At 44.4% G+C, this 60,948-nt stretch overlaps 1 protein-coding gene across 2 annotated transcripts; it reads left to right on the plus strand.

The window, feature by feature from the left end:
* The first annotated feature begins 23,877 nt into the window (after positions 1 to 23,877).
* MRAP2 (melanocortin 2 receptor accessory protein 2) lies at positions 23,878 to 56,039 on the plus strand. Of its 2 annotated transcripts, XM_075923835.1 has the most exons (5): positions 23,878 to 24,015; positions 34,286 to 34,344; positions 34,606 to 34,739; positions 49,263 to 49,362; positions 55,538 to 56,039. In XM_075923835.1, exons 3-5 carry the CDS (start codon positions 34,613 to 34,615, stop codon positions 55,929 to 55,931), a joined length of 621 nt encoding a protein of 206 aa, XP_075779950.1. In that variant the 5' UTR covers positions 23,878 to 24,015; positions 34,286 to 34,344; positions 34,606 to 34,612; the 3' UTR covers positions 55,932 to 56,039. The 2 variants fall into 2 exon arrangements, with proteins under 2 accessions (XP_075779950.1, XP_075779951.1); XM_075923836.1 differs by lacking the exon at positions 34,286 to 34,344 and having other exon boundaries at positions 23,886 to 24,015.
* Positions 56,040 to 60,948: the final 4,909 nt, after the last annotated feature.

Consider the following 60,948-nt stretch of genomic DNA (forward strand, 5'->3'; position numbering starts at 1 on the left):
TCTTTGAACCTCCTTAGCTTTTAGCCTCCACAACAGCCCATGGCAGTTGACTATGTGAAGAAGTGCTTCCTTTTGTTTGTTTGTTTGTTTATTTTAAATCTGCTGCCTGTTAATTTTAGCAGTTGACTCCTAATTATTGTATTGTTGAAGGGGATAAATAACCTTTCTCTGTTCACTTTCTCCACATCAATCATGATTTTATAGACCACTATCATATCTCTCCTTAATTGTCTCTTTTTAAGTCTCAGTCTTTTTGAGCTCTCCTTATATGGAGACTGTTTTATATGCTTGCTCATTTTGTGTCTCTTCTCTACCTTTTCCAATTGTACTATGTCTTTTCTGAGACAGAACAACCAGAACTACATGCAATATGCAATGTGTGGTTGTCCAATAGATTTCTGCAGTGCATTATGGTATTTTCTGCTTTATTAACTATCCTTTACTCATGGTTCTATGGCTCCTGAATCCATTCCTGAAAAAAATCAGGTTTAGCCACCACTAAGGCTATTACAAGACTAATCTTTCATTGTCGCTATTTTCCTAATAGATTAACACTGTGTCTCTGCTACCACTTGCTAACTGTCCCATCAGGTAAGAGATTCTGAGGGAGAAGAGCTAGTTGCCACTTATTTGTGGTCACTAAATATACAACTATGTGTTTATTGCCTATGTAAAAGGTAATACGAGCTTTAGAAAGTGATGCCCCACATCCCAAATACCTCTTTTCTGAACATGGGGAAGTCAATCAATCTATTGAAGTGACGAGAAATTAATGTGAATAAGTCTTATGCATGTGCAAATGCAGCAGAAATATATACACCCTTGAACCCACTATGTAGTCTCTTGGTACATTTTATTTTACTGTCCTCCTCTGTTCATGTTATGGGGGACAGAGTAGGGAAAGTTAAACAAACCATTTTGATAGTGCTTGGTCCTGCCGTGAGGGCAGAGGACTGGACTCAATGACCTTTCGAGGTCCCTTTCAGTTCTTGTGTTCTATGTTTCTATGATTTTATTACCTTCGGTGTAAGCTTTCAAGTTGTCGGATGACTCATTCAGATTTTGACTTGAAATAACTTGTTCATAATGAGCTAGAACAACACTGCCTTTGTTGGAACATTTCTGCTAATTCTGGTAAATACAGCTTTACCTTTATTTCACATGCTGTACCTTCTCCCTTCATGCAACAGCAGTACCAAATAATGACAATGACAAAAGCACTGCATGTGATAACAAAAATTTTCTGAATAATAATGAGACGTTTGGCAGTGAAATAATTGTATTCAAAGCAGTGGTGATTTCTGTAACAATGCCAATATGTTTTCTCAATAAAAAAATAAGAACAAAGAAGCTATAAGCCAGGTGTCATCCTTTCAGCTGAGTGGCAGTATCCTGTGAAATACAAAGGATCTTGGTGGTAAGTAAATGGTGAAAGATTTATATGATCTGAATGCTAAATAGTAAGTTGGTAAAGACTTCAATATATCAGTAAATACATTTCAATGTACAGTGAGAAACCAAACAACATGACCCTGTGATTTAGGTTCCTCCTTGCATGCCAGGCAGAACCTCCCCCCCTCACCTCCCCCGCTCCCCCGCAGAAAAATAGCATAAGTGTCTAAAAGCCAAAGACCACTGAAGTCAATGGAAAGATGCCTATTCAGTTCAGGGCATTTTGAACTGGGTCCTCAGCGTAGATTTGCAAAAGTGTTCACCTTTAGTCTAACTCTGTGCCTATTGAAATTAATATTAATATCTCATTGAGTTCAAGGGGAGCAGAATTAGGCCAACTAAAGTTTGTCTACACTTTGACCTGGAAGTGTAATTCTTAACTCAAAAGGTGCGTCTACACAGCACCCTAAACTTGAAATAAGATATGCAATTTGCACTATGCAAATTTCAAAATAACACACTATTTCGAGCCATCCTTTAACCCTCATGGAATGAGGATTACAGGGATGCTGAAATAGTGTGGCTGTTATTTTGAAAAATATTTTGAAATAACGGGCAGCTTGTATCCCGAAAGAGCCATGCTGTGTAGACGTACCCTAGGAGACGTATTTACACTAGCACTGATTGAGCAAGCGCACTAAAAATAACATGGCTGTTGCAATGGAAGAGGCTAGGCACTGGTCAAATTCTGTGGTGTAATCCAGTCCACCAAGAGGTTGTGTTACCAGTTGCCCTGCAAGCTGGTGTGCCTCACAATGCCTAGCTATTGTAGCTCCCAACTTGGACCCCTCACAAACAGAATGCAAGTCATGCCTTGGAGAGTCTGTGTACGGCTACAGCCTGCCAGCAGCAGAGACCACAGCAACCTTGGCTGTTACCTGTAGGGTGACCCGAACACATTCCCAATTTTCAATTTTTCCCAGAACGTGTGTTCTGCACAAGTTTGCTACTTAAATTGAAGTGTGGTTAAAAAAACCAAACAAGTTTATTTAAATACAAAGAGAGCTTAAATGAGTACAAGGCATTAAGGTCAGAAATGGTTACAAGAGAAATAAAGATAAAACACTTCCTAGTGCTAAAATTACATATACTTGACTTGTTTCAAGATAAAATCCATACCACATACTACCAGCCACAGGGCTGACCAAACTTCTGTTCAGGATCTCTTACAAACTCAAATGATTGGTTCCTTTGTCATCTTAGGTGACAGAGAACTAGATAGGGAGAGAGACCTTTGGGAGTATTTTTTGCTCCTCACTTTTATAGTCATTTTTAAATGTGTTCTTCTGAGGATTATGCCTAGTTAGATTCAATTATTCCAATCTCCCAATGGGAATGAATTTAACAGTAAAAGATCTATTCCTGTCCCTCTTTTTTGCCAAAGAACAGTCATTGGGTAGATGATTTCCCATCCACTTTGATGACAGCTGGATGTAACAGCATCAACTTGTCATTGTGAAACAGGTTTATCCACTCCACAGACTTGACTGGTAACAACATTTCAGCCATAATTTCACCTTTGTTTACACACATTTCACCATAATATTATTGACCAGTGAGTTATTAGTTTTTAAACAATACCTCATAAGGCATGTTATATACAAAGAATATTACAATAGTGTGATATAATGCATTTAGTAATAGCACCTCAATTGCTGTCCAAGATAGTAGGCTTGTACTCAGGTTAGCTAACTCCTCCCACCAATTGTACCACTGTAGCAACACTTAATTTTTAGCCTACTAGCTCCATGACAGCTACTGTGGGTATGTTGTCTTGTACTAGAAATTGGACCACCCATTCAAAGTGTAGACATATCCTAAATAAAAAGTTTACAAATGATGTGCAGGGTGATAGCTTTATCTATAATCAAAGAAATGACTAAATTCTCAATAGCCATTTTGGATACTCTATGGCTGTGGCTAATGTTGCGGATGACACACATGTACTTTGTGTTCTTCATTGCGACTTTATTTTTGTTCATTCTTGCTGATTTTCCTTAATCTAAAGTTGGTTTACACAGAGTACACATTTAGTTTTGTGTAGATAGAAACATAACCCTCTTGAATGCTCAAATTAGAAGAAAGCAAGCAAGAATAGCTAGAGAGCCAATGAGCCTCTAGAGAATATGTAATTTGCAAGAAAAACTTACCAGATATTCATGGGCCATAGAGAATATTAAACGACCTTCATGGCCATGTGAGAAATAGATGTTGAAACAGATGTACAATTCTAACACTCAAAGCCTCTTGGTCAATTGAAAAACATGATTGGGCTATATTTTTATTTTACTTCATGAATACATTGTATTTATAACCCTTTTGAGGATGCCAGCCAGAACAAGAACATTAAGGGAGGTTTAGGTTGGACATTAGGAGAAACTTCCTAAATGTCAGGGTGGGTAAACACTGGAATAAATTGCCTACAAGGTTGTGGAATCTCCATCACTGGAGATTTTTAAAAGAAGATTAGATAAACACCTGTCAGGGATGGTCTAAATGGCACTTGGTCCTGCCATGAGTGAAGGGGACTGAACTTGATGACCTCTTAAGGTTCCTTCCAGTTCTATGAGTCTATGATTAACTGAAGCCAAGATTGTTTACGACAGTGGGAAAAATTCATACAGCTATAAAAATCATTATGCTAACTAACATAGCTTTTGATGCTAGCCAAAAAAGAGGGGGGCGGGGAAGACTGACAGGAGCCTAACAGTGCCGAGACAATGTGTGCTAGGACTTAAATGTCAGAGGAGAAGGATGAGCAAGTGAGTCAACAAATAAATGAATACAAAAAGAAAGAGGTGGGTGATGTCCCTATAAGGTTAAACAAAATAAATGGCAAAGGACATGATGCATACTGAGAGAAGATGGACAAAAGTGCAGGAGGCTACAGGGAAAGAGACTGAAAATTAAATAAAAGCACAGAAAAGATTTTTGAATGAATGACATGAATTTTAAAGTGAAAGTTGTGGAAAACTTATTATTGGATCAAAGAAACCAGATACAAATATTTTTCTTTCTTTCAGCAACAGAGAAAGAAAGCTTATGATGGTGATTAAGGTAAGTGACTGGATTATTTGTGGGTGCTCTGCACCCCTGAAAATCTGACTACAGTTTTGTTCAAAATAAAAAATACCATCACAAATGCTCCAAAAGTCGAACATGTATCTTGGTAGGCCTTTTACCTCTCAAAGCTAAGTGAAAATATAGCTTAAGTCACAATGAGGATTGAATAGAGATTTAATATGAGCAAAATTGCAGATGCTTAGAAGATGTTATGGACCTGATTCTCATCTTGTTTACATTGATTTCATTAGTGTAACTCCTTTGACTTAAATGTAAGTGAGGTCAAAGATCTACTGAAGTTTTAGTGTGGTTGAAAGTAGTTGAGCATTCTAGGAAGTTTTAGTTTATAATGTAGATAGAAAAGCTTGATGTATTAATTAAAATGTGGCTTCTTGCATCATAAAACAATTGAATTCAGAATATGATTGATACTGAAACTCAATATGAGGCAAGACAGATATCTCTGCCAAATACAGATTCTCTGAGTGCTACATTTGTGAATTTATAATGATTTGGGTAAATAGTTAATCTTGTTAGTGTGGCTGTCCTTTAGATTTGCCACCAAGAGAGAGATTTTGGTACCTAATAATAAATATTCGAATAGTAAAAATATTCAGAAGAATCTAACATTTCAATCATCTTAAAACAATAAAACATACACAGCTTAAAAAGTTTTCATTCCTCAAGCATCCTGGCTGGTGAGAATACTGCCACAAGTGATAAATAGTCTATTTTTAAAATGAGATTTTCTGCACAATGAAATGTTTTTGTCATGAGTTTTTAAATGTACATAAAAATAAAAGCTCAGATATACAGATTCCCCTGAATTAGGGGGTAAAGCTAATATACTTTCAGTATTTTTCTTTAGGAAGATAAAGGCTATGGAACTAACCATTTACTCAAATTACAGTAACAATTACTTAAAAAACAACGAATAGTCCTGCAGCACCTTAGAGACTAACAAAAATGTAGATGGTATCATGAGCTTTCTTCAGATGATTATCCTATACATGTGGCCTGGGTAGTTTAATGAGGAAATGAGTAACAGGAAACATGACCAAATTTGACAACGTCCTGACGGAACTATTTAGTTGGGGTTGATCCTGCTTTAAGAAGGGGGTTGGACTAGATCACGTACAGAAGTCTTTCCAATCTTAAAACTCTATAACAGTGATATACAAAATGAGTGGGAGAGAGAAGGCAAATGGGGTGTTTTTCTATTTGCTTTCTTATAGTACGAAGTCATGACACCAGGCAATGAAATTGAAAGGCGACAAATTTAAAACCGATAAAAGGAAACTTTGCACCGTGCATAATTAATCTTTGGAATTTATTTCATACAATTCTATTGAATATAAGAATTTAGTACGATAAAAAAATATATCTTTATATTGATGAGAACACCCAGAATTTAGGGAAAATATATAAAAGGATATAAATGCTAATGCTTCAAAGCATAAGACATTAAAGGATGTACTTAGGACAAAATTCTATGGGTATCTTTATTACATAATTGTCTGCTTTCCCTCTGAAAGGTTTAGTACAGGGCACTGTCAAAGATGGGCTACTGATTCATGGACTATTGATCAAGTTTTTAATTCCTAACTATTGTTGTGTTCTATTCACGTTCAGCATAGGTCATTAAAAAAAGTTGCATGGCATGCCAAAAGGAAACAATTTAAATTATTGCAAGGCATAATGATGTACTCTTAGTTGTGAAAACTCAGAAAAATTATTTAATTATCATTATGGACTGGTCAATGATGCTGGCTGATGAATGCAGGCTCCCTCAAAACCTACTAATACATTAAGCTTGATTAAAAGGACAAAATATTCTTTAGAATAATATGTAACATATTATAATACCATTATATAAACTGATGGTACAGTACTTCCTCCATTTGAATGTGTTATGCTTAAAACGAAGCACATGAGATCTTTTATAGGGGAAAAGTCAGTAGACCACGTTTATTGAGAATACAACAGTTGCATATGCTTTTCAATCACACATACACAAAACATCATGCATACACAGTCCCTCCAGACGATGTCATAGTTACCAGTCCAGATTCTATATCAATCTAGTGGCCAGCTAGATTGAACACAGGGGGGAGCAGGGCCTTTGTCGGTCCATCGATCCGATGCTCCTTTGGAATTGGTGGCTGGCAAGATGAACCCAAAGTTCCATAGCAAAGCACTCTGCTTTTATAATCCTTTTCTCTGTTGAAATCAGTGTATTCCACTGTGTCACTCTGTGACTGGAACGTTATCTTTTTTATGTCAGTGTTCCCAAAACATTTTCCAAGGCTCATCCTGTAATCAATCATCTTTCCAGGGACCTCACTTCGCTTTAAAGCCGTCAATCTGCCAATATCCAATCAACTTGTGTGTAGGGGTACGCATTTTTGACACCAGGCCGTCTAGTCTTCGCCCATGCTCAACTTCCTTTTTGGCCATCTGTTCCTGAGCAATAACTTTTTGCAAAGTTATCTCGACACATTCATGCCCTCCTTTTCACATTCATAAACAATGTTACAAGGGCTTTTAAGGTTATGCGGCACAACATCAACATCTGCCTTGGCACAGCAAAGAGAGGCATTGTAAATCAAGCAATTAAGGTCTTAGCTTTCAACATTAGAAGAATTCCTCTAATCACATTAACCCAGCCACAATAGTCAAAACTCAGTCTTTTTACTTAGGCCTAAACTTTAGAACAAGGAAATATAGGAGCTATATACTTTACTAAAGTATTTGATTTACTACAATCTTAAATATGATTTTATACCTTACATTACTATATTACTAAACCTAAAATACCAATATAAAAAAAAATAACTTTCAATTCCAATACAACAAATGTTTCTGTCAGTTTCAGTCTCCTCATTTCAAGATATATAGCTGAAATGAAATAACAGTCAGAAAAAAACAACAAAACATATGAAAGGCATGAGGGGGTTTCCAAATTATGGGGGATCTAAGAAACCAAGGGCTGAAATCTCATTTACACTAAGCTCATTTTTGCCACTCTGGCAATATAAAGAGGTCTTAAAGTGGATATAAATTACATTTCAATTAATTTACTAATCACATTTCAGTTACAATTATGTTAACTTTATACTGCCAGACCAGCATCAAAGGGGCTATCAAATGGGAACTAGGCCCAAAGGTCTGATTCTCTGCTATGTAGCACCAGATTTACGTTGCTGTAAGCTGCATTGTACACTGGCATTAAACTAGGATAACAGAGTAGAGAATTAAGAGTATTTGCTGTTGTAAAAATTTAACATTAGATAATAGAGGTATATACAATATTAGTTGCCATTGAAGTCCATGGGAGATTTGCCATTGAAAGCCAGCAGTCAATATTTTATCTTTACTGTTAAGCAGGATGCCCTTTACAGACCTTTTTAATAAGACAAGACTTCATCACAGTAGAAAGAGGACTCTTACCTTTGAAACGACTCAATGTATAAAGCCAGAAAAAAGTACAGTTGGAAAGTTGTTACAAAATTCCACCCTATGCCCTTCAGTATCTGTAATTTGACTCTTAAAACAATATGAAATGACTTGTAAAACCATTTACTCTGGCATATTGATAATTTTTCCCCATATGAGTGTCGCACACAATTTAGAAGTTTGGCATCTGTGCATATCCCCTGGGATGAACTGAAAGAGAATCATTAAACAATTTAAGCTATTTCAGGATATCAGTTTTGACAAGCAGCTGCAGTTGAAAGGAAAGCAGCTTATTATGGATGTGTGTACCCAATTCATAATATTTTTCCTGGCTAAATGTGGATAAAATTATTTCCTTTTTTAGTTGAAAAAGAAAAAGATGGGTAAGCTTTCATTCTGTCATGTTTAATGTTGTCTTTATACATATAGATTTTTACAGATGTCATCCTCATACTGCCTTCCTTATTCAAAGACCCCCCCACACACCACAAAATATCTCCACTCACATCATCATTACTGTTAGATCACACTTTTGTCCCTTCTGCTGTTAGAAGCTCGTGTATTATGTCTGGCCCCAAATTAGCCTTAAGTGCAATTTTATTTTCTCTGGACATGAACAGAGACAGGCTGTTCTCTCTATACCAGCATTTCTCAACTCAGGGGTCATGAACCAGAAGTGAGTTGCAAGAATGTATGGAAGAGTTGTGAACACTCTTTAAAAGTAGATATTTTGCATAGTTATTTTAAATAGGTGCCACTTGTGCTTCACTGCATGTTAACACTGTACATGCCAACAAAGCTATTTGAACATGCAGGTGCCACCAATTAGCCAATCAAATGTAAGGGAAAGACTGTGCTATGAAGTGTGGGGTCTCACTGAACTGACTGCCTTGGGAAGGGATGCAAGAGTGACTAACGGTCCACTTGTGTATTGCTGCTATGCAAGTGGAGGCCTCTGCTGGTTCCCAGCTGCTTCACAAGCAGCCCCACCGCACTGCTCAGAGGACATGTATAGCTCCGAAGGAGTGAAGGTGGGGGAGGCAGGTGAGAGAGCAGGAGATGGAGCTCTACAGTTGAGGAAAGCAAGTGCAGTCCAGAAGGAGGGATCTGCTTGGATCTCCTGCCCAGCACCAGCACCATCTCCTGTTACCCACACAAATTTCTCTATCCCTTCCACACTGTAGAGACACACACCTTTAACAGTTCCTAGGGCTCAAGGTGTAACCCTGTTAATTTACACACCCACCCTTACGCAATTCCTAGGGCTCAGGGTGCATTTTCCTGCGGGTTGGCAGGATCTTTAGTCACTGAAAGAGCCTCACACAGTAATATCCGTATCCTCTATTTATTGACAATTCCCAAACAAGCAGAATACACGTGCTAACACATGGTGTCATGCTCATCAATCCTGATAAAGGCAGGTAGACTTCCCCTGTTGGTCAGGCAAGGTCAGTCTCTCTGGATCTTAGCTGTTGCACATCACAGTTGTGCAGGAGAGTCCTGGCAGCTCTTATCTTAGGCTGGGTCTTGGAGGTGAGTTCTTCTTCCTGGTGTTCCTTGTTTCCCTTTGGTCTTCTTCCAGCCTTTTGCTTCTTTCCTTCTGCTTCTGTTACTTCCGATCTTCTTTTTCCTATTACTTCTTGTCTTCCTTCTTGGACCCCAGTATATATAATTAAACCTGAGTCTTGCTTAGCTATACTCTAACCAATTATTTTAGTATAATTTTACTAACCAATCATAACACAATTACCCAACCACCTTAATTGATTTACACCTAGCAAAATTAATTATACAGCAGACAGAAACAGTTACAAACCAGACAGAGATCACACAGTCAAACAATAGGAAAGTGTAATGACAATGATCATAGAATGAAGTTTCCACAACATTCTCTATTGATAAGCAGTCTTGCCAGACAGAATGGTATGACTTAAGTTTTCTTTACCCATCTTGAGATCTGTTTCTTTAGCTGGTGACAGTGGGGAGCTATCAGGACAAAGTCCCCTCCTCACATCCTCTTTAGCTGGTGACACTTTTTAATACAATTTAGATGGAATGTGAGTATGTGACTCCAGGCCTTACAGTTAATGGCTTCTGCTCTTCAGTCTGGCTACTGACGGTGGCTTTGGTTCAGGCCTAGCACAGGCCTTCCAACATGGCTACAGAAAAGCCATATTGTTACACTCCAAGCCATTGGGCAACTTCCATCCCCTTGGGTTCAGCAGTGCTGAGAGGGGAGGATGCCCCCAAGCAGCTCCATTCTGACCTGAGGCAGCTAGTTAGTGCTGGGAGGAGAAGAAGCAGTGCCAGATATTGGAGTCCTGGGCTAACTGGGAAGCAAAGGGTCCTTGTAGGGTGTGTTTGCAGCCCATACACCTGGTGCTTTGAAAGTGGGTGAGCCCCATGGGTACCCTGCAGTGCCAACGTGGCCTCATACACAAGGCCCTCACAGTGGAGTCAGGGCTGGTTGTGCACACTGTGGACCACTGGACTCAGCGGTAGCACTGTAGGGCTCACTTGGGCACCAGGCAGGACTCACTTAGGCCAAACGTGGCATGCCTAATCCCCTTCTCAAGAGGCTGGCAGGATTGGGCAGCGCAGAGCAGCCAGGCACAGCACCTCCCTGAGTGCAAGGAGCACTAAAGGGGCAGATGTAGAGGTGCTGGAACTGCACTTCATTGCAGGCTAGTACTGTGCTCCTGGGCAGGCTGCATGGAACACCAAGTGAGGGGTGAGGAGGTTACAGCGATTGCAGGGGTTGTGACAGGGCTAAGGCAGTGAGTGCAAAGCAGCAGGCAGGAGTGGATGGTTGTGCTATGTAATGGGTTGTCAGTATTTTGGGGCCAAAATAGTTGTGTGTTAAGCTATTTACCGGTTTGGGGCTGACCAAACCAGTGGGTCTTGGTCCAAAAAAGGCAGAGAAGCACTGCTTTGCATTGTCAGCATGCCTCCTGGTCAAAATGACAGAACCTTCAGGGTTCTCATCCCTTCCCACAGCGAACATGGGACGCAATGACTGTGTGCAGCTCTGTTTTGTTAACATGCAAGTCAGTGGGGGCTAGATGCACAAAGAGACTTAAGGGCTTAAATGCTTTGTTAATGCCTAAGTCTTAATTCAGGTGCCACTGACATTCATGAATTTCTTGCTCTGCTGGTGCCTAACCAAGCAGGTGTCTGAACTCCTCCATTCTCCCCTCCTCCCTCCCCCCCCAGCACTTAAATCTCTGTCTACTCTGCAAAAAAATCTGCAGCAGTGAATCTCAGAGCCTGGGTCTACAGACTTGGGCTTGCACTATGGTGCTAAAAATAACCATTCAGGCTCCAGCTCCAAAGCCAAGGGATTGGGGGAGAGGGGAGAGAGAGGGTTGCCAGATGGTTTAACCAAAAATACTGAACACTCCTCCCCCCCCCCCCAAAAAAAAAGCACTGGGGTGAATAAATTCTGTTGAGGGGGAGAAAAAAACAGGGAGACCAAAGTTGTTGAGGGGAAAGAAAAGCATTAAAACAGTATGGCCCTTTCAGTAGGTGCAGAGTCAGAATAGGGATAGGAACAGGGGAGAGGTTGAGCACTAAGACCCAGAGAAGACATTGCTTCCCCTTAGTCTTTAGGCTTTTTGCTGGTGACCATTTTTTTTTCTTGATCAAGCCAGAACGCAGCTTCCATGCGGAACCAAGTAAGCAGAGGATCTGGGAGCTGGGAGGAGGGAGAGGAAGCCAGGGGCTGGACCCAGTTGCTGAGTGTGTCGTAGGGTTGCCAGGTGTCTGGTATTTTCGCCTCCCAGCAGGGAAAAAACAAAAAATACTGGACATTTTAGGTGTCCAGTATTTTCTGAATTTTTATACCGTACAGGAGATGAAAATACCGGACTGTCCGGGTCAATACCGGACACATGGCAACCCTAGGGGGGGAGGTGACACAGCTGTTTTTAGCACCATTGCATGAGACTAGTCTATGTCTGTCAGTCTGGGCTCTGTAACTTGCCGCTGCATGTATGTTTTTGTTCTAAATGTTTGCTATATAGACATACCCCGAGTGCCTGCTGATGGGCATGTGCAGAGCAAGTTCTAGTGCCACTGAGATGCTCAGTGCCCTAGTTCATACCCAAATCACAGTGGAATTCTCATATGAGGTGCTTGCATCCCAGTGTAGCTGGTCTGCAGGCCCAGCCTTGTTTGCATGCTCAGAGCACACCTAAATTGCACAAAGACAGTGGGGATGAGACAATGGGAGATTATAGGTACATTTGTTGCACTAGCCCAAAGGTTAGCACACTTGCCTGGGATGTAGGAGATCCCAGGCTTGATTCCCAACTTTGTGTGATTCAGAACAGGGACTTGAACCCTGGGGTCTCATACATGAGTGCCCTAACCACAAGCCATATGGGGGGGGGGGCAAGTCTCATGCCATCTCTCCTGCTGAAGATGTTCCTCTTGACTACATTTACTATCACTTGGAGCAGGGCTTGACACTAACTCTGCCACCTTCAGTGTAATAACACCCCAAGTGCTGGGTTCTAAAGTTTCTCTCTGTGCAGTGAATATATAATTAGTTACATAATTTTCTGTGCATTAGACTACAGAGAAAGAGATAGAATGAGTGAGAGACGGACTCTGTAGCCCCAGCACTCTCATAGGAGTCCTCATCCCAAACGGGTGGATACATAGTTACATGCTGCTATGCACATAATCTCCAGCACCCTGTATCCGATACCAGCCCCACGGTGTCCAGTTCTGAACAATATAGCTCCTCCTCATATCAGACAAGAGATTGCCACTAGCAAATACTGGAGAAAATGCATGCCAACCCAAGCCTGCCGCTCCACAATGACCTTTTTAAACCAACAGCTGCACACTTGCTGTCACATTGCCCATTATGGCCTGCTCTGCCAATGCCAGGATGGAAACACTCTGGAGAGTGCTATGGACATCTGTTATAATCCACAACCAGACCCCGCAATCTTCCCACCTGGTTTTGAGTTCCGGTCTCTGTTGGGGTCTTCCTGACAGCCTTTGTACAGCTGCAGCACAACACAGATGATGACGCACGTTGTCAATGAACACCCACAGACTAGACTCAGTGGTGGTCTGGAAGAACTGCATCATGCCACTGAAGATGCTGTTGCATGGCTAGACAATTTTTCACACGATAAATAAAGGACACAGGAGTACTGTGTTCAAGACCGTGCTCCGAATCAGGAAGGGGAGGGATATGTAAACAGGTTTCTCACATCGCAGCAGAGAACGCTAACGGCCAGGCTGTAGTGGGGTGTTGGGTCTCTCTGGCTGGTTTCCATGACAGAGCTGACCTGTGTTAGATGCCTAACTCCAGCATTTACCTCTCTGAATCCTAAATGGAGATAAGGAATTAACTAGCCTTGAGAAGCAAGGCCTAACCCCGTTCCCCCCCCCCCTTTCTCCCAAGCATTTCTTACTGGCTCAAGTGGTGCTGCACTGAACTTTCCTGTATGAATCTCATTCCTAAGTGCCTAACTTTCCCCAGGCAATGCTGGGTGAGCCTGGACATTTATCTCAGGGCTAAGAATCCCACTGAGTGCCAGTGTGCTAGGAGTTAGGCTTTGTAGCAGATTTTGGCTCTAGCCTTAGAGTCTTTTGCTGTTGCTATTAAAAAAACAGTTCTTCTTCGAGTGGTTGCTCATGTCCATTCGAAGTAGGTGTGCGCACCGCGTGCACCGCATCTTCTGGAGCGTTTTCCCTAGCGGTACCCGTAGCGCCGGCAGGGCGCCCTCTGGAGTGGCGCCGCCATAGTGGGGCATAAGTACCCCTGCCGGCGCTGCCCCACCTCAGTTCCTTCTTACCGCAGTGACGGTCATTGGAGCGTCTCCATATCTCCCAGCCTACTTAGTTAGCTAATGGTTCCCGTTCTCACATTCGTTTGTAAATAGTTCTCACCGTTAGATAGTTAGGTTCTTTGCTTTGTTCCTTCCCCCTTGGGGGTAAGGAATGCCAGGGCCGCCAGGCTTCAAGATGTGCGCTGACTGCGGGAAGTTTATGCCCAGGGGCGACCCACACGACAGCTGTCTTAAGTGCTTGGGTGAGGCTCATCTACAAGTCCTTTAAGCCCCGCACCAGAAAAGAAAGGGTTTCCCGCCTGAAACTTCTCCTCATGGAGACAGCGCTTCAGCCGGTGCCGCCGGAACAGCCTGCAGTGCGCAGCGCACCGGCTTCCACGCGGGACGCCCCTCACCAGCACCGCGCGTCGGTGTCGACTTCTCGGCACCGATCACACTCTCCTCCGACTAAGAGAGTGAAGAAATCCCGGGGAAGGTCCCTTTCAAAGAAGACAACGTCGGTGGGGCACCGCACTGTGGGCTCTCCAGTGCGCGTATCGTCTCCTCCGCACCGTCGGTGCCGAGGAGGCCTAGGTAGTCCTGGTCGCCTACCTCCACACCACCCGTCCATGCCGGATACGTTCGAGGCAGCGCAGGATCTTATTAGCCTCACGACCTCCCCTCCATCCTCGGTTGACTCGGAAGGGTCGAGGTCACCATCGTCGGAGGCTCGGCTGGCTATGGATTCGCCCAAGCATGGCCCAGGTCGGCATGCTAAAGTGGGTTATGCATCGGGACCACCCCATGTGGGGTCAGTACCGATCGCTACTTCGGCACCCCTCTCATTGCCGAGCCGTCACTCTCAGGGAGTTTCCAGCCATGCGCGACCTGAGATACAGTTGAGCCCCTTGCCAGCTCCCCGCCTGGCAGTGCTGGTACCATATCTGAGTAGCCATGTGGCGTCCACTCAGACTTTTCTCTCCTCCATGGAGGTCACCCAGGAGCCGGCGTCCATCTCCATGCCTTCATCTGCACCGGCATCAACGCAGTGGTCTCACCAGGCACCGGGCCTGGGTACCCCGGTGCCGCAGCCTTGGGCAACGTCTCAACCGGCACCGAGCCTGAGCACCTCGGTACCACAGCTGCTGGCGACTCAGCTGGCACCGGGTCTGGACACCCCGGTGCCACAGCTGCTGGCATCTCAACCGGCACCGGGCCTGGGCACCCCGGTGCCGCAGCTGCTGGCGACTCAACCGGCACTGGGCCTGGGCACCCCAGTGCCGCAGCTGCTGGTGACTCAACCGGCACCGGGCCTGGGCACCCCGGTGCCGCAACTGGATGCCGTTGAACTCTCGGCACCGGGTCTGGGTCCCCCGGTGTTGCAACCGTCAGCGGGCCTTCCGACACAGGGCATGGGTCCCCCGGCCCCACAGATAGTGCGGCCACGACGTACTCATGCGGGTAAGCCCGAGTCAATGGCAAGGTTTGCCCCGCTTTCTTCATTGGCCCCACCCTGGCCGGAGTCCGATTATTCCTTGGACTTGGATGCTTCCTCCATCCGTTCGGGCTCCTCAAGGGCATCCTCGACCCATAGATCCAGGTCCAGACATAGGAGGGACCACACTCAACAAACGTGGCCTCCTCACCCACAGTGGCCTTTCTGGACCCTCTGGGCCTACCATCAGTGGCAAAGTCAGCTGCCTCCTTCTCTGGGGTCGGGGACGTCAGGGCACCGTTCCTGACCGTCGGCGTGCCTGTCCCGAGCCCCTCCCTCCTCTCTCTGGGCACCTCAACCCGATCCAGCAGCACTGCAACTGCCAGCACCGGAGGTGGACCCATCGGGAGCTCAAGCTACTCAGACGGCTCCGCAGCTGGCGACAACTGTTCCTATGCCACTTCAGGAGTTGTCGTCATTGTCGTCCCCGGATGAGGCACTAGCAGACCCTGCACTGAGTCTGCCGTCTATGGATGCCTGCACGCACCAAGACCTCCTCTGCCGCATGGCTTCCAACTTGGCCGTTCCAGTGGAACCTGTCATCGAGGACACGGATCCACTGGTGGACATCTTCACGGAAGACGCGCCTGCGTGATTAGCCTTACCGCTTAACAAAACGGTATCAAAGATTACCAACGCCCTGTGGCAGATGCCGGCAACCTTGACCCCTACCTTAAAAGGGGTCGAGAGGCGTTACTACGTCCCAAACTCGGGGCATGATTACCTGTACTCACAACCCACCCCCGGGTCCTTGGTTGTGCAGGCCGCGGCCCAAAAGGAAAGACTCCCTCAGCCGGGCCCTTCTCCAAAGGCTAGGGAGCCTAAGAGGCTGGACCTATTGGGCTGTAAGGTTTATGCCACGGGAACGTTACAACTCCGCATCGCAAACCAGCAGGCGATGCTGAGTAGATATGCCTTTAACACCTGGCAGGCCGTCGAAAACTTCTGAGACAGACTCCCTGTGGAGGACCATCAGGAGTTCGCGGCTGTTGCCTCAGAGGGCAAAGTCATCTCGCGAACCACTCTCCAGGCGGCTCTGGACACTGTGGATTCAGCGGCCCACACGATGGCGACTGGTGTCGTTATGCGTCGGGGGGCATGGCTCCACGTCTCGGGAATTCCCCCGGACGTGCAGCATACAATTCCGGACTTGCCCTTTGAGGGCAAAGCTCTGTTCTCGGAGCACACCGACTCTAGGCTCCATACCCTGAAGGACACTAGGTCCACCCTGAAGTCCTTGGGCATCCACACGCCGGCTCCGCAGCAGTGACAGCTGCCCTATAGGCAGCAGGGAAGGGCACAGCCCCAGGTCCCCCATGGGGATTACTGGAGGCGCCGTCCCCGGGCCTCCGGTGGAGGTTCCGGGGTGGCCGCGCACCCTCGGGGGGCTAGGGGTCGACGTCGTCGCCCCAGGACCGATACCCAGCATGGTGGTCCTCACAGTCCTTCCCATCAGGGCAAGCCTCAGTTTTGACGCCTCGGTCGAGAGTCCCGTACCAATCTCCTGCCCTGGCCTCCTGTTTGGGGCCAGGCTATCCCTTTTTGCCCATGCTTGGGCCTTAATAACTTCAGATGCCTGGGTTCTGAACATTGTAAGTGCAGGATACTCTATACCTTTCCTAGGCCCGCCACCCTCAAATCCCCCTTTGCCGTTTCTAGTAAGGGACATTCCTCATGAACACATCCTCTGTCAGGAGGTGTCTGCGCTCCTCGAAAAAGGAGCGATAGAGGAGGTTCCTCCGCAGCTGCGAGGAAGGGGTTTTTAATCCCGTTATTTTGTTGTCTCGAAACCGAAGGGAGGGGTCCGCCCCATCTTGGACCTCCGAGATCTAAACAAGGCGGTAGTAAAACACAAGTTCAGAATGGTGACCCTGGCATCAGTCATCCCAGTGCTACAATTAGGAGACTGGTACGCGACTCTCGACCTCAAGGACGCGTACTTCCACGTGGCAATCAGACCCAGCCACAGGCGGTTCCTCAGGTTTATGGTGGGCCAATACCATTTTCAGTTTACGGTGCTCCCTTTTGGTTTATGTACGGCACCGAGGGTATTAATGAAATGCACGGCAGTGGTTGCTGCATATCTCCGCAAACAAGGGGTGCACGTGTTTCCGTACCTCGACGACTGGCTGATCCGAGGTCGCTCGTACGGGCAGGTAGAAACTCACATGGCACTCACAAGAGCCTTTTTCCTAAGGTTAGGACTCCTGATAAATATCGAGAAGTCATCCCTGACTCCCTCGCAACAGATAGAATTTGTGGGAGCCTCCTTGATTCGAGGGTGGCAAGGGCGTTCCTGCCCAAGAGCAGGTTCCTCTCCATAGTGGAGCTGATCTCGGGGCTAACTCGGTCCCCTATAATGACCCCTCGGGTCTGCTCCGGGCTCCTAGGCCATATGGCGGTGTGTGCGTACACGGTCCGCCATGCCAGGTTGCGGATGAGACCCATGCAGGCGTGGTTGGTGAAGGCCTTCAGCCAGTCCAGAGGTCTTTGGGACTCGATAATTACGGTGCCCAAAGTAATTCTGGACTCCCTCCTATGGTGGACCCAGGAACCTGTGGTACGCAGTGGGGTCCCGTTCAGTACCCTCCCCCCTCCCTGACGCTGGTCACCGATGCGTCCGACCTGGGCTGGGGAGCGCACCTGGGGTGACACAGAACTCAGGGCCTTTGGTCCCCCTCCGAGCGAGCCCTACACATAAACGTCCGGGAATTGCGGGCAGTGAGGCGAGCCTGCGAAGCCTTCCTGCCAAGGCTCGCCCACTTCTCGATCCTGGTTCGTATGGACAACACAGCGGCGGTCTTTTACCTCAACAAGCAGGGTGGGACGCGTTCACCTCCCCTTTGCAAAGAGGCCCTGCAAATTTGGCATTTCTGTGTCACACATGGCATCACACCTCAAGCGGAATACCTCCTGGGGTGCAAAAACCTGCTAGCGGACACGCTGAGCAGATCCTTTGGAGCCCACGAGTGGACCCTCAAGGACTCTGCTCTCCGCCAGGTTTTCCACAGGTGGGTTATCCCCGCCTAGACCTGTTCACCTTGGCAAGCAATGCCAAGTGCAGGAACTACTGTTCCCTGCTGGGACTGGGGAAATACTCCCTGGGGATGCCCTGACGACCGAGTAGCCAGAGGGCATTCTCTATGCCTTTCCCCCATTTCCCCTAATTTCCAGGGTATTGACTAGGGTGAGGACATTTCGGTCCTCGATCATTCTCATAGCCCCCAGGTGGCCCAGACGGTTCTGGTTCCCCATCCTGGTGGACATGCTTGTCCAGGACCCAATAGCACTCCCTCCAGTCCGGGATCTGCTAACTCAACCCTGGGGTGAGGGGATCATGGTTCACCCAGATCTCCGGTCTCTCCATCTAACGGCATGGTTTATCCGTGGTTGAACCAACCTGAAAGGGAATGTTCCCAAGAGGTTCAGATGGTTCTCCTCAGTAGCAGGAAACCCTCTACTAGACGGTCATATGCTGCCAAGTGGCGGCGCTTCTTGTCTTGGGCATCCCGGAGAGGAGTACACCCATCCTCGGCTCCTATCCCAACTATTCTTGACTACCTTTTCCAGCTTCGGTCTAGTGGCCTAACTTTCTCCTCTATAAAAGTCCATGTGGCATCTCTCTCCGCCTTCCATGTTGGTATGGCAGGAGTCTCCCTTTTTTCTAACCCAGTGGTTAAACGGTTTCTTACTGGCCTGGAAAAGCTGTACCCCTCGGTGAGGGCCCCACTTCCCGCCTGAGACCTTAATGTGGTCCTCCACAGGCTTATGTTACCTCCCTTTGAACCGCCTGCCACGTGTTCCCTGCTGCACCTTTCACTGAAGGTTGCCTTTATCGTGGCCATTACATTGGCTCAAAGGGTGTCGAACTAAGGGCGCTAATTATAGACCCGCCCTACCTTGTCTTTTCCAATAACAATGTAAGGCTATGGCCTCATCCAGCATTCCTTCCAAAGGTGGTATCACCATTCCACCTGTCCCAGGAGATTTATCTCCCGGTGTTTTTCCCAAAGCCCCACGCCTCCTCTAAGGAGCGGGCTCTGCACTCCCTGGACACCAAGCGGCCACTGGCATTCTACGTTGATAGGACCAGGCCGTTCCGTAAATCACAACAGTTGTTTATTGCATTCGGGGACAGGGTCAAGGGGTCGCCTATTTCCACGCAAAGGCTATCAAGATGGGTGGTGCAATGCATCACAGAATGCTATCACCTGGCTGGTAAAACCCCACCCAGGGTGAAGGCACACTCCACCAGGGCGCAGGCGTCCTCGGTGGCCTTTGGTGCCCAGGTACTGATCACAGAAATTTGCAGGGCAGCCACCTGGTCTTCCCTTCACACAATTGCAACACACTATGCGCTACCTCAGCAGGCCAGAGAGGATGCAAGGGTGGGCTCTGTAGTCCTCGAGTCTGAGATGTAAATATGTAAATATGTTTCTGGTTGTCTTGTTCTTAAATGGTACCTTATCAGTGTTGAATTGTTCAAATAAATCAGTTTATTGTTCACCTCACTTCATGACTCTGGTGGCATGGCTGCTCCGACCCCTCCTCCGTGGGTTTAGCTTGGTAGTCACCTACTTCGAATGGACATGAGCAACCACTCGAAGAAGAAAAGAACGGTTACTTACCTGTAACTGTTGTTCTTCGAGATGTGTTGCACATGTCCATTCGACTCCCACTCTACCTCCCCTTCGTCGGAGTGTCCGGCAAGAAGGAACTGAGGTGGGGCAGCGCCGGCAGGGGTACTTATGCCCCGTTATTGCGGCGCCACTCCAGAGGGTGCCCTGCCGGCGCTATGGGTACCGCTAGGGAAAACGCTCCGGAAGACGCGGTGCACGCGGTGCGCACACCTACTTTGAATGGACATGAGCAACACATCTCGAAGAACAACAGTTACAGGTAAGTAACCGTTCTTTTTTCTCTCTGTGTTCACTGGTATGGTACATTTACTTTAGAAAATAAGCCTTTCTGAACAGTTTCACTGTATGAGTCATAGATAAAACAGTCACTAAAATGATCTAAAGTGATAATAAAGATGTGGGGTGTGAAAGCAGATTCACCTTCTACTAGCTCTCCCCTCTGGAGCCATAATTATTCAGATATTACCATAGGTGTTGGGGAGAGACAAAACTGGGTCGGCCCAATGCTGTGGGTGTGTTCAGAAAATGCCTACAGGGTCAAGTATGGTTGGAGAGAGAGGTGTTCCTCCTGCTTGGAGGTCCTGTTTAGGGGCCACCAGGGCTTTAGCTTCAGCAAGGGTGTGGAGAAGCATGTGAGCTGTGGGAAGGTATGAGCTCTTGGTCATGTATTTCTTGTGCAGGATAAGTTGTAGGGCTGCAACTTGTAGCTCAGATTCTTGGAACAGAAATTGACTTGCTCCAGAGCTGCCTTCGTTGACAGAGACACCAGTGTTTTCAGTATCAGATCATTTCTTGCACCCCAAGTATATCTGGTGTAGGTGGACATAAAGTATGTTGCACACAGAGTTACACTGAGGAGTACATATAATACAGCTTAATATTCTATTACAGTTCTGTGGTGGCTTTGCGAATGTCTGCTGGTGGAAACTAAGAGCAGGTCTACTCTGGCAGTGCTACAGCTACAGTGCAGTTGCCCTGATGTAGCTGCACTATGCAGATGGGTGGGGGCTTTCCCATTGGAATAATTACTTAGCGAGAAGTGGAAGCTATATTGATGGGAGAACGTCACCTACTAACAGTGCTGGTGGGATAGTGTTAAACTTGCATCATGGGGGGTGCTTTTTCACACCCTTGAGCAACATACATTACATAAACCTAGGCTGTACTGTTGACCTGCCCTTAGGCACTCCTTGAACTAGTTAACAGAAGAGAGATGGTTTTAAGAATACTAGAGACAGCAAAACGGTAAACTTGGAGGCAGTTAGGTGCCTAGGTACCTTTTTGAGCTGTCTCTTTGTGTTTACTACACTGGAATCCTGCCTCCTCTCTAGCATGAAGGACACTATGGCTATGTCTACACTGGTGGGTTATTGCACAAGAACGGACGTTCTGCAGAGTATCCGCAAGATGTTCTTGCGCAAGAAGCCTCCAGTGTAGACCTAGCCCAAGGGTACATCTACATTGTACTCTTAGCTCAAAATAAGCTACGCAATTTGAGTTATGCAAATAGTGTAGCTTATTTCAAGTTAATTTCAAAATAGAACTCTATTCTGAAATGTCCCTTAATCCATTTGGAATGAGGTTTACAGGGACATTGGAATAGTGCACCTGTTATTTCAAAAGCTATTTCGAAATAACAGGAGTGCTGTCAAGATGTGGAAAATGCTATTTCAGGATACCAGAAGTATCCAAAATAGCGCCGCTGTCTAGACACACCCTATCTGAGCTATGCCACTCTGATTTCTTGGACTACAGCGCTTCAATTCTGGTTGTCATGTTAATTTACATTTCTCATCTTGTGGGCTTACTCCAACGGAGTAATTTGTTATGCAAAGACAAATGTGTCAGATCTTCAGCTATTGTAAATGAATGCAATCATTGGCTTCAGTGGTGCAAAATTGATTTAAAGCAGCTGAAAAGCAGACTGTTTTACTTTCAAGATAAGTCTCTCTCCATTATCACTTTAACTTTAGCAACACTCCTCTAATTCTTGTTAGATCTGTCCTAAATCTATATAGAATAGCTACTCCCTTACTAGTTGCTCTGAAGATAACTATACTAAATCCACTTATCTGTTATTTAGGGAAGCGCAAGATGCTTCACTGAGTGCAAATAACAAATACCATGAGCTTGAGCAAAATCCAAGTTTGCATTTTAAAATAGATTTCTAGCCATTATTTCTCACTGAGCTGAACATCACTGAAGCTGCAGTTGCTAGGCAGTGAGAGAGTGGCCACTCTGCTTGCATAGGAGTCTTATCCACTCTCCCTTAGTTCAGTGAATGGAAGAATAACTTCAATGCCTCATCCCTTTTCACATCTGAATGTTCTTGGCTTCTGTAAGTTCCCCTATTTTGAGATGGTATGTTTCCAGAAGGGAAGGGTCTGTAGTAGGGATGTTAAATATCAGCTAATTGACTAGTCAAGTAACCTCATGAATTCTTATCAGTTAGTCGATTATTCTATAGTCCCATGGGGCAGGGCCAGCAGCCAGTGCACTCCGGCCCCAATCCCGAGGAGCCCTCTTCCATTCCATGCTGCTGCCTTTGTATCAGAGGCAGCAGTGTTCGGTGCCAGGCGTAATCTGGTCTCATGTAAGATCATCAGTGTTCTTGCGGAAATACTATGCTGCTCCCGTTTGGGCAAAAGCCCTCTTGCGCAAATCATTTGCACAAGAGGGCCAGTGTAGACAGCACAGTACTGTTTTGCGCAAAAAAGCTCCGATGGCTAAAATGGCGATCCGGGCTTTTTTGCGCAAAAGCGCGTCTAGATTGGCCATGGACGCTTTTCTGCAAAAAGTGCTTTTGTGGAAAAGCGTCCTGCCAATCTAGATGCGCTTTTCCAAAAATACTTTTAACGGAAAACTTTTCCATTAAAAGCATTTCCGGAGAAATCATGCCCGTGTAGACGTAGCCAGAGGCCAGATGTGCTCAGCAGCTTGGGCAAGAAGAGCTGCAAGAGGCCTAACCAGTGTTATGACCAAAGCTGGGCTCCCTCTCACACTATGATGCTGTGACAAGCTGTAAACCTGTCCCAGTGCTACAGAGACAGGCACAGGAGAGTTACTTGAAGGCTTTTGCCAGCAACTCATGAACCAACAATAAAGAAGCTCTGGCCTATTCACCCAACTCATATTGTAGCCTAATACAAAACTGGGTGATTTTTGTATATGGGGAAAGCACCCAACTAAAATCCTCCACCTATCTCCAAACCTGGCCATACTTACCAACCCCTACTTGTGTAGCTAGAATCTAAGCCTCTCCAGATTTCATGTAATTCTGGTCCTTCCCCCAGCTATGTGGGAGGGGCCACTAGCTCCAGGATCCAAATGAATATAGGGGACAAGTAAGGCACAACAGGGGCGAGGATGAGGCGACAGGTTCAAAACAAGGATCCAGAGGGGACCACTGAGCAGAGACCCCTGGCCAGTCCCCACTGCTCCTCAAAACTGTCTAAGGCCTGCCTGGGAGGAGGAAACCCCTGGGTGTGCCTGGGCCCCTCCTCCAGCTGCTCAAAGGGGTGGAGGTGTCTCTGCCGAGCCAACTAGCCAGGTCAGGGCTCAGGGCGGGGGACCCTGCAGCAGTCGGAAGGGGCAGCGTGGGGGGAAGGGCCCGGGGGCTGTGGGGACGGTCACGTGCAGCTGGAGAGGGCAGGGGGGCTGGGGTCAGCCAAACCCGGGCAGCGCCGGCGGGCTCCTGCGCCCGGTTGCGAGCAGCCTGCAATAGCAGCGCGGGCGGGAAGCCCCGGGGAGCAGAGACGCCCGGCTCCCCTGCAGCTGCGAGCAGCTTGGCGGGCGGCAGGCGGGGCGGGGCTGCGAGAGGCGCTCGGGTCCCCTCCGGCGGGGCTGAGCGAGCCGCTCCCCCGAGGCGCAGTTGCCAGCGCAGCGCGCGAGAGGCGGGAGACCCAGCGCGGTGCCGCGAGCGGCGGGGGCGGGCGCCGGGGGCTGCTGCTGCCTCCGTGCGCTCGGCTTGGGCGCGGCCGGTGCCAGCCCCTGCTCCCCGGGGGCTGCTGCCTGCGTCAGGCGGCGGGGGCGGGCGGGGCTCCACGAAGGGGGCTCGGCCGGTGGGTCGCACCGCGGTTCGGCTGCGAGCGGGACGAGGCGGGCGGCGAGGCGCGGCCAGGTAACGTGCTAAGTCTGAGCTCTCTGCCCTCCCTGTCCCGGGCCCCTTCTGAGCCGCTGGGGGCTGAGGGGGGGTTGCCGCAAAGACTAACGCTGGACACTGCGGAGAGGCTCCGTGGCGCTACATGGCCCGCATGGGGGACTCCCGTGTCTTTGAAATGGCCATTGCAGCCCAGCCTAGCGGGACGGATCGCGTGGCATGGTCCCTGCCAGAAGGGCAGACCCGTATGTCAGCCTTAGCCCCGTGGCTTTGGGGTGAGGTTTGGGGGAGGAGGGATTCCCTCCGATCTCTTCAGGAGCTGGTTTATTACTAAAAGATGTTGCGATTGGAGGGTGGGGGGGGGGGAGAGGGCAGCTTTTATTTTAGATTCCCTATTACTGAGCCGTGATTAGTTCAGTTGTGCCTATTACTTTCATCTGCATGTAGACAGTACTTGGTAATCGTTGCTCTGCAGTTTTATGCCGCTGTTTTTAATTTTTCTCTTGTGATTTCAGCAAAGTCAGTGTCCCTAAGGTGGCCAGAGATGAACACAATAGAGTAAACCAAAGCAAACTCAAGATATAAGTGAATTTTGAACGCATTTGGTTTCCCCCTTCGGTTTTAAATGTACTTCTCTTATTGCATTGACATTAGGACAAATCATGTTTTGAAACTGGTACATTATTTTTAAAATAGCCAAAAAATTAAAGAGAGAAGCATTTGAACTAAGGACAAGAAATCAGTGACTTTTTGTTTGAAGAACAGCAGGGTGTGGTCTTATTTCAGAATGTAAACTTAAACACTTGTGTGTGTTAAATATAGTAAAGATTTCAGAATTTTTGTAACTATTAGAGGATAGTTTATTATTTTGATTGGAAAATATACTGTGATTTAGAGTAAAACTTTCAAAAGCATCTAAGGTCTCATTTTTAAAAGTGCTTTAGTACTAGGAGCCTAAATGTCATTGAAAGTCAAGAGGTTCCAAAGTGCACATGTCACCTTTGGAAAATGGCACAGAGGCATGCCTGGAAACTTTACCTGTCATGTGTATGCAGGTATTTAATTTAAAATTAGCCTATTCCTTTCTCTCTTGCTAAATGCAAGTGTTCAAAAACATTAATCAAACTCTCCCCAAATCATGAAAGTGTTTTTGGGATGGAGTTGGAGGTGAAGCTTATCTACACAGCACAGCCATGCAAACTGATTTCTAAAATGGGCAACAGGGGATGGATGTGGAGCGTTGGACTCGATGACCTCCTGAGGTTTCTTTCAGCCCTATGATTCCATGATTTCCTGTTCTGTTCATTCCCTCTGGGACACCTGGAATTGGTCATTGTTGGAAGACAGAATACTGGTCTATGTGGACCTTTCGTCTGACTGAATACTGTCGTTCTTATGTAGAGTACACCAATGTGTTGGTATTCTAGGATGTGATATGCAGAATGTATGGTTTGGAACATGTGAAAAGATGTCATCTTGTCTGCCAAGGAAAGAGAACAGCCAGGTTCAAAGGTTGGGCAGCAACCTGGTCAGGTAAACAATCTTGGTCAGCAGTCCAATCAGTTAAACAGCCAACTTTTTAGATGGCTTGTCACTCACTGAAGCATCAAGTAAACAACATACTACTTCATCTCAGGAATCTGTGAACCCGAGCTTTCTGGGTCATGGGGGGGAAAACGGTCAACATTTGGTAACGGGATTATGTAGACCTTACTAGGGCAAATTAAAAATTCTGTACTGCGAGACCATATCTCTGCAGTGTGCTTTGTTCTGTCATGTAGACAAGCGCTAAACATGATTTTAAAACCAATAATAAATAACACACTATTTTGCTCACCCTTCTGATTTTTTCAGAACTGGAGCCCAACTCTAAGTTGTGTTAAAATTCAACCTAACGTGGATACAAATATATGGGATTCCTCCATTCCTGCTCAGAAGGAGGTTCTTTCTGTTGTCTTCAAATGCTAGAAGACAACCTTCCCACCATTTTGTATTCCAGTTTTTCTTGCTGCCCTCTCATGTTCTTATTCCATGTTCTTCCATTCCATATTCTGCCTTTTATATTTTTGCTCCTTTTACCTCTAGAATCTCCTTCTCTTACATTCTGTTTCTCCCGTTTCTGTTCCCAAGATCTTCCTTATGGTTGCCACCACTCTTTCCCCAGTCTGTGTTAGTTTCCTTGTGTGCCTCAGTCCCTTCTACAACATGACTCTCTTAGGGCTTGTCTATGTGGGGAAATTGACCAGTCTAGATATAAAGGATTAAATTACACTAGTCTGCTATAACTATGCAAGTCAGGTTCTTTGTGTAGCTTTCTTTAGCTTAGTTTTCTTTCTACTTTTTGCATTCCTTTGTCCTTTTCAGTTTCCTGTCCAGTTCTCTAGCTATAGAGCATAGGGTGGCAGACATCTTTACTAGAGGCAGCATCACATGAAAAACTACAGAAAAAATGGCAGCCATCCTGATGAAGGTAGTATGGCTTCGTTCCTGCTTAAAATAATGGGGTATCAAGGCCATTTTGAATAATGGCAGCTATTCTTGAAGAAGCTGAAGACATCAGAAGGTCATGTATCTGTCTCAAAAAAGCCTACCAAAAATTGCAAGGCTTGTGATAACGTCAGGAGGGTTGACCACTATGCCTTGTTCTTTGCTACATGTTTTGCAATGGAAGATGTCTTGTAGATAATGTATAGCAGATATTATACAGTTTGGCTTGCCGTTTAAATGCAGTTGATTTCTGTCTTGCAACTGGTGGTGGTATTACCAAACCTTTTTTCTGTTTCTTTCTCAGTTTATGATAGAAACCAATAAAATAAGGGGTAAGTGTAGTATGTCTGGAACCAATCCCATCATCTAACTCACATGAGTAAGGGCTATAGGATAGAACCTTTTATTAGCTATCTTTGCAAGTAGCGTGTTGTGCAGAGAATAAGAGATTAAGTGCCAATGAGTCTTTTTCATACATCATCAGCCTCAACAGCTCATCCTCAACCAAATTTTTAATCGGAAACTATAATAAATTCTCTTCTCTTCTCTTATCTAATTGTGGAGGGAACAATTTCCCCTGAAGTAGGAAGAAAAAGAGATCCCAAACTGGTTTGCTTTAACAAAAAATTGATTCCAATGCAATGGCAGCCTGACATCCTCACAGATTGGATTTTTTAAAAATTGTACATCATATGGTATGTAATAATGCTAGAACATCTAAATATTTGTAGCAATTACAGTTTTCACACTTCCCAAGGAAAGCTAAATGTAGCTTCAATTTTTTATTGAGTCTGGAGAGATTGTTATACCTAGCTAGCTTCTTGTACTGAAATATTCAAGCATAAGTTATCAAAGGGTCAGATTGTGACTGCACAGTTTAATTGGTTAACTGGTTAAATATATTGTTTAACCGATTAAAGGGGGGGGAATGTGTGGGAGGGGTGTTCCAGACTGGATGCAGGAGCAGCCACTGCCTGCAGGGTGGCTGGGCCTGTGGCAGGCAGGGAGCTGCTGCTACCCCTACCAGTTAACGGGTTAAACAGTCACATCCCTAATGTGCAGTGTGGATGCTAAATGTGACCCCCCAACCCCCCGTGAATGTATCTTGTCCATGTGTGACCTAAGATGAACATATGAGTGAAGGACTCAACTGTGGCTGTTTCCAGCCCCAACAGCCTGGCTTCGAGGGGCACCAGAAGCCATACTTATTTATGGACACACTTACAGTGAGCACTCAGCAGAAAGCACTAGTGGAGAGAGAACTAGACTAGTGCAATTTTGTGTTCAGATCGAAACTGTAAACCAGACAGACTCTGCATATAACATTATTTAAGTTTGCAGATGATACCACGCTGGGAGGGGTTGCAACTGCTTTGGCAGATAGGGTCATCATTCAAAATGATCTGGACAAACTGGAGAAACAGTCTGAGACAAATAAGATGAAGTTTAAGAAGGACAAATTCAAAGTACTCCACTTAGGAAGGAACAATCAGTCTTACACATACAGAATGAGAAGAGACTGTCTAGGGAGGAGTACTGCAGAAAGGGATCTAGGAGTCAGAGTGGACCACAAGCTAAATATGAGTTGTCCGTGTGATGCTGTTGCAAAAAAAGCAAACATGATTCTGGGATGAATTAACAGGTGTGTTGTGAGCAAGATACAAGAAGTCATTCTTCCACTCTACTCAGTTGGAGTATTGTGTCCAGTTCTGGGCACCTCATTTCAAGAAAGATGTGGAGAAATTGGAGAAGGTCCAGAGAAGAGCAACAAGAATGATTCAAGGTCTAGAGCCATGGTCACGAACCAGTAGATTGGGATCTATTGGTAGATCTTGGAGCCTCTGACAGGTGATCCTGAGAGGTTTGCCATGTGGCTATCAAGTGCCAGCACTTCAGCTGCTCCTCCTCCCATGGCTGCGCATCTAGAGCCTGCACCTAGAACCCCCTCCTGCAACTCAACTGCCTGCCCTAAGCTCAGCTCAGAGCCCTTCACACTCTAAATCCCTTAACCCAAGACCAGAACCTGCACCCCAACCCTCTGCCTGAGCCTGGTGAAAATGAGTGAAGGTGCGGGAGGGAGGGTGGGAGAATGGAGTGAGCAGGGGAGAGAGGTGGAGCAAGAAGCACAAAGGAGGCAGGACAAGGGTATTTGGGTTTGAGGTAGATTTTACATTGTGCTTAAATTCAAAAAGTGATCTCGTGCTTAAAAAGGTGACCACTGAAACATGACGTATGAAGGAAGACTGAAAGAATTGGGCTTGTTCAGTTTGGAAAGGAGAAGACTGAGAGGGGACATGGTAGCGTTTTTCAGGCATTTAAAAGGGTGTCACAAGAAGGAGGGAGAAAAATTGTTCTCCTTAGCCTCTGAGGACAGGACAAGAAGAAATGGGGTTAAACTGCAGCAAGGGAGGTTTAGGTTGGACATTAGGAAAAACTTCTTAACTGTCAGAGTAGTTAAATATTGGAATAAATTGCCTAGGGAGGTTGTGGGATCCCCATCACTGGAGATATTCAAGAGCAGGTTAGATAGGCATCTATCAGGGATGATATAGACAGTGCTTGATCCTGCCATGAGGGTAGAGGACAGGACTTGATGATCTCTCAAGGTCCCTTCCAGTTCTAGTATTTTATGATTCTATGATTATTTAGAGATTAGATTCTTGAAAATTGGAATAAATATTTATGGAGTGCAAGAAACAAAGGATTTAATTTAGTGAAAAAGTAAGTGGCTATCAAATACATTCTTGAAGCTTCTGATGGAAGTTATGTGAAAAAACCAACAACTTGCCTCTATACTTCTATTGGTTTTATTAAAAGAACAAACAGATATTAAAGTTTAATTTTAGAATTAAGATGAAAACTACTAGAAATCTCACTCAACAAATTAGAAATTAAAACAATATAACTATCATAACTATCAATATAACTATCATAACTATCAATATAACTATCAAATGTAACTATCATAACTATCAATATAACTATCAAATTTAATATAGTGGGTAATCAAATCATGAGGTTGATATAATGAAGAATCACTTTCTTTTGATCCTGCAACAGGAGACTGAAGGCGGTCTTGCCTACTTTAACCATGTCTTTCCCTCATAACTGAAGGATATTGCCCAGGATAGTGAAATCAACCTTGCTTGTGAAGGACATCCCTGTCCTGGTTTTAGACCCCAAAAAGAGTGATTACCTAAAGTGGCAGAATCACATAGGTAGTCTGAAGGAAGTAGATACAAAGTGGATAAACTCATCCCACGAGGCATACTGGGGAGGTCGACAAATGCCTTTGATGTCGACCGCGGAGCATCCAGACTAGCGCGCTGAGCCGACAAACAGCTGATCGGCTCAGAGCAGCAGCCATTTAAATTTAAATGAAGCGGCAATTATTTAAATCGCCGCTTCTTTTTCCTATGCCGGGTAGCCTAATCTACATGCCTCTGTCGCCAGAGGCATGTAGTCTAGACATACCCTAAGTGCCCTGTAGGTGGCGGAGGGCGAGGCTGAAGCGCTCCCCGACTGCTTAATACAGGAAAATTGCTGGCTGTTTCCCTTCGTCAGGGAGCAAAGGGAAAGTGCTTACAGAGGGCAGGCAGGGGGCTCCCTGACAAAGGGAAACAGCCAGCAGTGTTTCTGTACAAACAGGGAGGAGGGGAGAGGGAAGTGTACAGTTTGCTCAGTCCTCTCTCAGGTTGAGGGGGGCACAGAGGGCAGACTAATATGGCCTGTCTCAGCCAGGGGACATGGACCTTGCCCCCAGCTGTGCCCACTGGATCTACAGTGGCCATGGAGAGGAGCTTCTCACCTGGCCCCAATCTGCTGAGGTGAGGTAGGGCTGGGGTTGTCTTCTCTCCCTGAGGCAGTATGCATACTGACCCCCTCACCCTCAGCCCCACCCCAAAACAATGATTTAAATGAAAAAAAAAATCGAGTCAAGAATCTGAGCAATGCTGGGTAAATCTTCTAGTATTAACCAATTCAAGTTATACCAATTTGCGTATCTTTTTCAGAATAAAAACAAACCCCACAGTGCAGACATAGCCTCTATCATGGGAGATGGGGCTCTGTACCGCTGAGACAAATTAGGAAACTTCAGCGGACACTTGTTATGTAGTGATTACTACTTTGAATAAAGGAATAACTGTTAAAAACCAACTCTTGTAGCTTAAGAGCAAAGAACCTAGTCTTACCTTTGCTTTTCTAATTGCCTTGCTCTTTTTTTGTTTATATCTAGTGCTTGTTCTATTTCTTGGGTGATAGTTGGCTAGGAGGTTACTTGATCATTAATAAATAGACCCTGGTTAAGAATGATCTGCCTCCCCCCCACACCTCAAAGCCAGTAAAAGAATATCATATTTAACTTAACAAGAAAATGGGTATTATCCAGTGGTTTTCCTGGGCCAATAAAAATAGCACTCCAAGGCTATGTCTACACTGGCGGCTTCTTGTGCAAGAATATCTTGCGCAAGGGTTCTTGTGCAAGAAGTCTTGTGCAAGAAAACGTCCACACTGCCATTTGCAAGCTGTGCTTTTGCACAAGAGTGCCCATGGCTGTGTGGACGCTCTCTTGCGCAAGAAAGCTCTGATGGCCATTTTAGCCATAGGGCTTTCTTGTGCAAGAAATCCCTGCCGAGAATCCACACTGCCCTCTTGCGCAACAGCTCCTGTGCAAGAGAGCTTACACCTGTTAAAAAAGAGCATAGCTCTTGCACAAGAAGCCCTCTCTTACCACGCCATACTGTAAATCTTCTTGCGCAAGAGAGGGAGGGCACTGTGGATTCTTGCGCAAGAACAGTTGTTGTTGCACAAGAACCCACCAGTGTAGACATAGCCCAAGTTAACTGAAGCAGATGTGGTATTATGGAGACGTTCACTTGAGTACAAAACTAAGCCAATACCAACTACCCAGCTATTTTTTTGTCTTTCAAACAAAGGGAAGCCTTATGCCTTCTGTTATTTACACCAATTCACTTTGTTGCACTTATGTATTATGAAAGAGATGAGAGCAAGCAAATGCTAATGAAGAAAAATAAATGAATATGATGTTCAGTTGGGCTATTCATGAAGGTTAATATTTTCATTTTGAGTGGAATTTGGATACCAATTATACAGAAATATGATAAAGAGGAACATTTCCTTGGCATGCTGCATACAACCCTATTTGACCAAAAAACTATTCCAGGGCCAGAAATTTGTTCTTTGTACCCTTTCTTGGGAGAATCCTTGTGCTCCATCTAACACACAAATCTTGGTAGCATTATCATTTCAATCTGTATGTGCTGGGACTTGTAGGGAACTAAAGGGGAAAATATGAAGGGAGATGGAAAGGACTGTAGTCTTGGAAAATGCATATAAATGACAAGCATGCGAGAACCTGGGTCACCTCCTGAGAACAAAAGCAATCTCGCAGCTCTCTTTTTATCTGATTCCCTTCTGTGGCACAGCATACAAAATGGTCTTGAGCCTGAGATTCCTTCCTTCCCTATCTTCAGTGGGAGTGATGCATAGCAAACATATCTCTGTGGCCCAAGAGAGGGAGGTAAAGCACAGCAATTTACCTGAGTAGCATGAAAGAACAGAACAAGTGCTGCCTCCAGGAGTTTTCAGGAGAAGCTGGTATTCTGCCTGCTCACTGTCCTTCTTTATTCAGCAAGCTGAATTTCTCTCTTGTCTAAGTCTAAAGACTAAGGAACTGATGTTCCCAATGGTCCATTACCCAGAATAAGAACAATGTGCATTGCATAGGAGAGTGTTTGGATAGAACCATTTTCGGCCAGGTGGTACAGTATGCTTTATGATGCAAACACGTTTGTGAGGATTCCAGGGATGGGAAGTTTTGCTTCATTTTCAAAGCTTGTACTTGGCAAAATGAGTGAGGTATTTTTGGACTAACATTTCTACCTTCTGTTATTCTCGTATAACCCTGAAAAATACTTAGTCCTTTTTCTTAATACTTCAGAAATTTGCAATTCCAGTTGAAATCTTAGCTATTAGATGGGTTTGGCATATGGAAGCTCTCTCTTTGTGGGTTATTTTGTAGTATGTTCTTATTGTAGAAAATTACTTTAAATGTGAAAGAACAGTTAACATACTTGTAATAATGTACTGTCCTGATCGTGCAATGTGATGCACACTGGCAAATCTCTACTTCGATGTGGAGCTTTATTGACTTCTATTGTAGGATTGAAGCCAAAGTAAGCACTAAGTCCTGCTATCCTTACTCATACAAGTAGAATATTGAAGCCAAAGTGACTGTTCTATGTGAATAAAAGACGGATCATGACCGTAGATGTCTTTGATGTATTGACTCTTTTGTATAACTCTTTTTGTATGGAAGTCTTTTTGTATGAATTATTTTCAGCTTATTTGCTTTTTATATAGCACCAAAACAGTACAGCTAATTTGAATAATTGAATAAAGGAATTTGTTTTTATAGCAAAAGCATGACAATTTATAAAACCTCTTCTCATTTAAAAATGGTTTTGATATCTTTTCATGATTATTTAATTTATTTTAAAGATGAATCACCTCCCTACTTGGATTCACCCTTTAGCTCCTAAAGCCTGTGGAATCTTATGTAGGTTAAAATCGTACATGGCTTACTATTGGAACTATATGTCAAAATGAACTCCCAGTGCCAATGTTTTTGGAATTAATATTCTGGAAGTTTACAGATTATATATTTTTAAATCATGACAGGACTTGGCTCTCAGATCTCTTTTGTAAAAATCCGAAATAATTGTTCTTGTACATTTATTTAAAATGTGCACCTCTGTAAGCGTTAAAGGAAATACCTCACTTTAATTTGTTTTATACATTGTACTAGGCACAATATTACAAAATACAAAGGGCCAAATTCAGCACTTATTGACTTCCGTGGGACTTAAATTAAGCACTTTTCTGGATTGTGGCCACAATGTGAAAGCTGATCCTGTATGTGTGTAGGGTTGCCAGGTATCTGGTTTTGAACTGGACAGTCCAGTATTTGAGCTTTCTGTTCGGGAAACAAAATGAGAATATAAATGTCCGGTATTTTCTAAATAAGATGTAATGTAGATTGTGATGTAATGTCGAGTATGTCTGGTATTTTTGTTGAAACTATCTGGCAACCCTATGTGTGTGTGTGGTTTTTTTAAGGATCTTTTTCTTCTCCATCTGAGGAAACTCATCTCCCACTCCACAATATTTAAAGCTTTTCAGGAATTTTCCTTCAGAACGATTAGACTTGATCTAGAGATGTGAAGACTTACCAGTTAATGTTAATTAGGGTGGGGGGGCAGAGTGCCATGGACAGGGGCTGCTTCGGCCCAACCTAGCAGCCTCCCCCTCCTGCTCCCATCCTTTTATCGGTTAACTGGTTAAACAATATGTTTAATCAGTTAGCCAATGAAACAGGATTTTACATCCTAGCTTGATTTATATTTTCTTGCTGTGGAGACATATTGAAAACAAAGCCTGATGCAACTGAGACCTAGTTGACACCAGGCTAAAATTGAGGTCAGCCTGCCTATGCAGCTGAGAGACGTGAAAAGTTCCTAAATTGTGGTATAGAAATTATTAGATTGACAGAAGAACCTAGCTACTGCTTCTTGAGGGGGCAGGTTTTCTATAGTGACAGAAATTATCTCTGTCTACTCCCCAAGGGTGTACCTGCAACTGTGCCCCTGTAAAGCTCCAAGACTACATTACCTAACCTCTGGACTTCCATTCCCCACAGTTCATTTGTATTTATTGTATTCAACCTAGAGGAGGTATATTCTATTTGTTTGATAAACTTTTGGCAACTTTTGTGTGTTAACAGGAACATTTGTGGAGACCTTTATATATTCCACCTGTCTATTAAAAGGAAGCTCTATACAGGTTGGTGATTGGCATGGAGAAGGGATAGGGCAGGGAAGGAATGGGATGGAACATGGTGATTCTAGCTGAAAGAGAGGTGGAATTATCTTTGAAAGGAATAGGTGGGAGATAGCTCTTTGTGCAAGGGTGGGGCATTTTGTATAAAATGCACAAGAGAGAGGGAAAACCAAAAGATGATAAATGGGTTATAAAAATATATGCCATGTTAGAAATATTCCTATATACTAACATTTTCTTTTCACATTTTATATATCTGTACAGGTTAGCGATGTCTGCCCATAGGTTAATCTCCAACCGAACAGCTCAGCAGGCTTTATCTAACTCTGATTACACTTGGGAGTATGAGTACTATGAATATGGACCAGTTTCCTTTGAAGGACTGAAAGCTCATAAATGTGAGTCCTATCTGGCAGTTCTACATTTGCACTGTACACTGTGCTTTCTAGTTCCTGAAGTATTCATAACAGAATACAAATCTTTTTCTATGAATTAATTATCCCACACACAACTCCTTTTATTAATAGCATCATTGATTTGCCTTTGTTGTATTTTTTTTCTTGCTTATCTCAGTACCTTGGGATATCCTGGATTTCAGTTCTTAGGTTCAAATACAAATTTTCCCATAGTTTATGATCCTATGCAGCATCCAGTTGCTCTATAGAGGAGAAAAATAATTAATTGATAAGAAAAGAAACATGGCTGCCTTTTCTTGTCAAAATATATATGAAAAGCTTTAAAAAACAAATTTAAAAAATTCTTTTTCAGGCATGATCTTTATCATTATATGTTCACTAATAGAGGTATTAAAATAAGTGCATGTAAAAAAGAAAAGATCAAATAAGGGATCTCAAGAATTCAGGGGATTGGTTATGGGGTAGAGAGATCTGGCTTACTGATAGCAACATCCTTCACTGAAAAATATTGGGTGGTCTGTCAAAGCTGTTGGGGGTGCCAGTTACTTCCATTGTCTGTCAGCATCATGATGTGCAGTGCTTGTTATAAATCAATTGCGTAAAACGAATAGAGGGAACTTTTTACATTTTAGAATCAATTTATAGTTCTTTAGACCATGGGTTTGTATTTAGTCAAGTGAGAAGGACCAAATTCACCATAAACTGTTGTAGTTATAATTAAGTAATGGGGACTAGGGAGAGCAGCCCGTTCCAGACAGCATGCTGAATCAATGTGAAATGTCATGTATTTCATATTTATGCAGTTTTTATTAGAATGGAATATATTCCATGTGTGTTCTACAGTACAACTGTAACCTACTTTGAAACATTATTTGATAAATAAGAATGTGTCCAGGTACGGAGTACTATACTAGGCTCTTGCAGATATTACATTAGGTTTGTTATTAATATCTCTAATAGGGCTGTCAAGGGATTAAAAAAATTAACCACGATTAATAGCATGATTTAAAAAGTTTAATCGCGATTAATCGTGCGATTAACTGTGTGCGCTGCACCTTTGAAACCCTGCAGCATTTCAAAGGGCAGGGCTGCAGAAGCCCAGGATAGGCTAGATTCTTCAGCTGACCCTAGGCTCAGTGTAGCTGCCCCTTTGAAATGCAGCAGTGGTGTTTCAAATGGGTGGCACCGCAGGGGCCCGGGATCAGCTGGAGTCCCCAGCTGATCCCGGGTTCTGCTAGCGCTACCGCTTTGAAACACAGCGGTGGTGTTTCAAAGGGTCAGTGCTGTATGGAGCCCAGGATCAGCTGGATTCCCCAGCTAACCCCGTCTCGGTGCAGCGCTACCCCTTTGAAAGGCTGCACCAGCCTTTCAAAGGGGCACACCATGGGAGCCTGGGATCAGCTGGAGTCCCCAGCTAACCCTGGCTCCATGCAGCGCTGCCCCTTGGAAACGCCGCTACTGTGGTGTTTAAAAGGGGCAGCGACAGTGCTGCGGGAGTCTGGGATCAGCTGGAGTCTTCAGCCGATCCCAGGCTCCACGTTGGGCTACCCTTTTAAACGCTGCGGCGGTGTTTCCAAGGGGAAGCACCGTGGGAGACAGGATCAGCTGGAGACCCCAGCTAACCCTGGCTCTGTGTAGCGCTGCCCCTTGGAAATGCTGACCTGGCATTTCAAAGGAGCAGCGCCGCAGGAGCCTCAGATCAGCTAGAGTCCCCAGGTGATCCTAGGTGGATCAGCTGGAGTCTCCAGCTGATCCTGGGCTGCATTGTGCTGCCCCTTTGAAATGCCAGGTTGGTGCTTCAAAGGGGCAGCGCCGCACAGCTGATCCCAGGTGCTGCCCCTTTGAAATGCAACAGTGTTTCAAAGAGGCAGCACTGCCTGGAGCCTGGGGTCAGTTGGGGATTCCAGCTGATCCCAGGCTCCTACTGCGCTGCCCCTTTGAAATGCCCTGGCATTAATTGTGCTCTGCGTTAATCATAGGCGTTAATGCACGTTAATTGACAGCCCTAATCTTTAATGATCTGGAGTGGGCTAAATAACATGCTTAGTCCTACATTCTGCTGTTATGAGAGTTGTCTAAACTGCTGGTTGACAAAAAAAATACTATAAAGGTATAATGGACCTTAGAATTAAAATGACTTTCAACAGAAACAAATGCAAGCTAATGCAACTGGGAAACAAGAAGAAGCTAGTCATTAGTAATTGTGATCTTCCTTTTGCTTGTTTTACTGTATCTGACTAATGCATGGGCATACTGTATTTCCTGATGAGTCTGACATTATTGTGCAGGCAGAAGTCCTAGAGGCTTTAAGTTCTACTTACCTGTCTGGCAGGAAATGAGAGTAGGTTTTAATGTCAACTCAACTGTATTTCATAGACTTCACCCTCTGGCCAGGAAATCTGCTTCAAGACAGGCAGAATTATAAAGGTCCAAGTCTATATTGGTGCTAAAATATGCACAAGGCTCTTGCCCACTGCAAGAAAGCTTCTGAATGGTCATACGCATGTGCTTCAAAAGTAACATTAATGTAGATCTACATGAGTACATCAAGAGAAGAGTAGGTACTTTGGTACTGCTGTGATGTGAGCCACCTGAGAGGATGGATCCCCAAGTGTCAACAAAACTTGCTTGCCAGGGAATATAAGCAACTTTAAAGGGAGAAGGCTATATCTGAACTTGTATTTCAGCCGTAATTATAGCATGTTTCAATGTGCTTGCTGTCATTGTCAAACCCTTATGACTCATCTGTTTTTATTTTTTAAAGACCAGATATTTGACAAAAGAAGGTTCTTAAAAGTATCTCACTTTAATCGTGTTCTCTCTAATTTGTATTCCATTCAGCAAGAAACCGAACCTGGAGGTACTGTTTTTGAAGATGTGCTACAGTATCACAATTAGTGAAACAAAATACAGGACTATGTAGCACTTTAAAGACTAACAAGATGGTTTATTAGATGATGAGCTTTCGTGGGCCAGATCCACTTCCTCAGATCAAGAAAAAAAAATTTGTGACATATTTGACAAAAGTAGAAGAGAAAAATATAACTGATAATTGCCTCTGGGTCTCAAGTCTAGCTGGACTCTATTTAAACTAATTATCTTGACTGGCATGACAAACCAGCTGGTGTCACTCAGATATTTTATGGAGTTCTTAAGTAACGAATTCAGCTCAATTTAAATTAACTTTCAGTTGCCATAGACACCTGTTTTTAGTGTGCATCAGAGGAATCCAGTGTTTTGATATTACCACATGTATAAATAGGACTCAATCCTGTAGTCCTGATTCAGTTGGAATGGTAAAGGGTGAAATTACTTTGAAATCATGGTGAAAAGTGGGCACAACTCCATTGTTTTAAGTGGAATTATATCTACTTTCTCTGGTGCTGAATTTTGTTCACTGACACCTGAAGGAATTTTTGAATGACTAAGGACTGAAGAATCTTCTTTGATCTTTGTAGGCCTTCACTTTAGTTGGTTCTGGAAGCATGACAGTACTGTGTGAATGCAGGGGCGGCCCGTGCCTATAGGCAAACTAGGCAGCTGCGTAGGGTGCCAAGTTGCATGGGGTGCCAAATTCCAAACCCTGCCCCTTCCATTTCCCATGCCTTACCTGGAGCCTGGCTTCCCTGAGGCCAGGAGGGGGGTAAGTCCTAGGAGAGGCAGCGCACGGGGGAGGGAGGGTTCCCCTGTGCCGTGGGGGGGATCAGCCCCAGGGGAGGAGGAACGCGGGGGGGTTGACCCCGGGCCACAGGGGGAGGGGGTTGGCCCCAGGGGAGGAGGAACGCTGGGGGGAGTGTTTCCCCTGTGCCGTGGGAAGGGGGAGGATCGGCCCCGGGGAAGAATGAATGGGGGAGGGGTTCCCCTGTGCCACGGGAGGGGGGAGGTCACCCTGGGAGAGGCGCATGCCTGCTTCTCTCTGGGGGGGCGGAATCTGGGGAGGAAGTGGGTGCAGGGGACACTCTCCCTCGACTGGCACCCTGTTCCCTCTCCCCGGGCTCTGGCCCCCGAACTCCATCCCCCGCCCCCAGCCCCAAACCACCAGCCCCTTGGCCATCAGCCCCAGAATCCCAACTCCATCCCCAGCCGCCTGCCCCCAGCCCCCTGGCCCCCAGCCACAGAACTCCATCCCCAGACTCCCTCTCCCCAGCACAGAACCAAAACCCTCAGTCGATATCTGTCCTTGGGGTTGGGGGGGAGGGGTGCCGATTGCATGGTTTGCCTAGGGCACCAGTTGCTGGCAGCTAGTCTAGGGCTACCCCTGTGTGAATGCAACAATTTGACAAGAGTGCCGGGGTCCCCATTACACAAGGGGCTAACTTCAGCTCCTTCGTTCCCTTGTCATGCATAGGGCTGTAGGGGAGAGAAGAGGAAAGGCATGATGATGATGGTTCCATACTCAAGTGGTTAGTGAACCCTAATATGAGGAAGCTTTTGGTTGTGTATGTACTTGATGATGGGAATTTGATTTATGCTGATAAAATTTGCTCCTACTGTTTCATTTGTGGTGAGTCACCTTGCTTACAAGCAGTTTGTCAAAATCATGTTTAGTTTTTATTTATTTTTTCATCAGTTTCCTCCAGCTCTTACTAGAGGAGGAACCCAGTCTATGGACTTGAACTTTACATAGGTCCTTCCATTCTAACCTTTTTTCCAAGAAATAACTTTAATATTTCAAAATATCGACTACCTCTCTGAAGTTTTTAATATTTCAGAAAGAAGTCTTCCCAGTGTTGATTTCTGACCAAAGATGGAAGTATATGGAAAGCTCAAAAAACCCTCTGTCCCCCTAAAATCACCCCAGGTAATACTGCAGGATGTCCCAGTTAATGATGGTAGTTTTTAGAAGTATTAGAGAGTAGACTGGATTAATGCTTCCCCTGACACCTGTCCTTTTCCTCATTATTAATTTAATAATAGCAGTAGCAGTGGGTTGTTACATGAGCTAGTTCTCTATTGGTAGAGGGGGAGGAACATCAAGGGAACAATTATGTATTGAATTCATATTAATACTTGAATGATTCCAAACAGTGAGCATAGCCAAATTAATGTAGAAATCTTGGTGTTAGCAGATAGGCTATACATGAATATCCTAGAACATTACACTGTGAAAAATGGATGCCAACTCTGATATGTAGGCCAGTTGGTTTACCTGGTCTGAATCAATATGGAATGAAATATTAGTTATTTGCATGGGATATTAATATGAGTTATGGTCCCCTCATGCCAGTAAGCTATTAATAACAGTGGATATTATTAGAGGTTGGACCTCCCTGGTCCAGCACCCTTGAGACCTGACTGGTCCTGGACAAGGGAGTTTGCCAGACCAGAGGTCTGGGAGAGGGGGGCATCAGCCTTCCCACTGGGCTTCTCTCCTAAGCCTCCTGGCCCCATGATCTGTGGCAGCTTTGCCAGAGCTCCTGGCCCTGCGAGCTATGGCAACTCCTCTGGCTGCAAGCTCAGCTATCCTGCAAGCTCCATCCACCCCCCGCCTTTCCTGCCCTTTGGACTCTGGTGTCCCACAGGCTCCGTTTCCCTGCTGGCCCCATCAGTGAGCTCTGCTCTGAGCCACCAACAGCCTCTGCGACTGGGTAAGGATGTTACCAGACCAGTGAGTCCCAGACTACAGAGGTACAACCTGTTATATACTAACGTTCTTGCAAATGGTTAAATGGAATCTATTTAATGGTAATAAGGAGTATGTCCTCTTTCAAGGTAATAGTAGCTAGGCAGAAATTGCGGGAGGTAACAATGGTGTGATTAAATCTTTGCCAGTTTTTTTTTTTTTTGTAGTGAGAGTTGTTTTCTCTCGTAACCCCAGTGAAGGTGCTTTTAAGCTCTCAAACATACTCAACCCCATTATCTCACTCCTTCTCCTAAAAAAATATTTTAATTTGATGATTGCCAAATTTATCAATCTTTTAAACTAAGATATCTGTCTTGCAGTTCCCTTTTAATGCAAGTTATTTTATTAATCCTAAATGCAGAAAGGCCTTGACACTTGAATCAGGGGTACAAAAATATGAAATTGCAGCAAAGGGAGAAAATATTTAACTAAACATGTGTTCCAGCACAAAAGCCTAGATCTCAGCACACCTGCACTTTCGTAGGTGGTGAATTGGGAATTCTAACCCAAGCCCAAATATCAGTAGCCCCATCTCTTTAATGAACTATGTAGGAATCCTTCTGGGCACTATGGCTGTAGCAGTCAGAATTTACTGGCACGGTGTCCTGACAGGTCTCCTGCTCTGTCAGTTATGGCAACCATTTGGCTGTGTGCATGTTTGCTTGATGATGTGTGCCGTATTGACTTGTGCAAGTAGTCAACACAGCAGTCTCAGAGAGAGCCCCCAAAGACCACAAAACCAGATAAGCAACGAAGGCGCCTGGCCAGGTTTATTGTTAAACAAAGTTCAGTAATAGTTATCAGTAGACTCTACCGAACCACTATGCATATGTACCCTGTAACAGTGTACTGACTTAGTCAGTGATATGGGGTGATATTGGAATCCACTGCCTTCTAGGTCAGAGAAAAACTTCCCCTTCAAGCCACTTTATATATAGGTACATATCACTCCTGATGTGTCCGGTTATCACCCTCTGACGCTACTTAAATACCACCCATTACCCTGCACCTCATGGTTCGCTTAGAACATCTCTGTCGATCATGTTGTCATTTTAGACCCTTTTCTGAACCCGGATTGGTATCTGTAGGGAGTGTGGATACTAAGGTCTTTTTTAATGAGCTGGTGGTAAATGTGCTTTCAATGTGCTTTCAATTTATGACCAATACCAATTACTGTTTTACAGTCAGTACCTAGTACCAATTACTATTTTACACCTAGGCTTATTACTAATTAGTGTTTTGCACTCTCAGCTCTGTTCATGTCAAGTTCTGTGAGCAGGTGCCTGCCTCTTGCTCATAGCTTAGCTTTGCTTTATATTAGCAAAATTTTGACCATTGTTAGCTAGGCCTCAGGTCTCAAATCAGACTAGTTTTTCAGAGCACTGTGCCTTTCTGTTAGATGCAGATAAAGAAGTAAATTTGGAACAGCTGTTCATTCTGTCTCTACATCTTAAGATTTGTGAGTGAAGTCTTTTCAGTGAAATTCTACAGCATTTAGGGTGTTTGGAGAGTAGGTAAGAATAGCGGCTATAATATAATATATGTATGCAGACTAAGCAATTTTAAAATGGAGGATACCCCCTCAATTGCTCAAAGAGAAGAGTTCAGATATATCAGTGACGAGCAGAAAAGTGACAATATCTACTATATCAGGAAAAATCCTATCCCAGAGTGATAATGCAATTGAAAGCCCTGCAGGCTTCGTAGAGCAATTATTTAGTATTGCATTACTTTTCACTACTCCCAGTTGGATGAAGGGAATAATATATTTTTTTCAGCTACCTATTCAATTTGGAAAGTGTGTAGAAATCCTCCAGGCAACTGATGTCTATATCCTCACCACTGTGCAGCTTTATGTTTCCATAAATATTCATTACTTTCCAAACAGCAAATAAGTCATGCTTGCAACATTAATGCTTTGTTTACTTTCATTTGTTCCTCTGCATTTAAAATCCACTGAACTGGAGCCTGGTTATATCACCACTCATTGGCGTAGCTACAATGACAGCTACAAGAGCTGAGGACTCTGTGTGTGTGCACGTGCTGCGACCTTTAAGCCAGGTCCAATATTCATTAAAATCAATTAAGAGACTCCTATTGACTTACAATAATAATAAATGGAGATATACCTATCTCATAGAACTGGAAGGGACCTTGAGAGGTCAGTGAGTACAGTCCCCAGCTCTTATGGCAGAACCAAGTACCATCCCTGACAGTTCTGCCCCAGATCCCTAAATGGCCCCCTCAAGGATTGAGCTCACAACCTTGGGTTTAGCACGCCAATGCTCAAACCACTGAGCTATCCGTACTCCCACTAGTCAGTGGATCAGTCTTTTTGTGGCTGTGGAAAGTGTCTTACTGGTATATACAATGTTTTGTTTTTTGCTAAATTCTTGTGATGGGCTGGCAGAGTGGCCATTTAAGTTTTCAAAAGTTAGAACAGTCCAAAGCCTGCCCTGAGGGTCTGGGAGAAAGGAAAACACGCTAGAATACCTAAGGGTATGTCTACACTGCATTCCTCTTTTGAGAAAGGAATGCAAATGCAGGTGAACGAAATTGCAAATGAAGTGCGGATTTGAATTTCCCATGCTTCATTTGCATAATCGCATCCGGGCGCTATTTCGAAATACCCTATTTCGAAAAAAGAAACACTGTCTGGATGCAGTTATTTCGAAAGAAAACCCTTATTTCAAAATTACTTTTACTCCTTATAAAATGAGGTTTACGGGTAATTTCGAAAGAAGGGTTTTCTTTCAAAGTAACCACATCTGGACAGCGTTTCTTTTTTCAAAATAGGGTATTTCGAAATAGCACCTGCACGCGATTATGCAATTGAAGCGTGGGAAATTCAAATCTGCACTTCAATTTCATTCACCCACATTTGCATTCCTCCCTTGAAAGGAATGCAGTGTAGGCATACCCTAATAGGCTTCTTACTCCTCTATGATGCTTGGCATAGTATCTCAGGATCTAGCTATGACCTCTAAATATCATTGAGGCCAAGAGCTTAGTAGCATTCCAAAAGTACTTTAGACATTTACATGATAACAGTTTTTGTGTTACATTAGAAAGGGTGACAAATACAATTTAGAAATCTTTGTGGAGGCCATAAGTCATTCACCAATGTAAGAGGTTATTGCTCACTGTCAGTTTCTTACACTTTCCTTGGAAACATCTGGTTCTGGACACTGTTAAAGGGAATACTGACCTAGGTGGACCTCATCTGGTAAAGCAACTCTTATATTCCTGTGACAGCTAAACAAAACCTGGAGGTCATTGGCCATTTCTTGGGGTGATGCAGAGTGATACTGACAGATGTAACACTTTTCTGCCCAGTCATTGACATTGAAAAACATCAAGATCATCTAACTGAGGCTCAGAATGGCATAGTGAGTAAATAGGTCAATTTAGAACAAGCTGTTTAAGAGTATGTCTACACTAAGCAGCTTTTAGTAACTGTCACTGTTTTGTCACTAAAAGTCAGCATGTGTGAATGCTGTTTGTTGGTGTTTTTACTGACAAAATACTTCCACCGCCAATGAACAGATTTCACTTTGTTGGCAAGGGAGCACTCTTGCTGACAAAGCAGTGTTCACATGTGCACTTGCCATGGCAGAACTTAGTCATTCATGAGGGGAGAGGGAAGTTAAGCACCCGAAAATGACAAAAGTTTTGTCAATCAACTGCAAGGGTAGAAATACCCTGAAGAACAATATGTGGCTGTGTAATCTGAACATTCTTGAGTGTGTGTGTGTGTGTGTGTGTGTGTGTGTGTGGATCAGTGTACCAAGTAACAAGGGGTACTATTGTGTCTGTGGGGGGGGGGGTCTGTTACAGATTACCAAATCAAACCAGAGAACATCATGAGTTACTCCTTAAGTACTTGTGTAGAAAGAAATTTTAGTGTTATGGGAGACTTCAGTTGGAGAGTCGTCAGCACTCTGATGTAGTCAATAGTAAAACATATCATTAGAATTTCTAAAAATTATATGGTTTTCACATAAGGTAGTATCACATCTAAGGGAGTTGGCAAATGTTATTGCAGAGCCTTTGGTCATTATCTCTGAAAACTCGTGAAGATTGGAAGAGATCCCGGATGATTGGAAAAAGGCAAATGTGTAGGGTTAAAATTCTCTGGAATGACATTTTGGGCACAGGTGCCATTTTGAGAGCCATAATAACAACCTGGACTCCATATTGGCTGCCCTTCTTCTCCCTCCTTTTCCCACCCTTTCTGTGTTTTGGCGGGAAACCCAGTGTCAGGGGACCTATGTCTGCCCAGTGACAGCAGACAGTTTGCCCTGCAACTGCAGGTTACTTAAAGGCTGCCTCTGGCTTTGCCCGGGGCTGTCCATCTGACTGGCAGCGTGCCGGTGTCATTCAGACGTGTACGCCAGACCAGGTCCACACATTGTAGGTCTAGGATTGTGGAAGGTATACTCACATGCAAGGAGTGAAATCCATTTGTCACTCCTCTCCGGTTAGGATTTACTTGCACCCACGACGGCGCAGGGAAAAAGGGGTTTGTTAGGCCAAACAGACCTGCCCAAATGAAGATCCAACTGTTCCAATCCTGCTGTTCCAGACATCTAAGATTGAGTCCGGAATCCAGTGAGGGTCCCACTGCTGCGAGAGATGGTACGATCCCTGTGAAATCCCTCTGATTTACCTGGGTTCTTACCTTGTACTTACCTTAAGTCGCAGTCAAGATTGTTTTGTTCTATTTCCTGTGGTGGGGTCCTATTTTTATTCCTGTTTATAGTTATACTTACCTTGTTTACTGTTTAATAAATCTTGTTGTTAGTTTACCATAACTTTCTGTCCTAGTCCTTGGGGAAGGCCCAATAGCTCCCAATGATAGATGTGGGTTTGGAGACAGGCCTGAAAGCTAGTTTAGTTTAAGATCACTAATTTTCTGGCTAACAAATATAGTGCCCATCTTTAAAAAAGGGAAGAAGGACAATCCAGGGAACTACAGACCAGTCAACCTCAGTCCCTGGAAAAATCATGGAGGAGATCCTCAGGGAATCCATTTTGAAGCACTTGGAAGAGGGGAAAGTGATCAGGAATAGTCAACATAGATTCACGAAGGGCAAGTCGTGCCTAACCAATCTGATTAGCTTCTATGATGAGGTGACTGGCTCTGTGGATATGGGGAAGTCAATGGATGTGATATACCTTGACTTTATGGTCTCCCACAATATTCTTGCCAGCAAGTTAAGGGAATATGGATTGGATAAATGGACTGTAAGATGGATAGAAAGCTGGCTAGACTGTTGGGCCCAATAGGTAACATTGTCAGGTTGGCAGTCGGTTTCTAGCGGAGTGCCCCAAGGATCGGTTCTAGGACCAATATTGTTCAACATCTTTATTAATGACCTGAATGAGGGGATGGATTGCACCCTTAGCAAGTTTGCAGATGACATTAAGATAGATATGCTGGAGGGTAGGGATAGGGTCCAGAGTGACCTAGACAGATTAGAGGATTGGGCCAAAAGAAATCTGATGAGGTTTAACAAGGACAAGTGCACAGTTCTGCACTTGAGATGGAAAAATCCCAAGCATTGTTACAGGCTGGAGACCGACTGGCTAAGTAGCAGTTCTGCAGAAAAGGACCTGAGAATTACAGTGGATGAGAAGCTGGATATGAGTCAACAGTGTGCCCTTGTAGCCAAGAAGGCTAATGGCATATTAGGTTGCATTAAGAAAAGCATTGTCAGCAGATCTAGAGAAGTGATTATTCCCTTTTATTCGGCTCTGGTGAGGCCACATCTGGAGTATTGTGTCCAATTCTGGGTCCCCCACTAGAGAAAGGATGTGTATGCATTGGAGAGGGTCCCACAGAGGACAACCAAAATGATTAGGGAGCTGGAACATATCACCTATGAGGAGAGACTGAGGAATTTGGGTTTGTTTAGTCTGCAGAAGAGAAGAGTGAGGGGGGATTTGATAGCAGCCTTTAACTTCCAGAAGGGAGGTTCCAAAGAGGATGGAGAAAGGCTGTTCACAGTAGTGACGGATGGCAGAACAAGGAGTGATGATCTCAAGTTACAGTGGGGGAGGTCTAGGTTGGATATTATGAAAAACTATTTCACTAGGAGGGTGATGAAGTACTGGAATGGGTTACCTAAGAGGTGACAGAATCTCCATCCCTAGAGGTTTTTAAGTCTCAGCTTGACAAAACTCTGGCTGGGTTGATTTAGTTGGGATTGATCCTGCATTGGGCAGGGGGGCTGGATTTGATGACCTCCTGAGGTCTCTTCCAGCTCTATGATTCTACTGCACCAAACACAAAGTAACTCGTATTGAATGAATCAGTGGACTGAAAGTTGGTGGTTACTTGGAGACTGGTAATCACAATCTGATTACATTCAGTATGGGCAAAGAGACACCCATTCCAATCAGAATAAAATATATAGTTAGTGCTTTGAAAGGGTGAATTTCCCAAAGCTGAGGAAATTTGAATGGGAAAAAATGTTAGATAAAACTCCAAATGAAAATTTGGAATTCTTTAAGAATAACTGATTAGATGTCTAAAAAGCTGAAATTCTAGTCACACAATAGGATAACTTTGATTAAAATCCCATTTTTAAGAGGACAAGAGAAAGCAACAATTAAAAATAAATGTATCCTTTTGGAACCAGTGTGTCTTTTTTTCCCATCCAGTTTGTCTCCTGATACAGTAGATGGATCTCAGTTTGACATTTACTGGTAAACAGGAACCCGGCATAACAAGGGTAGTGGTGGGGTGAAGAAGATAGCAATATGAATTAGAAGTTTTGAAGTATAAAAAATGGATAAGGGAAGCAAATGATGGCAGGGAACTATCCATGGTTGGTAGAAGTTATGAACAATAAGTAGGAGATATTTAGGTATATTAGGAACAAAATATAACAAAGAATAGACACATTATTAAAATGAAATGATATAATTTGTGTTAATATCACACAAGGGAGAAATGTGCAATAATTTCCAATTTATATTTGGAAAGATGCTGGATGACATAATGAGGCTAAAGTACTTTCCAGTCTATTAATAATAGCCTTGTAATAAGGATAAACATTTTTTAAAACAGCAGGCCCAGTAAGCCTGCATCTAACGGTATGTCTACACTACAGGGCTTAACTCAATATAAGCTACGCAAATTGAGCTACATCAATTGCATATCTTATTTCGAAAGAGCTTATCTTGAAATAGGGAGTGTCTACACAGCACTTATTTCAAAGTAGAGCACTCTTCCTCCGACTTCCCTTACTCCTCGTACAATGAGGGTTACAGGAATAAGAGTAAGAAAACCTCCAGCTTGACAGTATTTTGACACTATTTCAAAATAACTGCCTGCTGTGTAGATGTGGACTAAGTTATTTTGGAATAGCACTAGTTATTTTGAAATAGAGTTGCAGCATAGATGTACCTTCAGAGTGCCTTAGCCAACTCTTTAGAAATCCCTGGGCTGCTGTTACCAATACTTAATAATTTTTTGAATACTGGGGAAAGTACAGAAAATGCATTTTGGTCTTTGCCAACATTGATATGCCAAACCTGTGTTATCCTACCATGTAGTTCTGAGTGTCCTTTGTGCAGCACAGCAATATCTCTGAACTCCTAAGTAGACATAGATATACATAGGTTTAATGTGCAATTTTGTTAAGCACTTAAATTTGGCTTTCCTATCATTCACAATTGTTTGTGCAACCTTAATTCTGCCTCTTTGTGCATCTAGATTGTGCAGTGAGTCAGGGGTCTTACACACAAAAAAATGTGATAATGTAGTTAGACTTCATCATTCAGCGTATGCACATGGAGTGAATTAAGGTTGCACAAGCTGGCAACAAGAAAAGGCTAGTATGTTAGGGAGGAGGTCATTACAACCATGTGCTAGAGTATGGAGAGGATTGTGGGGAGCCTGGCCTGGTGGGCACATTCTCTTCTTCTCCCCCACATCTGTGATGTGGAGGCACCTGTCCAATAGGCAGTGTGGAGCATTGGGGCTGTGTTCTCTCTCTAGAGGCTGGAGAGATCCTGGCCCAGCTGATTTCCCCTTTCTCCAGTAGCTCTTTGATGTGCTCAGTACAACATGTGCTGCTGCTCCTTTGGCAGTGGTGCAAGTCTGACTTGGAATAATTGTCTTTTAGTAGTTTATCCTGGCAGGTTGTCACAGATTTCCTACAGCACATAAGAGAAGGGAAATGACAATTTCTTAGCAAACACTGAATGGACTTTGAGACAAAAACAGGGGCTTCTGTAGTTTGAGGGCATTCCCCTTGTCAAATGTCAAAGGCCTACTGAAAGCTATGAAAGTGTGCAAGCTCCTTAAAGAAATGGTGGTAAGGATATTTGATAGTGTAATGTGGGTGGCAAAGTAAATATAGCAATTGCTAACAGCTCTGGGTACGTAATGTTGTGCATTTAGTTCATTTATTACTCTATGCACTATCTGTTTTTGACCAAACAGCATTTCCAGTTACTACAATCAAATATGACTATTCAGTACAGCCACAATAACCTATACATTAGCTATAAGTAAGCACTAATTATAGCATTGCAGGACACTTGCTTGCGACTGAATTGCTGGGAGGATTTGATGCTAAGTGTTGACCTGCCCTCAGGTTTTAATGTTATAAAGCTAGAAGTTAAAATAATAAATGTTTGTGCATTCAGTGCTATGCATGGTTGATGTTTCCAATGCTGAATTGGTCACTTTTATATCCATTGGCTTTTTCCAGAGACATAGTGCCCAATACTTGGCTAGTCAGGATGTTAAATGTGTCTGGTAATAAGAACCAAAGTCTTTCTGAACTCTGAGTCATAGTACATTACGAGGAATGGAACCTCTTTATAAAGGTTGGTGGAATACTAATCCGTTTACTTCTCTCCTGCAGATTCCATTGTGATTGGATTTTGGGTTGGTCTGGCAGTTTTTGTCATTTTCATGTTCTTTGTGCTGACTTTGCTGACGAAGACAGGAGCACCGCACCAAGAGTGAGTCTGATCAGTGTGCAGCAGCACTGTGATGCGCTGCTCAAATGATTTTCCTATTACAGTGATAGTCCCTTCTATTGCGTTATTTGTAAATTAAATTCTGTCCTACTATTAAAAAAGAGATTTAAAAATATATTCCTGTTGATGCTGAAATGTCATAGAATCATAGAAACATAGAACTGGAAAAGACCTCAGAAGGTCATCAAGTCCAGCCCCCTGCTCTAGGCAGGACCAATCCCAACTAAATCAACCCAGCCAGGACTTTGTCAAGCCGAGACTTAAACGCCGCTAGGGATGGAGACTCCACTACTTCCCTAGGTAACCCATTCCAGTGCTTCACCACTCTCCTAGTGAAATAGTTTTTCCTAATATCCAACCTGGACCTCTCCCACCACAACTTGAGACCATTGCTCTTTGTTCTGCCATCTGTCACTACTGAGAACAGCCTTTCTCCAGCCTCTTTAGAACCTCCCTTCAGGAAGTTGAAGGCTGCTATCAAATCCCCCCTCACTCTTCTTTTCTGCAGACTAAACACACCCAACTCCCTCAGCCTCTCCTCATAGGTCATATGCTCCAGCCCCCTAATCATTTTGGTTGCTCTCCGCTGGACCCTCTCCAATGCGTCCACATTCTTTTTGTAGTGGGGGGTCCAGAACTGGACACAATATTCTAGATGTGGCCTCACCAGAACCAAATAAAGGGGAATAATGACATCTCTGGATCTGCTGGCAATGCTCCTCTTAATGCAACCTAATATGCCATTAGCCTTCTTGGCTACAAGGGCACACTGTTGACTCATATCCAGCTTCTCATCCACTGTAACCCCCAGGTCCTTTTCTGCAGCTCTGCTACAGGCAGTCCCCGGGTTACATGGATCCGACTTACATCGGATCCCTACTTACAAACGGGGTGAGGCAACCCCACACTAGCTGCTTCCCCCCAGCAGACAAGGGAGACGCGAAGCTAGCACCTCCGCCCCAGCAGACCAGGGAGATGCGGAGCGGCTTTTCTCAGCAGACACCTCAGCTTGAGAATAAAGGACTGAGGGAAGTGAGGTGTGGGAGAATAAAACTGAGCTCTGGAGAAATGTTTGGCTAGAGTTTCCCCTACAATATGTACCAGTTCCGACTTACATACAAATTCAACTTAAGAACAAACCTACAGTCCCTATCTTGTATGTAACCCGGGGACTGCCTGTACTTAGCTGGTTGGTCCCTAGCCTGTAACAATGCTTGGAATTCTTCCGTTCCAAGTGCAGGACTCTGCTCTTGTCCTTGTTGAACCTCATCAGATTTCTTGTGGCCCAATCCTCCAATTTGTCTACGTCACTCTGGACCCTATCTCTGCCCTCAAGCGTATCTACCTCTCTCCCTAGTTTAGTGTCATCCGCAAACTTGCTGAGGGTGCAATCCATCCCCTCATCCAGGTCATTAATAAAGATATTGAATAAAACCTAGAACTGAACCTTGGGGCACTCTGCTAGAAACCGACCGCCATCCTGACATCGAGCCGTTGATCACTACCCGCTGGGCCTGGCCTTCTAGCCATCTTTCTATCCATCTTACTGTCCATTTATCCAATCCATATTCCCTTAACTTGCTTGCAAGAATATTGTGGGAGACCCTATCAAAAGCCTTGCTAAAGTGAAGGTATATCACATCCACTGACTTTCCCACGTCCACAGAGCCAGTTACCTCATCATAGAAGCTAATCGGATTGGTCAGGCATGACTTTTCCTTTTGAATCCATGCTGACTATTCCTAATCACTTTCCTCTCTTCCAAGTGCCTCAAAATGGATTCCTTAAGGATCCCTTCCATGATTGTTCCAGGAACCGAGGTAAGACTGACTGGCCTATAGTTCCCTGATCGTCCTTCTTCCCTTTTTTGAAGACGGGCGCTACATTTGCCTTTTTCCAATCATCCGGCATTTCTCCCGATCTCCATGACTTTTCAAAGATAATGGCCAAAGTCTCCTCAATGACATTTGCCAACTCCCTCAGTACCCTTGGATGTATTAAGTCCGGACCCATGGATTTATGTATGTTTAGCTTTTCTAAATAGTTCCTAACCTGTTCTTTACCCACCAAGGGCTGTCCATCTTCATCCCATCTTGCGTCACTTAGCGCATTAGTCTGGGAGCTGACCTTGTCCGTGAATACACAGGCAAAGAAAGCATTGAGTACTTCAGCTTTCCCCACCTCATCTGTCACTAGGTTACCTCCTTTATCCAGTAGGGGCCCCACACCTTCTCTGATCACCTTCTTTTTGTTACCATGACTGTAGAAGCCTTTCTTGTTATCCTTCACATCCTTTTCCAGTCGTAATTCTAATTGCGCTTTTGCCTTCCTGATAACCCCCCGGCACTCTCGAGCTATACATTTAAACCCCTCCCTGGTCATTTGTCCAAGTTTCTACTTTTTGTAAGCTTCCTTTTTGTGCTTAAGTTCACCAAAGATTTCCCCCGTAAGCCAATCCGGTCTCCTACCATGTTTGCCTCTCTTGCTACGCATCAGGATGGTTTCTTTCTGTGCCTTCAATAGATAATGGAGATTGCCTATCTCCTAGAACTGGAAGGGACCTTGAAAGGTCATTGAGTCCAGTCCCCTGCCTTCACAGCAGGACCAAGTACCACCCCTGATGAATTTTTGCCCCAAATCCCTAAATGGCCTCCACAAGGATTGAACTCACAACCCTGGGTTTAGCCAATTAGGTGCTTAAGACTCTCTCCTCAGCATTTCACTCCTGGCTAGCTTTGGCAGCTCCCCGCTCAGCTTGCTGGCTTCTGAAGATCCCTTTCTTAGCAACGTAAGGATCTCCATGCATTCTATAGAAAGTCTGGGTGCAGAGCTTGGGGATGAGGCTTGTGCTACATGGCAGGCTGCCTAGGGGTGAGGTGTCACAACACAAAGCAGGAAAAGTTCCTAAGTGCCTTAGAAGATCTGGGCCTTAGTCTCATTGAGCCTTAGTTCTCCATCTGCTTAAGGAGAGACTAGCACTTCAGTGAATCACAGAAGTGTTTTGAAGATAAATTTGTTAAAGATTGTGAGGGGTTCAGATCCTATTGCAAGGGGGGCCATTTAAACACCATAGAGAGCACTACATCTGAAATACAGTGCTCATGATCGTCACACTTTAAAGATACCGTAGAATAGTAATAGAAATGTAGCTGTGTTAGTCTGGTGTAGCTGAAGCAAAATGCAGGACTATGTAGCACTTTAAAGACTAAGACTTTAAAGTCTTTAAAGTGCTACATAGTCCTGCATTTTGCTAAAGATACCGTAGAGATGGTAAAGATCTACAGTTCTTGAGTCATACATGTCATGCCCCTATAAATGCAGGAATGTTCCCTACAGTACATGCTCAATACCTCTGTTCATTCCAGCATAACTTGATTTTTTTCCCTATGGTCTTCAGTCATTTCCCTTTAGATACTCCACTACTGCCAGATTTCAGCATTATAAAACTTCTCTTATCCAATCTTCACCATCCTTTGTTCACTTTTCTCCTGTTACTCCTGGTTATACTCTCACCCTCGAACTACCTTACAATTAAACAGTCCCTTGTTGTTAGTTAATTTTAGTTTGGAAAGAGGAATGCATGTATTCATAAACTCAGTCTTTCAGCCTTTTAATCTTTGCTTTTCTTCCTTCCACTTTATTCACATTCCCCCCATGGGGGGTATCTAGAAATTGTACCTACAGTTCTAGGGTTAGTCTTGCTAGTCACATGAATGTAGCTTAAATTCATGCAGACATTTCTGCCACTACATGGTATTGTAAATTTATATTTAACACCTTTCCTCTTTTGTGCACGAAGGCTTTTTCAGTCCACTTATTTCCCTACTGTTGAATTATTTCCCCTCAGTACTAATCTGCATTATTTGTTGAACTATCATTTTATACTCCAAAATACTTCACTTGAAATGCCAAATGAGATTCTTGTTTGCTAACTCCTACCTTTATAACTGTGGGTCAGTACATGAAAGGCGGTGCCATTTTGATGAAGTCTTGAGAAGTGTTTTGGTTTTATGGTATTAGACTGTACAGTATGAAGGTAGAACATCCTATAGTGCCTTTCATGTGCAAATAACTTTCATCAGACGATGACAAGAAAAGGTTGACTAGCCAAGCGTGCATTAACACCAGAAACATTTTGGCTATAATGGGATTCTGTGACCTGCCTATATTTAGATTCATGTACAAGCCTGTATAGACATGATCGGTCTTGAGTTCAGTGTTTTCTTGGGCACTCCATAGAGATTACATCATTCCTCCTGGTGTCTTCCCTAGCTTTTCTGTGCTGAAGGTTTGGGTCTCCTAGCTATCTATCCAATCTTCATAGCTATCCTGTAGCCCTTCAAGCCTTGTATAGTGTCCTCAGTTGGAAACAATGGATGGCTCCATTGAAATTAATAGGAGTTTTGCCATTGACTTTGATGGAGCTGGGAGTTAATGTAGAATCTGAGAAATATGAGCATCTTCACTGTTGGGCCATAGAGTATTTTACACTTTGTGTAAATAGTCATTGGAACAGGAGCTTGAGTCTCTTAGGAGAGTGCCCTAACCATAGGGCTACAAAGCAGTCTCACTCTTTGTCTGGTCCAGTGACTGTTTTTATGTACAGAACAGCTTCATCAGGAGACAGGGTGCAGGCTAGTCCAGAATATCAGAGCCCTGTGGTTAGGATACTCTCACTAGAAACTTGGACGATGTGGGTCCAAATCCCTACTTTGCATCAGGCAGCAGGGGAATTTGAATCAAGGTCTTTGGCAGCCTAGGTGAGTGCTCTAGGATAAGGTTATAATGGAGACACCAGCTCCTGCTCATCTTTTTGGTAAGAAAGAGTTTAGGTGCCAAACTCCGGGAGAGGGCTGTGAATACTGAGCATATACAGGCATTTTCCTTTTGGCTTAGACATAGACACTTTAGCCCTCTTGAGGGGGTAAGGCAAGGCTACACCCCTCATGTCATTTCCTGTGAGGAAGTCCTTTGGCTTTGGGTATTTAATTTTATGAATGTCCTGGGAATTTCTTTTTTTTTACTGGGGAAAAACCTAGTAAAATACACACAAGGGGTGAGGGGAGGGCAGTTGCAGCTGGGGGTGGTGGTGGTGGTGGGGAGGGGAGGTATATACACTGTGGGGGCAGCTGTGGAATCTTCTGTTCCAATCCTGTAGCAGTTGGGAGACTTGGCTGCTGGGCCTGGCTCCTTGTGCATCTCTTTCTACCTGGCTGGATCAGGAGGGGAGTGAAAGACTATTTCCCAGGACTACTAGCTCCCATGCAGGGCAGAGCCCCCTGCAAATCCCACTGGCCATTTCGCACAGCTCTATTTGCTTCCACCATGAAAAATTCCCAGGTCCTGGAAAAACGACAATTTGCCTATTAGTAAAACCTGAATACTGGCTTTTTTAAAAACCCTAGGAATTTGGGGGGGGGGGGGAAATCAGTAAATACCGACAGTGAGGGCCTTACCAGTTGCCTAGCTTAGGTGGTTCACTGTGCAGAATGCTGGTCTTTCAAAATCCCTTTCTTGGGCACCTGACTCTTCCCCAGGTATGGTTTGGAGAGCCCGTGCACCTAAGCTCAGGGCTGTAGATTCCGCTAGGCAGCAAGGACTCTAAACATTAGGCATTGCAATGCTGTGAATATGTCCCGTTTCTAGATCTTGTCCCTTAAACTTCAAAGACATCTATGAAACTGCTGACCACTAGCTAGTTACGTGATTGTTAGTCACAAAAGACATGGAGGCAGTGCCCATTACATACATCCCACTGGCACAGTAAATGCTTTGTAGAATGCTTTGAAAATGTTAAGTGCTGCACTAATTATTACTCTTATTACTTATACTACTGCATAAAATAGGAGGATTAGGGTTTTTTTTAAATCATATTGTATAATAAAATGCAATGTAGGCCTACTGGCATTAATGATCAATTCCAGCACTACATCTATGAGGGAGGGACTACAAACATTTTAAAACAGAAAATATGAAGCAAATAGTTGTATTTTAAGCATACATTAAATAAATGAAGATTTTTGTGTTTATTCCCAATTTTGATGCCTGTTGAAGTTACGTTTGATACTCAGAGGTAACCATTTTAAACTGTTATTTTTATTTCCAGGGTTATTTTAGTACATCTAATTTTGTGGGGGTTTTTTCTGCTCCTTCCTAGCAATACGGAACCCTCTGAAAAAAGATTTCATGTGAGTAGCTTTGTGGCAGACTTTGGAAAACCTCTAGAATCAGACAAGGTCTTTTCACGTCAAGTAGCTGAAGAGTCCAGGTCTCTCTTTCACTTTTACATTAATGAAGTGGAGCATTTGGACAAAGCAAAACAAAGCCATAAAGCCCCAGGTCGGGATAGAAATGCTCACTTCCAGGAAGTAGCTAGGAACAGTGGAAGGCTGGAGGAGGAGCTGAACTGCCTTACAAAATTTAACATCCCCAACTTCGTGAACACTGATCAGAATTCTTCACTGGGTGAAGATGATCTGCTGATTTCAGAACCACCAATCATCTTGGAAAGCAAGCCAGTTATCCAAACCTCCCGTCAGATCCTTGACTGAAACAAACCTTGATTTCTAAAGCAAAGTGTCTTTATTGTTTCTGTGGTATCAGGAATTCTTACCCAGCTGCTAACATCAGACCTTTTAGCCTATTTCAATAGAAGGTATTTAATATCTTACCTCTGTGTTTTGTTGTAAATATTGAACTAAGGACTGACCTTACTTTCATATAAAGTGAAATACTTAATAGTTTGTCAGGAGATACTTTTTATGTCACTGTTTCCTATGATCAGAACCTTCCTCATCATTGCTGGTATTGCTTGCTATTTGTTTTATTTAACTAGCCATAATGCCTATCCACCTAGTGCAGATGCGGCTCTTGCCCCCCAAAAGTGTGGCTCGCAAAGCCGCTCCTGTGCCCCCCCAAACGTTAAAATGTGTAGCATCCCCACCCATTTTTATGATGTTATTAAGTGATTTTAAGGGGATGAGATACTATGGAGTGGATACCTCTTTGAGAATTACTGATACTTTTGTAAATCATGTTAAATTGTCTTTTCAATAAATTTGTGAAGGCAAAATAATGCTTCTCGTTTAAGGTGTGTAACTATACATTAATTTAATTATGGCAAGTTTACTTTAAATGTTGACTCTGCTTGTTTTGTCTATATATATAATTTATAATGTTTATACATTGATCGGCTACGTCTACACTGGCGTGATTTTGCACAAAAACTGTTTAGTGCAAGGGTTCTTGCGTTAAAGTAGTTGCACAAGAGAGTGTCTACACTGGCACGTGCTTTTGCGCAAGAGCATTCTTGCCAGTGTAGACGCTCTCTTGCGCAAGAAAGCTCTGATGGCCATTTTAACCATTGGGCTTTCTTGCGCAAGAAATTCATGTTGCCTGTCTACATTGGCCTCTTGCGCAAGAACAGTTGCGCAAGAGGGCTTATTCCTGAGCGGGAGCATCAGAGTTCTGGCGCAAGAAGCCCTGATTACATACATTAGAACGTCAGTTTACTTGCGCAAGAACACGTGGCCAGTGTAGACAGGCAGCAAGTTTTTGCGTAAGAGCGGCCACTTTTGCACAAGATCGCACCAGTGTAGACACAGCCATCATGTACCTTAGAAACCCACCACAGATATCTCTCTACCTCCATCCGGCAGCTGAGAAAGTTATGAAAGCCATCAAACTACTGAATTCTGGCACAGCCAAAGGATGGCAGCAGGACTGTAGCAAGCCTTGAGGCCAGGTGTGGGGAACTTTTTTTTAGTCAGGGGGCCATTGACCCACAGAAAAATCAGTTGTGGGCCACACACAAGTGAGAAGCAAAAACACCTCCCTGCTATGGCCCCCAAGTGAGAAGGTGGGGAGGGGGAACTTCACTGATGTGGCCCCCAAGTGAGAAGCAGAAAAAAAGGCATTGCCTTTTAGCCTGCGATGGAGAGGGGGAAGGATGACAAAGTTCAGAGCTTCCCCCAAAAACTGGATTAATGCATGGGGAGGCACTCCTAGGCTCCAGAAATGAGGGGTTGAGTGTGTGGGAGGGAACTGCCAGGGAGAGCACTAGGGGTGGGGCCTCAACAGGAGCTAAAATGTGGGAGGAGCAGGGGATTAAGGTGCTTACCTGGTGCAGCTTCTGTTTGGTGGTGTCACAGGTGGTTCCGTGCTGCCTTGTTCTTGTAGGCATCCCCCTCCCCACTCCCACTGGTTGTGATTCCTGGCCAATGGGCATGCCAGGGTGGAGCCTGCAGGCAAATGCACTGACAGCTTCCCCGTGCTGCCGTTCCCCCAACTGCATGGGAGGGGAATGGCAATGCACAGAGCTGCTTCCTCCCTCATGGCAGACAGAACCAACTATGCAGGGGCTTCATGCAGGCTGGCTGCCTGCTGCAGAAGGAAGCAGCATGGAACTGGCACTCATACTCCATAGGAGAGAGGGGGATGTGGAGATCTGGAGACTCGCCATAGGACTATAGCGCTAGCTCACCCTACTGTGGGGAGGAGGAGGAGCCCTGAGCCTTGCTCTGCTTTGTACAGTGGGGGAAATATTAGTTTGTGTGCTATGGAACAGACTCATTGCAAACATAGCTGAGGAGAAATTGCCAAAGTGCAATGGCAAGAAAACCAATTTGTGGTACTATGGACATGATCTTTGTTATACGGCAGACCCGGAAAAAATGTTTAGAGCAGAACGTGGAGCTATATGCAGTTTTCATTGATGTGACCAAAGCTACAGTGAAGGAAGGTCTGTAGGCTACTCTACATAAACTAAGCTGCCTAAGAAGGTTAATCCAAATCACCTGTCTGTTCTGTGACCACAGGATAATGCAAGTGCTCACCAGTGATAACTTTTCTGATGTATTTGAAATCTCGAGTGGAGCAAAATAAGGCTGCATATTTACTCCGGCGTTGTTTGACTTGTTCTTTGCCTGTGTTCTCAGCTATGCCACCAGGGTATTGAATCAGGAGCTCTTTCATTTCGGAGGGCATTGCAGATCAAGATCTAGTCCTATCGGAAAAAGAACTGGGTATGCCTCCATCTGCTTCATGTTGCTTTCAGAAGAATAATCACACGTAAGGGTGTGGTGTGTGAGAACTGCTTTGGGTATGGAGTTATGAAAATGATAAAGCCTGAAAGATGTACTGGTGTGAAAGAGAAACCAATGGATGCCAAAGCAGCTGCACTTGGCCAACGACGCAGAATGTTGCCAGAAGTGTATACAGTGGATAGAATTCAACCAGCAATCAGTCATAGTTTGCAAACTAAAGCCATGACATTTTATCAAGAACAACCCACACAAATTTAAAAGCCTTGCCAATTTTGGCATAGTGGTGGATTTTTGCTGATTTCAGCTGTGCAGGAGCTTCTGATAACCCAACAGCTAACTCAGCAGATGTAAACAATGGGCAATATAAGCTTTTTTGACACAAACAGAACTGGAACCAGGATCTTCCCCCCCCCCCCCGCCCCGCTCAGCTTATGATAGTCTTGTGCAACATGCCAAGTATGCAGATTATCAAATCTTTATCAGGAACCATGCCATGGAGGCCTGACCTGATAGCTCTTTCACTCTCCTCCCCCATGGGCTATGAAGACAGCTGGCATCACAACAAGGATGGACAGTTTTCTCCAATACTAATGACACAGACACTTGCCTCTAAAGCGGACCTGGGACTTATTTCATGTACGTGAAAAAAGCCAAGTGTGAAGACAGTTGTAGTTGTTTGACAGAGCATGGTGTACATATAGACTTGCTTGTGTACTGGTGGTGAAAACTGTTTATATTCACCATTAAATTGTGTCAATCCAGATGGTTTAGACCAGGGTGGGAAATAATTTTTGGCCGGGGGCCACTTCAAAATTTTTTGAAGTGTCCCTGGGCTGGGCCTAATTTGGAAGGGGCAGGGCCAGAATGCTTTTGGGCTTCCCCACCTCCAGACCATCATTGGTCCAGGGGTGGGGGAGCCCCTTTACCCCCCCTTCCCACTAGGCACCCATGCCCCTGGCAGGGCAGGAAGAGGCTTCACATGCTTCCCCGCCCCCAGGCCAATCAGGGCTTGGGGGCAGAGGAGCACGTGACATCTCCTTCTGCCCTGCGAGCAGCACGTGGTGCTTCAAAGTGCTATGTGCTGCTTGCAGGGCCAGGGTAGGGTGGGAGGGAGCTTTGTGTGCTCCCCTGCCCCCAGTTCCTAATTGGCCTGGGAGCAGCAGGGCCTGATTAACCCACTTGATGGGCTGGATCTGGCCCACGAAGGCCCTTTTGCCCACCCTTGTATTAGACAGTTGGAGAGAGAATATTTTTTATTGGGACAATTTATGTAGGTGAAAGAGAAGTTTTTGTTTGATCTTCCACAAATTTGTTTGGGGTTGCCGAGGGAAAGCCAAATCACTTGGGGATTGCATATTTATCAGGAACTACTGTAAGGCCGACCACAATATTTCTTGAGCCCTAAGATGCTTGAAGGGGACAAGGAAAACTAGGTTGTTTGTGTGCTCTAATCCTGTTTGTATGATGGATGGTGGCTTGGCAATGAGCTCTTTCCTCCATCTTACCTGATGAATGGAAGGTGAACTTTACTATACTGTTTTGCAAAGTCTGTATTTGATGCAGAAGCTGCTTGTGTTCAGGGTCTGCTGTGGATATTGCATGTATTTGGTACCACTGTTAACAGTTTTAAAATACTTAATTTTATGTTGGAATTAAATCTACAGCTGTTAGATCAAAATCTGTTGTAGCTGTATTCTTCAGCAGTGATGAGGGGAGGGTGTTGCAGTGACTGGCGGTCACTTGAGAGCTTGGGAATACACGCCATAACTGCACTAATGTATTTTGATACTAAACACAAAGTTTTTACAAACGTATCCCTCATTATGTCACAGGTGGAGAAAATAACAGATTCTTAACTAAATAAGCTAACTACACTAACTACTTGACTAATGTAACTAAACTAAGTTGAGGTAAGGGAAGCAAGTGACTCAGACCACAGGCAGCTGAGCAGGAAAGGGGGACTCTGTACAGCACTACAAGTTATTTACCATTACAAATGCATGATGGGAACAGTGCATGTGTAGCCCAGTCAGGTACTGCTGTCAAAAGTCTCTGATCAGAGATCCAGGGTCCACGATCACCTAAAGTGGAACACCTGTGTGCATCGACGTGCATCTTGATGAACCTCAGTTCCTGCATAGTGGGAATAACCCTCTGTCCCTGAATGGCATACTGACACTAACAAGTAGGTGGATCTTTAAGGTTTATAAATACTCCAGGTCCTCAACTTCAAGACCTCTCCTCAAACAGGACTTGAACCCTCTGTGGAGGTGTTCATTTAAAACTATATCAAAAGGAAAAGCTCCAACTGGAATGAACGCCTCTGCATCTTGCACAGCCCTTTTATCCCAATTCTGACCCAGCCAAACCATTGGCTGAAGCAGTCTGAGCAAAACCCCACCGCTCAAAGTCAAAAGTGGTATGTTGACAATATATGGCTATAGTTATGTCAATGTAGTTATTCTGCCATAATGACATGATTTATGTGCAGCCTACATTGCTGGAGGAAGGGGCTTTTCTGTTG

This window comes from Pelodiscus sinensis, chromosome 3 (genome assembly GCF_049634645.1).
Source record: "Pelodiscus sinensis isolate JC-2024 chromosome 3, ASM4963464v1, whole genome shotgun sequence".
Lineage (NCBI taxonomy): Eukaryota > Metazoa > Chordata > Testudines > Trionychidae > Pelodiscus > Pelodiscus sinensis.

What these genes read in the sequence shown, in the direction of transcription:
- MRAP2 (XM_075923835.1), top strand. Translation starts at nt 34,613, where the DNA reads ATGTCTGCCCATAGGTTAATCTCCAACCGAACAGCTCAGCAGGCTTTA. An exon ending in AGGACTGAAAGCTCATAAAT is followed by an intron (nt 34,740 to 49,262) that starts GTGAGTCCTATC and finishes TCTCTCCTGCAG; the next exon opens with ATTCCATTGTGATTGGATTT. An exon ending in ACAGGAGCACCGCACCAAGA is followed by an intron (nt 49,363 to 55,537) that starts GTGAGTCTGATC and finishes GCTCCTTCCTAG; the next exon opens with CAATACGGAACCCTCTGAAA.